Source organism: Peromyscus eremicus, chromosome 1 (genome assembly GCF_949786415.1).
Source record: "Peromyscus eremicus chromosome 1, PerEre_H2_v1, whole genome shotgun sequence".
In the NCBI taxonomy this organism is placed as follows: domain Eukaryota; kingdom Metazoa; phylum Chordata; class Mammalia; order Rodentia; family Cricetidae; genus Peromyscus; species Peromyscus eremicus.
Genome location: NC_081416.1, coordinates 174,012,514 through 174,082,821, shown reverse-complemented (window position 1 = coordinate 174,082,821; position 70,308 = coordinate 174,012,514). Strand labels below are relative to the sequence as shown.

At 49.7% G+C, this 70,308-nt stretch overlaps 3 protein-coding genes and 1 long non-coding RNA gene across 4 annotated transcripts in view; 1 reads left to right on the top strand and 3 right to left on the bottom strand.

Annotated features, from left to right (window-relative positions):
* The window catches only part of Meis3 (Meis homeobox 3), an 11,935-nt gene extending 3,660 nt beyond the window's left edge, over positions 1-8,275 (top strand). Inside the window, exons 5-13 of the mRNA XM_059253580.1 lie at positions 308-358; positions 514-663; positions 4,097-4,208; positions 4,375-4,523; positions 5,836-5,912; positions 6,082-6,140; positions 6,705-6,788; positions 7,368-7,437; positions 7,819-8,275. Coding sequence (XP_059109563.1) covers positions 308-358; positions 514-663; positions 4,097-4,208; positions 4,375-4,523; positions 5,836-5,912; positions 6,082-6,140; positions 6,705-6,788; positions 7,368-7,417 — 732 coding nt within the window. The 3' untranslated portion in view covers positions 7,418-7,437; positions 7,819-8,275. The remainder of the gene's footprint in view (positions 1-307; positions 359-513; positions 664-4,096; positions 4,209-4,374; positions 4,524-5,835; positions 5,913-6,081; positions 6,141-6,704; positions 6,789-7,367; positions 7,438-7,818) is intronic.
* Positions 8,276-32,865: 24,590 nt separating this feature from the next.
* Positions 32,866-52,298, bottom strand: Dhx34 (DExH-box helicase 34). The gene is made up of 16 exons (XM_059281271.1): positions 51,431-52,298; positions 50,520-50,831; positions 49,445-49,699; positions 48,544-48,646; positions 47,052-47,269; positions 44,510-44,684; positions 41,286-41,479; positions 40,690-40,791; positions 39,154-39,387; positions 38,770-38,943; positions 38,349-38,469; positions 36,448-36,554; positions 34,350-34,634; positions 33,644-33,820; positions 33,398-33,533; positions 32,866-33,054 (listed from the first exon to the last, which is right to left on the bottom strand). Exons 1-16 carry the CDS (start codon positions 52,139-52,141, stop codon positions 32,921-32,923), a joined length of 3,438 nt encoding a protein of 1,145 aa, XP_059137254.1. The 5' UTR covers positions 52,142-52,298; the 3' UTR covers positions 32,866-32,920.
* Positions 52,299-54,232: 1,934 nt separating this feature from the next.
* LOC131902555 (uncharacterized) lies at positions 54,233-56,101 on the bottom strand. The gene is made up of 2 exons (XR_009377091.1): positions 56,042-56,101; positions 54,233-54,584 (listed from the first exon to the last, which is right to left on the bottom strand). It is a non-coding gene; the product is annotated as an uncharacterized LOC131902555 (long non-coding RNA).
* Positions 56,102-66,383: 10,282 nt separating this feature from the next.
* Positions 66,384-68,051, bottom strand: C5ar2 (complement C5a receptor 2). Its single transcript, XM_059253579.1, has one exon. It carries the CDS (start codon positions 68,040-68,042, stop codon positions 67,014-67,016), a length of 1,029 nt encoding a protein of 342 aa, XP_059109562.1. The 5' UTR covers positions 68,043-68,051; the 3' UTR covers positions 66,384-67,013.
* Positions 68,052-70,308: the final 2,257 nt, after the last annotated feature.

Below are 70,308 nucleotides of genomic sequence, written 5' to 3'. Positions count from 1 at the left end.
CCTCTGTCCCTATCCTTTCCTTTCTTGCTTTTTGCTTTGCTGCTGTCTCAAGGATCTTTCTTTTTCTTTCTTTCTTTCTTTCTTTCTTTCTTTCTTTCTTTCTTTCTTTCTTTCTTTCTTTCTTTCTCTCTCTCTTTCTTCCTTGGAGACAGTGTCTCACCCCATTGTCCAGGAACCCACTATGTAGCCCAGACTGGCCTTGTCCTTGTGGGCAATCCTCCTGCCTTAGCCCCTTCCAAGTGCTGGGATCCCATGTGTGCACCTCCACACCTAGCTGCTCTCCTTTCTTCCTCCTCTCTGTTTGCAGATGGTCCAGGCCATCCAGGTACTCCGGTTCCACCTGCTGGAGCTGGAGAAGGTGAGGGTGTCTCACTTGCACCTGCCCTACCCCTCCTCCCTTTAACCCCTCTCGCCCTACTCCCCACTGGAGGGGAAGCAGAATGCTCCCTCACCCTGTTCACCCCAGCCCTGGCTCCCCCGGGTGGCCCCCCCAGTACCCCGCTGCCCTCCCAGGTCCACGACCTGTGCGACAACTTCTGTCACCGCTACATCACCTGCCTCAAGGGGAAGATGCCCATAGACCTGGTGATCGAGGACCGGGATGGTGGTTACAGGGAGGACCTTGAGGACTACTCGGCCTCCTGCCCCAGTCTCCCAGACCAGGTGGGCACCAACAGGCCACCAGGCACTTCCTGGCTACCACAGCTGGGCATGGACACAGCAGGAAGGCGGGTTTCACACCCAAGTGCCTCAGAAGTGCCCGCCATGGAGCGTGCGTTGCACTCACATTCCCATATCACAGCAATGCACAGATACAGCTGGGCCCCAGCATAGGCAACTGCACACACCACCAGCTTAAGTCAGGTGTAGAGAGTCCCTCTCAACAGACCATAATGAGCACCACCTCCTGAAACAAGCCCCAGCCACAAGATGGTAGCACAGACCCTACAGTCACCCAAAGTCCCGGAACAAGCCACATTCACGACACAGCAGCCCAGACTACAGATCTGTTGCACATCCTCAAACAAGCCATGACCCTGAGTTAGCAGCACAAACCACACAGTCACTCTGGCACTGATATTCTAAGGATAACCACAGTGTACACACACTATACCACACAGCTAATTCTGGTGGAGCCAAAGCTCTAGACACTGCTGGACAAACTCAAATATGATCACACTTGGATACAGACTGACCAAAAAGTCCTTGTGCACACATAACCATCGGGGCCTGCAGGCATGTGCACATGTGCTATGTTGCCCAGCAGCCACATGGGCTCATAGTCATCTATGTAGACTTAGAAGTACAGGTAAATAAAGTGGCATTGGCCCAGAATGCCAGACAACATACATAGTAGCTGTGTAGATCCCAAGTTACCTCAACTGGGAAAAGCCAGGTGATGGCCACATCCAGCTGCTGCCAACACATCTAGCAATGGCACAACCGAGAGACAGGCACGCTGCACAACTCCAGAGCCTGGGTACACCCACACACTACCTCCGGTTGGGGCTGGAGCGACAGCTCAGTACGTAAAGCACTCACCACGTAAACCTTGCGTTTAGATCCACAGCACCCATGGAGATGCTGGGTGAGTGATAGCCTGACTGCAATCCCAGCACTTGGAAGGCAGAGGCCGGTACATGGAGCAAGCTGGCAGGCTAGACTCGCTAGATTGGTGAGCTCTGGGTTAAGTGAGAGACCCTGCCTCAGTGCATAGGCAGAGAGAATTTGAGCGAGACACCAGACATTCAACCCCTGGCCTCTACACACATATGCACACGTGCATACGCATACACAAGTACACATATGCACACACACATACACATACACAGCCCCTTTGGCCCCAGACTCGCCACGTGAATGTGCTCCCAATTTACATGAGAGGACTGGGTATCACCCCCAGGGTAGTCCCTGCTTAGAATTCACACGGCCTCTGTTATGCTCAAAGGACAGTCGCCCAGAGGTCTCTCACACACACACGCACACACACACACAGTCACACACACACACAGTCACACACACACACACAGAGTCACACACACACCCTCACAGTCACACACACACACACACACACACACACACACACACACACACACCCTCACAGTCACACACACACACACACACGTCCTCACAGAGTCACACACACACATATACACACACACATGTCCCCACAGAGTCACACACACACACACACACACACATACACACAGATGTCTCCACAGAGTCAGAGTCACACACACACACACACACACACACACACACACACACACACGCGCACATAGCCACACTAACCACACCCACAGTCTGGAAGACAATCCAGTGGCAGGTGAGATGGCCCAGTGAGTATCAGGCTCCTGCTACTAAGTCTGACAACCCGAGTTTGAGCCCCCTGGCCCACGTGACAGAGGGAAAGAACAAACCCCTTCCTGTTGCCCTCTGACCTCTGCACAGATGCTGTGGCACACTCGTGGCCATACACACTAAATACATAGATAAATGTATTAAAAAAATGGACAGTATAACCTTCGGATTTCGTCACAAACTAGGGAAAAAAGACTTTGTAATCACTGTAAGCTACAGCCACATGAGCCTGATACTGGCCACCACGGTCACCCCAACACCACTGTTTGTTTTCTGCAGCACCCCAGAACAACCACACACAGTGACACCCTCTCTGTGGGCAACGCTGCCATCCGGGGAGTCTGGAGGAACAGCACTCCCACTCAGGGAGAGTATGCTCAGTTATATGACACATGAAAAGTCTCAGGACAAAGCCTGGCATGATGGTACAGACCTGTAAGCCCAGAATTCTGAAGGCTGAAGCAGGAGGATCACTGTAAGCTTGAGGCCATTTTGAACTGCACAGTTTATTTTCAGGCCAGATTGGGCTACAGACTGACACCATCTCAAAAAAAAAAAAAAGCCCACAAAAATAGGACCTGGGGGCTGGAGAGATGGCTCAGAGGTTCCCAGAGGACCTAAGTTCAATTCCCAGCAGCCTGGCATGCAGGTCTACATGCAGGCAGAACATTGTATACAAAAATAGGTCCTGGACCCCTTTATATGAAATTCTGAAAGCAAACTGGGGATGTAGTTCAGAAGTAGAGCCCCTGCCTGGCATCCCTCAGTTGAGGGACTGGGGGCATGGCTCAGTGGTAGAGCCCCTGCCTAGAATCCCCAGTGAGGGGCTGGGGGTGTGGCTCAGTGGTAGAGCCCCTGCCTAGAATCCCCCAGTGAGGGGCTGGGGGTGTGGCTCAGTGGTAGAGCCCCTGCCTAGAATCCCCCAGGGAGGGGCTGGGGGTGTGGCTCAGTGGTAGAGCCCCTGCCTAGAATCCCCCAGTGAGGGGCTGGGGTGTGGCTCGGCAGTAGGGCACTTGCCTAGCATTCAGGATACCTCGGGATCTGTTCCCAGCACTGTACAAAACATAATACATCTGGAAACAATATTTTTCATAAGTCCAGTGCAAATTCATTGGCAAAAAAAAAAAAAATCCAACCTGAACTAATGAGAGGCTATTTATAGCCTGTATTTCCCCCACTTAGTTAATATTCATGTGGCTTGCTGGGGCATGTTAATGGGTTTGGTGCTGAGGCAGAGCCTTGGCTCCTGCTGGGGGTGAGGAGGAAACCCACTGCCCCAGTATCCCGGCTCAGGATGAGAAAGGTTTTGTTTGTTTTATTGTTTACTTCATTCATTGCTCTTTTGAGGCAGGGTCCTACCCTGTAACCCAGGCTGCCTTGGAATTCGTGGCACCCCTACCTCAGCCTTCTGAACGCTGGGTTCATGGGCACTACCACTCGTGTCTTTCAGAGTGAGCATCTCTGGTCCCGAGGGTGTCAGGCGTGGGTGTGCTGTAGACTGTGCTAGTTCCTGCCTGCTTGACAATCATTATACACCTTTACACAAATGAGCTCATCGCACACTTCTCACACCAAGGGAGAGCTGCTATTGTCTTCCATGTCCCAGTTGAAAATGGCACAGAGAGGCGAAGTGACTCGCCTAAGGTCACACAGCCAGGAAGGCAGGAACAGGTTTTACCCACAGAGCCTGGACTCCCTGAGCTTTCCTACTGACATCCGATTATTTTTTTCCTAGAACAATACATGGATCAGAGACCATGAGGACAGTGGGTCTGTACATCTAGGGACCCCGGGTCCATCCAGTGGAGGCCTGGCCTCCCAGAGTGGGGACAACTCAAGTGACCAAGGTGAGAAACTTAGGAGGGACAGAGGACACATGGGAGTTGTTCTGAAGATTAAGGTTGGCCTTCCTGTGGGACTTCCAGGGGAACAGCTGCAGTATGGTGTCTCGAGTGAGGGCACTGAGGTCCTGTGTTGCTTACCACCACCCACTGGGCATGTCCCTCTCCCCAGGAGATGGGCTGGACACAAGCGTGGCCTCTCCGAGTTCTGCAGGCGAGGATGAGGAGCTGGACCTGGAGCGCCGGCGGAACAAGAAGAGGGGGATCTTCCCCAAAGTGGCCACCAACATCATGAGGGCCTGGTTGTTCCAGCATCTCTCGGTGAGAGCCTTCAGATTGGGTGGAGGTGGGCATGGAGAGAGGGAGGTGGGCTGTCCCAGAGGAGGCCAAGCCCCAACCCAGAGCCACCCAGAGATGAACCCTCCCCAGCAGTCCCTCCTCTCTACCCATCAATCATCCACCCACCACCCGCCCCAGGGTGCTCTGTGGAGGATGTTCTCTTGCTCAGTGTATTGTGATGACAAGGCCCGAGAGGTTAAGGGACTTGCTTGAGGTCACCCAGCCAGACATAGGTTCAAATGAAAACAGTCTAGCCTTAACTCCTGCACTACACTGCCTTGTGGAGGGAGACCGATAAGCAGACAGGGGGAGGCTAAAAACAGAGGTGGGGAGGGTCTGGTAGGAGGTAGGTAGAGATTGGGATAGACTGAGGACAGAAGAAGAAGAAGGAGAGAGAGAGAGAGAGAGAGAGAGAGAGAGAGAGAGAGAGAGAGAGAGAGAGAGAGAGAGAGAGATGGAAACTTAGAACTAGAAATGGCAGCTCAGCCTGCAATCCCAGCACTCTGGAGGCTGAGGCAGGAGGATTCTGAGTTTGAAGACAACCTGGGCTACATAGGAAACCTCTCTGTTCAAAAGACACAAGAGCATGTCTGGGGACATGGGCTCAGTGGGTAAAGATACTTACTGCCAAGCCTAAGTTTTTGGTTCCCAGAACCCATTTGGTGGAAGGAGAGGACCGACTCCCACGAGTTGTCCTCTGATCTCCACATGCATGCCCACACCAGTACACACACACAGAACGAGACTATAAATGCAGTTTTAAAGTGTGTGTGTGTGGGGGGGGGCTTGAGCTGTAGTTAAGTTGGGTGGGTTGCTGGCCTAGCATGAGGAAGTCTTGGGCTCCACCCATGGCTGCATAAACAGGAGGTGGTGAGCCACACCTGTAACCCCAGCACTTGAGAGGCAAGGCCGTTCTCTGCTACAAGGCAAGTTTGAGGCCAGCCAGGGCTACAGAAGAAAAACTAAGGGTGGAAAGTACAGTTGAGCAATATAGAGAGAAAGGGGGAGAAGATGAGGAGGGACTCTGAGGGACTCCTTGAGCAGGACTGGCTGGGTGGGGCTGCTTGCCACCCCTGCCTGTGAGTCCCCTCCTGTCCAATTGCCTCTGATCACTTTGAGAGGTCGGGATGGGAAGTAAATTTTGCCCAAGACTTGGTTGGGCTTGGCCTCCTTGGCCAGGGAGGGAGAGTGGCTCTCCTACCCTCCTCCTGCCTTGGGGACCCGATGCACCAAGGCTAGACCTTAGGGTTAGCCTTGGTGAGGCAGGCCGAATGACTCTTGTTGGTGGCTGCAGCACCCGTACCCCTCGGAAGAGCAAAAGAAACAGCTGGCCCAGGACACGGGGCTCACCATCCTGCAGGTGAACAACTGGTGAGTGGTTGGGCTGGGTGCTGTCCGTGGTGCTGAAAGGTCACCTTCCACCCCTTGGCCTTCACAGCCCGAATGTGGATTCCTTCTGCGGTCCCTTGCTTCTTCTTGTGGCTCTCTGATCCTCTGAATACTTCCTCACATTGTTTTTCTTGCCTCTGACACCTCCTAGGTTTATTAACGCCCGGAGACGGATTGTGCAGCCCATGATTGACCAGTCCAACCGCACAGGTACACAAAAGGGCAGGAAGTCCTGTGCCTGAGTCTGCACTCTAACATCTTTGGAGGCTTCCTGAAAATTCATCTTGTACTCTTGATCCCCTCTTGGAGCTTCTGTGGTTCCACCCGAACCTCAACTCCCTTCTCAAGGCTCCTGGGGGCTCTGTCTGCACCCCAAATGTCATCTTCTTTTCTAAAATAAGTATTGACTTTTTTTTTTTTATTTCTGAGACTGGGTCTCACTATGTAACTCTAGCTGGCCTGGAACTCACTATGTAGACCAGGCTGGCCTTGAATGCACAGAGATCCACCTGCCTCTGCCTCTCAAATGCTGAGGTTAAAGGCGTGTGCCACCTCATTGGGTTCCAACCCTATCCTTGTGACTCCTAGGGGGTCTATCTCATTGAAACTCTCTCTGGAGGGCTCCTGGACCTCTGCTTATACCCCAGCCCACTCTGAGGAGCTTCCAGGCCTCAGCCTCAGGCCCCTCTACAGGACTTCTGAGACTGTGCCTTCACGACAACACCTCTGTAGGCCTCCAGAGGTTCACCATGCGCACCCCATCCTCTTTCCTAGGGCAGGGTGCATCTTTCAACCCAGAGGGCCAGCCTATGGCAGGCTACACAGAGACACAGCCACAAGTGACAGTCAGGACATCAGGTAAGTTCCCTGTCTCTGCAGAACCATTTCCTACACCGAGCTCCACCTCTACCAACACACCTTCTAGACTCAGTTCATGAATAATTCATGGCTTACCTGCATACAGGGAGCAGAAGATAATACCACTGGCCAGCTCCAGTTCTTCCAGGCCCAGCCAAATTTGAGACTAGTTTTTCTTAAAAGGCCAGAACCACCACTGCCTCCTTCTCTTCCACCTCCTCTTCATCCTCTTTCTTCTCCACCACCTTCTCCTTTTTTCCTCCTTCTCCTCCTCCTCCTCCTCCTCCTCCTCCTCCTCCTCCTCCTTTGGTTTTTCAAGGCAGAGTCTCTCTGTGCAGCCCTGGCTGTCCTGGAACTCACTCCTTAAACCAGGATAGCCTTGAACTCACAGAGATACACCTGCCTCTGCCTCCCAAGTGCTGGGATTAAAGGCGTTCACTACCACTGCCTGACTCAAAACCTTCTTAAACACTTGACTCATCTGATCGTGGTGAAGGACCCTGGGTAACAGAAGGGGAGAGGAAGTCTTAGGGCATCTATGGGCAGGAAGGCTCACTGACCCTCTCTTTTGTTTTTCAGGATCAATGGGGATGAATCTGAACTTAGAAGGAGAGTGGCATTACCTATAGAGACTGGGGTCAAAAGGAGGGTGAGTGTCCAAAGTCTAGAGATTAGCAGTCCCAAACGTTGTTAAACTCCAGCAGTGGAACCAACTAGAGCAGTGCCAATCAGGTCCCTGAAATGAGGATTTTCCAAGCTTGATGGAAAGATGCTTCATCCATCCCTCCATCTACCCATCCATCATCAACCCATTTATCCACCTGTCTACCTATGCATCCATCCATCTACCCACCCATCCATCATCCACCCATTCACCCACCTGTCTACCTATCCATCCATCTTTCTATCCAGCTGTCTCTCCATGCATTCATCTATCCACTCATCCAGCATCCATCTAAACATCTATTCACTCATCTATCATAGGAACCAATGCAGTACCTTCTGACTTGGTCTATCTTCCCTCCCACAGGTCTTAGCCTCCGGACTGTGACCACCAGCCTTGTACTTAATTGGTCCCTCCTGGTCCTTGGGCTTCAGGACTTCACCTCCAAAGCTCCCACCCCATTCAACGCCTACCTCCCTGGGGCCCCCAGAGGCTTGGGGACCCAAGAGCCCACTTGAGGGCCTCTCAAGGGCAAAGACAAAGCCTCCAGGTCCTACACCCTTCTTCTGTCCTTCTCTTTGCCCAGGACCTGAGCTGAGAACTGGGCCAGGGTCTGCAGAAGATGGTGGCTGGGGCCCCAATCTAGGACAGAGAAGGGATTGGGGTTGGGCAAGGATGGTCAAGGAAGGAGGATCACCTGGATCCAAAGTTTAGGAGAGTTCCCTCCATCCTCCTGCCCTCTGCCCCCCCACCTCCCTTCTCTGACATTCTTCTACTTTTCTTTTTTTTTTTAATGATAAAGTCTTAAAAATCGAAATCAAAATTCTCATTTGCCTTCTAAGATTTCAAATCCTTGGTCATTTGTAACTGAAGAATCACAAACACTAACAGTCATTGGCCATCTTTCTCCCAATCCCTGCTCTGAAATACCATATATCTCAGTTAGCTGCTGCTGTGTAACAAGCTGTCCCCGAATTCTGTGGCTCAAAGTGTATACTATTGTTGAGGTCATCATGCTTCTGTTTGGCCCCTTATACTAGGCACAGCTGGACTTTAAAAGTGGCCACAGGTGTCAGTGAAATAGCTCAGTGGATAAAGGTGCTTGCAGCCAAGCCTCATGGCTTGAGTTTGAGCCCCAGGACCCACATGGTGGGAGAAGAAAACAGACTCTTCCCAGTTGCACTCGTGCACACGCCCATACACACACACACACACACACACACACACACACACAGAGCATAAAAACCAGAGCTGTCAAGATGGCTCAGGGGGTTAAAGTCCACCCCCCCCCCACTGCCCCATTCCAAGCCTGAAGACACAAGTTCAATACTCAAGATCCACATGATGGAAGGAGAGAGTCAGCTCCCATAGCCGTCCCCTAACTTCCACATGCATGCCATGACACAGATGTGAGCTCTCCCTGTGAAATAAATGCCAAAGATGTTCTCAAAAAGGGAGCATACGAACCTTAAAAACAGTTCAAGTTTCTGCACAGGGGCCAGTCCCAGCAGCCTCTCAGACTCAGGGCAGCTGTGGCAGCACACTGACATGGAGCAGCTAGAAGCCCAGCACCGAAGCCAACAAACTCCAGGGCCAGCCTGATATTTGCCCCAAGACACCACAAAGCGGCATGCAGAGTCAAGGTGCTTGGATCTGAGCGCCTGCTTGTAGAAAGTAACCAGCTCCATCCAGCTTCGTGGATTGTCTGTTCCAGATGCCCTGTGGACACCAACCCATACGAGCTGAAGCCCCACACAGAAAGTGGTACAGTGGGTGTGGAGAGCCTGTGAATGCTCTGTACAGTATGAGTCACTGCAGATGACATGGTGACAGAATCCTGTCTACTATACTGCAGCTAGACTGCACTGCTTAAAGATGAGGAAGAGTCTAGGGTAGGGATCAATACTAGAACTAATGTCCAGAACCCCCTAGTTAGGGGCTGGGGGTGTGGCTCAGTGGTAGAACCCCTGCCTAGAATCCCCCAGTGTTGGTTGGGGTGTGGCTCAGTGGTAGAGCCCCTGCCTAGAATCCCCCAGTGAGGGGCTGGGGTGTGGCTCAGTGGTAGAGCCCCTGCCTAGAATCCCCCAGTGAGGGGCCATCTTTTGACTTCTACAACTGTGGTGCAAGAGTAGGTAACACACCCAGAGATTAAAACTAACTTAAAGGGCCAGTGAGATGGCTCAATAGACGGAGACACTTGCCACCAAACCTGACAACCCGAGTTTGCTCTCTGATACCTGCATGGTGGAGGATGAGAGCTGACTCCTGCAAATATCTTCTGAGCTCCACACTTGGAGTGTGCAGCTCGAGTCTGTGAGAACACGCACATACACATAACTGAATACATTTTAAAAAATGAAATAGAGGTTTGATTGATAGCTCAGCAGCTAAGAGCACTGGCTGCTCTTCTAGAGGACCTGAGTTCTATCCCAGTACCTGCGTGGTGGCTCACCACAATCTGTAACTCCAGTTCTGGGAGATCCAACATCCTCTTCTGGCATCCATGGGTGCCGCACATCTGTGGTTTATAGACATGCATGCAGATAAAGCACTTGTATTAGGGTTATCTAGAGTCACAGAACTTATGGAATGAACATATATGGAATTTATTGGAATGACTTACAGGCTGCAGTCCAGCTAATCTAACAATGGCTAGCTATGAATGGAAAGTCCAAGAATCTAGTAGTTTCTCAGTCCCCCGAGCCTGGGTATCCCAGCTTGTCTGTGTATGCTGGAATCCCGAAGAAGTAGTCCCAACGACAAGGGTGACAGGGTGAGGGCAAGCAGGTGGAGAAAGAACCCTTCCTTCTTCCATTGTCCTTATACAGGCTTCCAGCAGATGGTGTGGCCCAGACTAAAGGTGTGTCTTCCCGCCTCAACATCTGGATCACAGGTGTGCCCTCCATTTCTAAATTGTAGTTCATTCCAAGTTGACCACCAAGAATAGCCATCACAAAACTCATACATGCAAAATAACCAAATTAAAAAAAAAACAACTTCTTGGATGTTTTAAAAAGGTAACCTAGAGCCAGGTATGGTGGGACATGCCTGCAATACCATCACTCTGGAGGCAGAGGAAGGAGGAGCATGAGCTCTGACCAGCCTGGGCTACAGAGCAAGACCTAAATGGGAATCTCTGAAATGGTGCTGGAGAGTTTGTGTCCCAACACCCACACCAGGTGGCTCAGAGCCTCCAGTAACTCCAGCTCCAGGAGACTCAACATTCTCTCTAGCCTCACAGGAACCTGCGCGCGCGCACACACACACACACACACACACACACACACACACACACACACATACACGTGGTGTTCACCCAGGGACATGCACACATACACATAAATAAAGTTAACAAAAATAAATAGTTTATAATTAGCTAACATGAACTGCTTCGCAGGTGTGATACTGCTTTTGTGACTAGGATAAGTTGAGTTTATTTCTCGGAGACTCTGCAGTGGGAAGGATGACGGACGGGCCGCTGGAAGGACCACCAACTTGACCCTCCATGCCACTCACTGTTGGATCCATGAGATGGGAGATTACTAAGAAGTCTGAGTCCTGCCATGGGGGAGGCGGCTGCAGACTTGCTGCCCCAGCCTGACACAGGCAAGGGTCTCAGCGGCAGGCCAGAGGACTGTGGGATTCTGGCTAGACTCTGGCTAGTTGTAGGGCAGAGGTGGGTGAAGCTGCTTTACCAACCCCTATGGTGATATTTTATTTGTATTAAAATGTTATTTGTATGTTAATAAATAAAGTTGCCCGGGGGTCAGAGCTATTAGCAAGCCATAGGAAAGCAGGGCAGTGGTGGCGTACACTTGTAATCCCAGCACTTGGTATGCAGAGCTGGGTAAGTCTCTGTGTGTTCAGGGATACAGCCATTATTGGACACACATGCTTTTAATCTCAATACCAAGCAAGGAAAACCTGGAGGCCTATACAGACAGGCCATGACGAGGCGGTCATGTGGTTGGGTTTACAACCAATGAGAAGGCAGAACAGGAACACTATATAAAGACATTAACACAGGGGTAGTGAGTTCGGAGAGGTAGGACCACTGCAGGAGGAAGAGTAAGGTTTTAGCTCTTAGCTCTGACCTCTTGGCTTTCTTCTTTGCATTGGTTCTGTGTTTCTTATTTAATAAGAAGGTTGGTTACATCTACATTTGGCGCCCAACGTGACAAGAATCCATTAAAAACCGCTTGGCTTGGCTTGGCGGCAGGTCCGGTTTCCGGCCTGGGAGGCCCGGCTGCCTAGCTTGGGCCCAAGCCTGACTGACCCGCAGCTGGAGCTACTTGCAACTGCTACAAACAACTCAGGCCTGCCCTGCCGAATAGGGCCCATACCCGGAAAGCCAAGGCTTGACTCGGCTCAAGTGGCTACTCTTTCTCTTTCTCTCTCTCTCTCTCTCTCTCTCTCTCTCTCTCTCTCTCTCTTTCTCTCTCTCTCTGGATTCACACCTCGAACACCAGGAAGCTGTTTTGAAATTCCCTGGGATTCTACTGTTCTACCCAGACTTGGTAAGTCAATTAACATATCTATTTAAAAGAGAATTTTTTTTTCTACATTAAAAAAAAATGGGCTTTATGTGTGCATTGGAAGAAAATTGGACTTTGTTTGAAATTTTAGGCACTCTGACAATGGAACAACTATATGAAAAGGTTAATATTGATCGAATTATTCAGTTTATTACTTTTCTTGTCCTCATTTTACTATTTAAAAAGATAGTCAATTTAAGTGCCAGGATAACAGTCTTAGAAAAACCTATTAAACTGGTAAAAATGAATTATAGAGAAATTCAAACTCAGACAGAAGAAATAAACAGTGAAGTTGTTTCAAAATTGGATCATAAGGTTACAGAAAGAAAGCCAGTTTTCATACAATCACCCTTAATTTATCCGGTAGTGGTACAGCAGCTACCTGATGAAGAGAATGAACAAAATACTTGGGCTCCAATTAAAATGTTAGACTTACGAAGATTTAAGGAGGCAATAGCATCTTATGGCATGCACTCTCCATATGTAAAGCAAATGTTAAACAACTGGTCAACTAGTAATAGGATTATACCAAAGGACTGGCGGGAATTGGCACAGGCTGTTCTTGAACCTGGACAACATCTCCAGTGGAAAATGTGGTTCAATAATGAGGCTAAAAATATAGAAAAACAATGGAGGGATAGCGGAATACAAGTCTGTCAGGATCAGCTTATTGGAGAAGGCCAATATGCTTCAGTAGAAACACAAAGTTTATATGATGTCCAAACCCTAGTTCTATGTCGAACGGCAGCTTTGAATGCATGGGACAGAGTTGAAGAACCAGGAAAAAAAACTGAGTCATTTACAAAGGTTATACAGGGCCCAAAAGAATCTTTCACAGATTTCTTACAAAGATTGACTTCAGCAGTACAGAAAATGGTCCCGAATTCAGAGGCTAGTCAGATAATAATTGAATCTTTGGCCTTTGAGAATGCAAATGCAGCATGCAAAAGGATAATCAGGCCGTTAAAGGCAAGATCTGCACCTTTGGAAGATTGGATTAGAGATACAGTTAATGTTGAGGCTTATGACCATGATGATATGTGGGTAGGAAAAGCAATTTCAAAAGGTTTGAGCAATGTTAGATGTTTTGGATGTGGAAAGCAAGGACATTTGAAAAGGGATTGTAAACAGGTCATTCCTAGAAATAATGTTTCTTCAAGGAACACTGGCAACAGAATGCCCCTTCCTTCTGGAGTATGCAGAAGGTGTGGTAAGGGAAAACACTGGACCAACGAATGTAGATCAACAAGGGACAGACAGGGTAATCCTCTGCCTCGAGCTTCGGGAAACTCCCAGAGGGGCCTCAGGCAGGCCCCCACAGTAAATCCAGTTCAAACCTTTCCTGCAGTTGTAGAGGAAACCCCTACTCAAAGCAACTAAATAACCAAATGTCTATAGGAATAAATCATGTTAGTCGAGATGATGAAACAGAGAAAATAGGGAATTCAGGAAAAAACATAAAGAAAATTTTTTGGCAAACTTCTATTAATGAACAAAGACCAAAACTAACAATAAAAATAAATGGTATTTTGTTGTCTGGTCTGGTAGACACAGGTGCCGACATTACCATAATTGCACCAGAATTTTGGCATCCAACTTGGCCTCTTCAGGAGGTAAACGTTCAACTGTTAGGAATTGGGACATTATCTCGAGTGAAACAAAGTGCAAGATGGCTTGAATGTATAGGTCCAGAAGGACAGAAAGGAAAATTAAAACCATATATGGCTAACATAGCTATGAACCTGTGGGGTCGAGATTTGTTACAACAATGGAATACTCCGATTAATATCCCTCCAATCTCAGAAACAAATCATAAATTAGTACATGTTTCTGAGAGAAATATTAAAAGATATTATTCTAATGAGTGCTCACCAGCCATCCATGTCATACAAGAACAGGGCACAACTGATAATTTTCCAAAAACACCAACAGCTCTACCTTTAAAATGGTCAACAGATAAGCCTGTATGGGTTCAGCAATGGCCTTTAACAACAGAGAAACTCCAGGCTTTACAAGAGCTGGTGGAAGAACAGTTAAATGCTCATCATATTGAAGAATCAACCAGCCCTTGGAATTCTCCTGTATTTGTTGTTAAAAAGAAATCTGGTAAATGGAGAATGGTAACAGACCTTAGAGCAATTAACAAAGTAATTCAGCCAATGGGCTCTTTACAATCTGGAATTCCTTTGCCTTCTCTGTTACCAAAAGGATGGCCTCTCATAGTTATTGATTTAAAAGACTGTTTCTTTTCAATACCCTTACAAGAAAAAGACAGAGAAAGATTTGCTTTCACAGTGCCTACTTATAATAATTCTCAACCGGTTAAAAGATTTCAATGGAGGGTCCTCCCACAGGGAATGTTGAATAGCCCAACTTTGTGCCAATATTTTGTAAAACAGCCATTAGAAGTGGTACGTAAAAAATTTCCTAAATCTATAATTTATCATTATATGGATGATATTTTATTAGCTGACTCAAATGCAGATACTTTAGAAAGAATGTTTGAAGAAGTAAAGAAAATTTTGCCTTGCTGGGGTTTACAAATTGCCCCTGAAAAGATACAAAGAGGAGATTCTATTAATTATTTAGGATATAAAATAGAACTTCAAAAAATTAGACCTCAAAAGGTGCAAATTAGGAGAGATAGACTACAGACTCTTAATGACTTTCAAAGATTATTTGGAGACATTTCTCATCTAAGAACTATTGTTGGGGTAAAAAATGATTAACTGAATAATTTGTTTAAAACCTTAGAAGGTGATAAGGACTTGAACAGTCCAAGAGAATTATCACCTGAAGCTGAGAAAGAATTGGCCTTGGTAGAAAAGAAAGTACATGAAGGGCACATGGATCGTATTGATCCAAAGCTGGATTGCATTTTGGTTATTTTACCTTCTAGGCATTCTCCAACAGGAATATTAATGCAAAGGGAAGATATTATATTAGAATGGATATTTTTACCAAATAAACCAAATAAAAAATTAAAAACTTATGTAGAAAAAATCTCTGACTTGATTTGGAAAGGAAAATTGAGACTTCGTCAGTTAGCAGGAATAGACCCAGCAGAAATTGTTGTACCTTTAACTAAGGAGGATATTGAAAAATTATGGATAGAAAATGAAGCTTGGCAAAAAGCTTGTAGTAATTTTTTGGGAGAAATTAACAGCAAATATCCCAAAAGCAATAGAATTGATCTTATAAAGAGAGCTGATTGGATCTTGCCTCGAATTGTGAGGAAAAAACCCATATCTGGAGTTCGTACATTTTATACAGATGCCAACAAACAAGGAAAGGCAGGTTACAAATCAGAAAATTTAAGTAAAGTGGTTCAAAGTCCTTATAATTCAGTTCAAAAATCAGAATTGTATGCTATTCTGTTGGTATTAATGGATTTTTCAGAACCTCTCAATGTAGTAACTGACTCTCAGTATGCTGAAAGAGTAGTATTACATATTGAGACTGCAGAATTTATCCCTGATGCTTCAGAATTAACTTCATTATTTATTCAATTACAAGATACAATCAGGAAAAGGAGTCATCCTTTATATATAACTCACATCCGATCCCATACTGGTCTGCCAGGCCCTCTAGCACAAGGCAATGATGCGATTGATAAATTATTGATAGGAAATGTGCTGGAGGCCTCAGGATTTCATAAAAAACATCATGTAAATAGTAAAGGTTTAAAAAAGGATTTTTCCATAACCTGGCAACAAGCCAAAGAAATAGTAAAGAAATGTCCTACTTGTTCCTTCTACAATCAAACGCCATTACCAGCAGGATGTAACCCAAAGGGTACTCAGAGGAATGAAATCTGGCAGATGGACATGTTTCACTTTGCAGAATTTGGAAAATTGAAATATGTACACCACACTATTGATACTTATTCAGGATTTCAATGGGCAACTGCTTTGAGTTCTGAAAAAGCTGATTCTGTAATCACTCATTTGCTAGAAGTTATGGCCATTATGGGTATACCTGCACAAATCAAAACTGATAATGCTCCATCATATGTCTCTGTTAAAATGAAACAGTTTTTTGCTTATTATAATATAAACCATATTACAGGTATACCACATAATCCTACAGGTCAAACAGTTATAGAAAGATCAAACAGAACTCTAAAGGATATGCTAAATAGAAAGGAGTAACAAAAATCCCCAGAAATAGACTACATAATGCTCTATTAACTTTGAATTTTCTCAATGCCAATGAGAAAGGAACAACAGCTGCAGAGAGACATTGGATAATAGAAAAAACTACAGAATTAAATCAACCTATATACTTTAAGGATGTGCTGACCTCAGAATGGAAACCAGGATATGTATTACATTGGGGACGAGGTTTTGCTTTTATTTCTACAGGAGAAGATAAGCTGTGGGTACCATCAAAATTGATAAAGGTTCGATTTGAACAAGAGAGACCTCTTAATTAGAGGAGGTGATAGTTCATCAACTATCATGAACATCCAATTTAAACTAACTTACACCAGTAACATATGCCTTTTCATTTAATCAGATAATAACTTGCCAAAAAAGGAACATCCCCAAAAAACCTTGGGGAAAGGTTTTTGTTTTTGTCTTTTAGGAGAATGAAGGTTAAGGAATCTGAAGAACACTGGACAAATGAGACAACTGAAGAAAAGGGACAAATCGTCTATCCTAAGAAACAGAGTGAAATGGCATATGGGTATGTTATCTAAAAAATGTTATGTCTTCCTAAATGTTTGTTTCTGCTTTTCTTTAAAGATTTAACACTATTTAACTTCTAATAGTCCCAGTTCAATTAAAATTCAAAGCTGACTTTGGAGTTGGAGAATGGCTCGCTCCTTCTTTAAACTCAAGCATGTTGTTAAAAGGAAAATACAGACTCCCTGTATCATGCCAGAGGAAAAGAGCCATCTTCTGCTATGGGACAGGAGAAAAGCCAAATTAATTAAGGGACTATTCTATTACTAATCTCAACTCTTTGATTCTATTCTGATTCTTTAAACTTTTCTTAAAGTATGAAATTTATACCAAAATTTACAAGATTAATATATATAGACATGTATACATTTTAAACTTTGTTAAGATATAAATGGTCATATACAGTACTAACTAATTCTAAAAAGCTGCATATATAGTCTTTATGTTCGAGTCTCTTATCAGTTTTTTGCAGGAAATCACGGTCAGGCCTAACATCAACTGAAGTCTCCAGGAAGAAAATGGGGCCCCACAACAACAACAATTCCACGTGGACAATAATAACATCACTAAGCTGACAAACATCATCTACAGATCAGCTTTGAACTACAAAGTGCTCAGAGCAATTTTGAGAGCGCTAGCTGAGATGATCCAGTCTCAAAGACTACTTGAATAAGGATTTGAGATAAACCCTGAACTTTGGCATTATACACAGACTGGATAACGAAGGATATAGTTACATTTCCTAGAATTTGACAATTAACCCTAAAATTTTTCTTTCAGGATAAAGATAACTTCGCCCATACCCAGCAGGAAGCAATTTCAAGAATACGACGCCCACATTCCTAAAGAGGTGGTATGGGGTGGTTGGTTTTTTTGGTCTTTTAGGTCTTTTAATGGGTTTTGGGTCTGGGATAATTTTCATTGATTAGGGGGGTTGGTTACAAGTTGTTGTAAAGGGTGAGGAAAAGGGCTAAGCAAAGGAGATTAGATTTAAGGTTCTTATTTTAAAAAAAAGAGGCCGGGCGGTGGTGGCGCACGCCTTTAATCCCAGCACTCGGGAGGCAGAGGCAGGCGGATCTCTGTGAGTTCGAGGCCAGCCTGGTTTACAAAGTGAGTTCCAGGAAAGGTGCAAAACTACAGAGAAACCCTGTCTCGAAAAACCAAAAAAAAAAAAAAAAAAAAAAAGAGAAAGAAAGAAAGAAAAAAAATGTAAATACTTTACATTGGATTGGATTGTTTTATATTGTATACAAATTATATATATTGAAATTGATATTGTTAGAAAATGCTATATGTATATTTCTAATTGTACCATTCATTTAACAATGTAATGCAATTTTCTAATCCTTGAATGTTGTTATTACCAACTATTAGGATATAAAGAAATGAAAGTTAGACATTATAATAGAACTTGTAGTTATATTAGGTATGTTTTCAAGATTGAGTAGATATATTTTAGATAGACAGGTTATCTTCAAACCCTTCAGAGATCTACAGAATATGACATTTAAAATGTTTTAATAACTTAGAAAATTTTTCTTTTTTGTTATGACTATGAGACATGTCGGCTCATGACAGTACCAATCTACTTCAGAGAAAATATGGGCATTGAAAAAACTGCAATTGGAGTTAACTTTCATTGTAGCAAAAGTTAGCCACTGGACAACAAAGTATCCTCGAATCAACTGCTGACAAACAGGACAGACAGGACACGAAACAAAGGACTACTGATTCTTGTGAAAACAAGCGTGGTTATGGCTTTATCAAAAGGCATCTTCTGAGGCCAGGACAATATAGCACCATCCCTGAAGTGGCCTTCGCAATCTGGGAAAGGTACAGTGCCCTTTTCTTCGAAGGCAGCTGAACAGGCCTTGGGCTGATGGCTTCTGATGTGCAATGGGGAGGTAGCTGAAACAGTTATTCTTGAAGAGTAATTAAGCTCACACCTCTCAACAGAAGAATGGCATTTAATAGAGGGATGTGGAGAAGAACGGGATGCTGAAATGAAGCCACATACACACATAGCCAAGAAGAATGGACAGCTGAATTCAAAAAAACATCAACAATTTCCAGAATTTAAAATCCTGAATCATGACATGAAACTAGTGGAATTCAGGTATTTCTGGTATATAGACTGCTCTCACCCAATGTGAGGTTGAACTGTTGACCTTGTGTACATTCTACTTCACAAATGAGTCTGTCAGATACGCTAAGCCTATAGGCTGAAGATGATGCCCCAACACTGCGGAGAAACCTCAGATGATTGTCCAGGCAGCTGGCTGTTTCTGTCAACTCAGAAGTTTTTGGAAGTTGCTTGCATATACTTCCTGTTTTTATTTTTTTTTGTTAGCTAATACTATTTCCTTCTTGGGTCTCTGAGGGAGTTGAAGATTAGTTAGTTATAGTTGATGATTAATTAGGATAGAAAGTGAATTAGATACAATAGAATAGATAATGGAATTATTTTCTCTGAATTTGTCAAATACAAATGAACTAGACATTGTTTAGGTATTTATTACTTGTATATATTGTATATAGTTATTGTACTTTTGTATATAGTTTTTCTTATGTTAGTTATAAGCTTTTTCTTTTTTCCTTTTTATTAAAATAGAAAAGGTGAAATATGGTGATATTTTATTTGTATTAAAATGTTATTTGTATGTTAATAAATAAAGTTGCCCGGGGGTCAGAGCTATTAGCAAGCCATAGGAAAGCAGGGCAGTGGTGGTGTATACTTGTAATCCCAGCACTTGGTATGCAGAGCTGGGTAAGTCTCTGTGTGTTCAGGGATACAGCCAGTATTGGACACACATGCCTTTAATCTCAATACCAAGCAAGGAAAACCTGGAGGCCTATACAGACAGGCCATGACGAGGCGGTCATGTGGTTGGGTTTACAACCAATGAGAAGGCAGAACAGGAACACTATATAAAGACATTAACACAGGGGTAGTGAGTTCGGAGAGGTAGGACTACTGCAGGAGGAAGGGTAAGGTTTTAGCTCTTAGCTCTGACCTCTTGGCTTTCTTCTTTGCATTGGTTCTGTGTTTCTTATTTAATAAGAAGGTTGGTTACATCTACAAACCCCCATCTTCTCAGTGACCGGAAATGATTCAAACTTAATTCTTCCTAATTAGTAGGGTCTGATGGGCCACCCAGGAGGAGGGAAACTGGGTGGAAGGTTAATTGCAACTAAAAATACCTCTTCCTGGGGGGAAAAATCAGCATACCCTTAAGTATGAGTGGCAATGCCCAGAAAGGGGGGGGGGGCAGTGGAAGCTAAGTGAAGGTGGAGAGGTCGGACTTGATTCTCAGGGGTGGGAGTCAGATGTCACCGAAGACAGCATGTGGTGACAAGCTGATCCTTCGGTGATTTGGAGGGATCAGTGCAACTAGAGCCACCGTGAGTAGCCCTGGTCAGGCACGGGACGGTGTACCATCAGGAAGAGATGTGTCCCAGGCTGTCTGTCCTGGTGCCTCTGGAAATAGTGAGTGCCCATCCAGAAATAGGAGACTCTATGTATCCCAATGACATATTGGGATGTTGGGAAGAGGGGTCTGTGTCCTTGGGGGCCACTTCCTAGCTGTCAGTGGCATCCCTATGTGTGGAGCTGGGTGAGATGACCAGGCTCCTCTGTGTTCACCCAGTGATCTTCCTCCTTGAGCTCTGCATGTGGCTATGTGGCACTGAGCTGATGGCTTGTTGTGGTTTGGATGTGGTGAGTCCCCCAGAGACTCAAACAGGTAGCAACGGTTAGTGGCATTGTGATACCTTCGGTATGCAAAGCCTAGCTGGTCACCAAGGGCACGCCTGGAGGGTTACAGCTCAGACCCACTTCCAGCCTGTGCTCACCAATTTTTTTTTTTAAGTAAATGATTGTATTGCCGGCGCGTATGTCCGTGAACTATGTGTGAGCAGCGACCACTGAAGTGAAAAATAAGGGTGGGGGCTGTTAAATCCCCTGGAACTGGAATTACAGGCAGCTGTGAGGCACCATGCGGGTGCTGGGAGCTGAACCCCGGTCCTCTGTAAGAGCAGCCAGTGCTCCAAACTGCTCCGCCATCTTTACAGTTCCTCGCTGTGGTGGTTTAAATAGGTATGGCCCCCACAGACTCCCGTGTGTGAATGCTTAGCCCGTAGGGAGTGTCACTAGCAGGAGGTGTGGAGGAAGTGTGTGGCTGTGGAGGTGGGCTTTGAAGTCTTATATGCTCAAGCTCTGCCCAGTGTGGCACACAGTCTCCGCTGCTGCCTGCAGATGAAGATGTAGAACTCTCCTTCGGCTGCACCGTGTCTGCCTGCGCTCCACCGTGCTTCCTGCCATGGTGATAATGACCTGAACCTCTGAAACTGTAAGCCAGCCCCGACTAAAGTGTTTCCTTCATCAGAGCTGCTGTGGCCATGGTGTCTCTTCATAGCAATAAAACCCCAACGCCCACTAAAAAATTTTTTCCTTCTTGTTTTTGTGCATGTGCCTGAATGTATGTGTGTGCACCACCTGCGTGCATAAGCCCATGGATGGCAGAAGAGGGCACTGGATCCCCAGGGACTGGAGTTATAGGAGGACGTGAAACACTATGTGGACCTGGGAACCAAATCTGAATCCTCTGCAAGAGGAGTAAGCCCTCCTAACCACTGAGCAATCTCTCCAGCCCCCTCCCTTTAATCCAGGGTCTCATGGAACCCAAGCTAGCCTCAGACTCCATGAGAGCCTGGAATGACTGTGAATGCCTCACGCCCCTGCCTCCAGCTCTCTAGTGCTCCCACGCCTGGCTTCAGTTTGGCTTTCTGGTCATTCACATATTTATTTTGAAAGAAGATTTCAGATAGTCCGTGTTGGCCTCGAACACCTCTACCTCCCGAGCGATGAGATCACAAGTGCACTTGTGCTACTGTGCTCAACAAGCTCCTTTCCCGGAAGTCAGAAATTAAAGGGAACTACTGCCCCAGAAACAGAAACCCTAAAATGGGGCTCCCTTCTTGAGCCCCAGGGGCTAGGGGTTAACGGCAAGCCAGATGCTGCCACTAACCTGGACCACTAAGGCTAAAGTAGCCACTGGAGAATCTGGAGATCAGGATGATGGCATTGACTGGTTATTTATTCATGGCTTCTAGAGGCCAAATAGACAAGCATGCACACTTGGTCTCCAGAGCCTGGAGCTGCATCTTAACAGTTTGAGCAACAACAGGTCACATGACCATAATGGTCCCATAGGACTATATCACCCAGGGAATCTGAATCCATCTGCATTCATCTACCAACTCTTCTCAGAACATCTCTGGTGGTTTGAATAAGAATGGCCCCATAGACTCAAGGTTTTAAATACTCAGTCCTTAGGGAGTGGTGCTATTAGGAGGTGTGGCCTTGTTGGAGTGGGTGTGGCTTTGTTGGAGGAAGTGTGTCAATGTGGGGGTGGGCTTTGAGGTCTCTGAAGCTCAAGCTAGTTCACTTCCTGCTGCCTGCAGCAGATCCAGATGTAGAACTCTCAGCTCCTTCTCCAGTACCGTGTCTGCCTACACGCTGCCATGCTTCCAGCCATGGCGGTAATGGACTAAACCCCTGAAACTATAAGCCAGCCCCAATTAAATGCTTTCCTTTGTGAGACTTGCTGTGGTTATGGTGTCTCTTCACGGCAATGAAACCATAACTGAGATAGTGTCCATCATTAAGTGAGGGCTAAGGGTATGTAAAAGAATTTCAGGTCAAGTGGAGGAAAGTCTACACAAACCCCTTAGCCCATTCACAAGATGGAGTCACTTCAAGTCCCAGAGCCCTTTGCAGGAAGCAGGTCATGGAGGAAGAGAAGGTACCAGGCCTGGAGGGCTGCTTGCAAGCCTAGGTACTAGGAAGGTTGAGGCAGGAGGATCTCAAGACCACAATCAGCCTGTGTGACTTAGTAAGGCCTGTCTCAGAAAGAGAAGGGCCGTGAGAGAGATTAGCTGGTAAAGGTGTGTTTGCCACCCTGATGACATGAGGTTATCCCTGGACCCACAATTTGTCCTCTGAACTCCATATACACGTCATGGCATGCATGTGCCCGCACAAAATAAATACATTTTAAAAAATAGGGCCTGGCAGTGGTGGTGCACGCCTTTAATCCCAGCACTCGGGAGGCAGAGACAGGTCGATCTCTGTGAGTCTGAGGCCAACTTGGTCTACCGAGCAAGTTCTAGGACAGCCAAGGCTACACAGAGAACATCTGTTTCAAACAAACAAACAAAAAAAAAAAAAAAAAGAAAAGAAAAGAAAAAAAAAAGTGCTGAAGAGATGGATCAGTAGTTAAGAGCTCTTGAGTTCGATTCCTAGAACCCATGTGGTAGCTCACAACCATCCTTAACCCCAGCACCAGTGGATTCGACAGCATGTACATGGTACACATGCATGCAGGCGAACATTCATGTACATAAAGTAAAATAAATCCAAAAACAAAGTAAAACGAGCCTGGGGTCATGAAGACTCTGGAACAGAGTACTTGCCTAGAATCCAACAGTGAAAGGCTGGGGGTGTGGCTCAGTGGTAGAGCCCCTGCCTAGAATCTCCCAGTGAGGGGCTGGGGGTGTGGCTCAGTGGTAGAGCCCCTGCCTAGAATCCCCCAGTGAGGGGCTGGGGGTGTGGCTCAGTGGTAGAGCCCCTGCCTTGAAGCCCCCAGTGAGAGGGTAGGGGTATGGCTCAGTGGTAGAGCCCCTGCCTAGAATCCCCAGTGAGGGGCTGGGGTGTGGCTCAGTGGTAGAGCCCCTGCCTAGAATCCCCCAGTGAGGGGCTGGGGTGTGGCTCAGTGGTAGAGCCCCTGCCTAGTATCCCCCAGTGAGAGGGTAGTGGTATGGCTCAGTGGTAGAGCCCCTGCCTAGAATCTCCCAGTGAGGGGCAGGGTGTGTGGCTCAGTGGTAGACTTCCCCACCTTGCATTCAGTGAGGCTCTAGACTTAATCCTCAGCATTTAAACAACAACGAATACTAGAAGCAGATATCACTGATCTTTCTCTCATCTCTCCCCAAAAGGAACGTGGCTTCATCCCTGGACCACTACACACTGGACAGAAGACAGTACTCCAAGTTCGGGGACTGATAACCCCAACCCAAGGAGACTAGAAATTTCACTGGGGGCCTCCTGTCAAAGCAGGCGCTGATGGAGTCAGGTCATCCTCAAGGCTTAACTTGCAGTACTTCACAGCGGCCCGCAGGACTCCAGACCCCATGATTATCTCCATGTCTCTTGTGCACCTAGCTCCCTGGCAGGGTAGAGTTGCTATGATGAGCACTGGTGATGTCACCAGGCCCCTCGTAGACCTGTGTCTTTGAGCCTGGGATGTGTGGCACTAGGAGTCACTATCACTAAGACCTGGGGCACCTCAGATTTCCTGGGACTCATCCTTCACAGCCAGAGCAAAGGCCATTGGCCAGCTAGGAGTCAGGGTCAACTTCCCAGAGGAGGCCTGCTTGTGGCCAGGTCAATATTGGAGGCCATCAACACAGGGACCATGGAGCAGCAGTGAGTCTGGCTTCCACAAGGGGGAGCTGAAGAGCCATGAAAAAAATTTCCCCCCTTTTTGATGATTTTACCAAATAGCCCTGGCTGGTTTGGAACTCTGTAGACAAGGCTAGCCTCAAACTCACGGACATCTACCTGTCTCTGCCTCCCAAGCGCTGGGAATAAAGTCATGTGACACCACACCTGGCTTTTCCCTATTTCTTTCCTGGAGAAGGAGTGTATACGCCACATACCTATGGAGGACAAGCCCTGGAAGAGAATGGGTTCTCTCCTTCCACTAAGTGAGTCCCAGGAACCAAACTCAGGTCTCGGGCTTGGCAGCAAGTGCCGTTTACACACAGACCATCACGGATGTTGCTGGATGACAGCTTCAGTGAGGTATAACTGTACAATTCAACAGCTTTGGCATATTGCTTAAAATGCACATCCATCACTAACAAACTTTAATGTTCATTTTTATTGACAATTTTATGCATGTATATAATGAATCTGGATTCTTTTCACCTCCATTCTCCTCTCTCATCCCTCTCACTCCTGCTAGACCCCTTTTTATTCATCACAAGCCCCTCTACTTGCAGACTTTTCAGTTTTGATTTCGTTTGTTTGTTTTGTGAGCCACTGAGCTAAACTAAGGTTGCTCGCATGAGCACCGGTGTGGCTCACACAACCAGGTCTGATAGTATCACTACTTTTTGTTTGGTTTGGTTTGCTTTTGTTTTGAGTTATGGTCTCAGTAATCGCCCAGGCTGGTCTTGAACTCCAGATTCTCCCTTCTCTGTCTCCCAAGTGCTGACATTACAGGCCTTACAACACGCCCATCTGGAGGTAGTGTGCTGTAAGCCACAGGAAAATGTAGTGGAATTCAGCTACTATCACAAAAGCTACTACTTGGAAAAGTCAAGGACTTCTCCAAAGGTCAAGCCATGGCTTAGGAAGTCTTGGTGATATTTAGCTTTTGTATGTATATTAGCCGGCTCCTACAATGATTTTCTTGTAACCTATGCATGCTTACTAAAACTCCTAACTGTATTTATCTAAAATACCTATGAAGCATCCAAGGCCAAGCGAAACACCTGTCTCCTAGGTCAGCAGATAGCTTTATTTCTTGTGCAATTTAGGGTGAGGCCCTCCTTTCTTATACAACCTTACTAATAGACCCCTAATTTCTTACCTAACCACTTCTAGGAATGTAGACTGAGAACACAGATCCTCTTTTTGATATACTAACCAGTCATTAGCACTCAGTTGACCTCCTCTTTTACCACTCCCATTTTGGGTTGTGAAAGAAAGCCTGGTGGTCACCGCCTGAGGAAAATTCTTACCTGCCTTTATAACCCTGTAAGAATTCAAGCCTGATGACTTTGCTCTGGCACAGGATTGCTATGGCTTGGGTTTATAACTGAACACCTCAGAGACTTGAGAGGACTTAGAGGTATAAGGAGACAGAGAGGAAGAGAGGAGTGGAGAACTTGAGGACGGAGAACTGATAAGGAGGATTTTGACCAGAGAGAACATGTGGATGAGATGGAAGATGAGGAAGAGCCAGATGGGGAAGTACTAGCTGGGTAAGAACGAGATGAGAAGGACCTAGATGAGGCAGAATTAAGATGAGAGAATTAAGATAGAACTTAGAGGGAGCAGTAGATAAATGTAGAGAGAAATCAGACAAGAAAGGAGCTAGGCACGAGAACAGAACTAAAGCTGAGTAGATAGGATTTTTATCTCAGAGGAATAAAGATGACGGACAAAGAGCTTGGTGTACTTAGATTCATTTCCCGAAAATAATTCTCACCATTCATAGTTTTCTCTCCTGAGCCCCTGGGATGTATAATATTAATGCTGGCCCTTTTAATATTACACAAGAGTCGTGGCTTTTAAAATATCAGCAAGAGAAATCTTACGTAAGTCACTCGCTCCCAGCTCCCAGGCCCTGGCAGCGAGGAACCCACTTCCTCTCTCTGTGGCCGTTGTGTGACAGACTTTTCCTGAGGAGATGCAATACATGTTTATTCACCCCAGATGAGATCCCATGACAGACCAAAGCACGAATACCACCAAAGCCCACTTTGGTGAACCACTGAGTTTTATTGGGGTTACTTATAGGAACAAAAATGACTCAAAGACACCTGCATCACCAAAGCTCACCCCAACATGAGTGACAGCTCACAACGCTGGGAACCTGGAGCGCACTGCACAGTCTGCAGGAAGCTCAGCAGGTTGGAGAGTGTCCTTCCCAGGTGCCTCAGTTGGTCTAAACCTCTTCCAGGAGGCTTGGCTGGTATGAGAATGACTCCCAGCAGTCTTTGCTGTTTCCTCATAGGGAGGTAGGGGTCTGGTCAGTTTTAGGAACTTCCTGAAGCAATCTTGAGTTGTTTACTTTCTGTTTTCAGGAGCTTCCCTGCAGGTTGGAAAGAAACTGCTACATAACTGTGGACTGTCTCGCCTGCTCTGGACCCTGCATGCTCATAATCATGCATCATAATTGCTGACTCCCTCCATGAGAGGTCAATGTATCCACACTTCACTTTTTTCTTGTAGTGCTGAGGGTGACCTCCAGAGCCTTGAACATTCTAGGAAGTCCTCCACAACTGATCCACGCCCCCAGCCCCTCACTGGGGAATTCTAGGCAGGGGCTCTACCACTGAACCACACCCCCAGCCCCTCACTGGGGGATTCTAGGCAGGGGCTCTACCACTGAGCCACACCCTCAGCCCCTCACTGGGAAAGTTCTAGACTTTCATTGTACTGCTGAGCCCCACTCCCAGCTCTTGGCTTTTTGAGACAAGATTTTGTTTTGCACCTGAGGCTGGCCTTGAACTTGGGGTCCTTCTGCCTCAGCTTGGAGTGGCTTCTTTATAGATATGTGCCCATCATTCTTGCTAGGGCTTAGTAACCCAATTAAAGATAAGAGATTAGAAGTCTGGAGCTACACCACAACCAGACTTGACCTTGTGGCATCCTCCCTGACATTTCAGGATGTGGCTGGAATCTTCGCAATTGTTCATACTTCTCCAGTGATCACTGGAGTTGCTCTTTACTGAGAACTAGGGAGGGCACGTGCCTAGCATGTGCAAAGCCAAGTCTGGGGGGCTGGAGAGATGGCTCAGAGGTTAAGATCACTGGCTGCTCTTCCAGAGGTCCTGAGTTCAATTCCTACCACATGGTGGCTCACAGCCATCTACAGTGAGATCTGGTGCCCTCTTCTGGCCTGCAGGTGTACATGCAGACAGAACACTGCATACATAATAAATACATAAACCTTAAAAAAAAAAAAAAAAAGCCAAATTTGATCCCCAACACAGGGGTGGGGAGGGACAAAAGACAGGGAGTATCTTCTGAGAATTTCTCTATGTTTATTCATCTGAAGGGTAAGATCTCAAGTGTTAAGCCATTTTGGCAGTCGAAGGGTGTTTTGAGTCAGTTTTCTTTCTTTCTTTCCTTAACCTCCCTATGTTGTCCAGAATGATCTTTAACCTCTGATCTTCCTGCCTTCACTTCTAGAGTGCTGGGATTATAGGCACGTACAGTCACATCCAGTTCCCTCTTTTTATTTTATTTTCGGGGGGGATTTTTCCTGCTTTTTTTTTTTTTTTGGTTGTTGTTGTTTTTTTTTTTTTTTTTTGGTTTTTTTGGTTTTTCGAGACAGGGTTTCTCTGTGTAGCTTTGCGCCTTTCCTGGGACTCACTTGGTAGTCCAGGCTGGCCTCGAACTCACAGAGATCCACCTGGCTCTGCCTCCCGAGTGCTGGGATAAAGGCGTGCACCACCACCGCCCGGCTTTTTTTTTTTTTTTTAATCAGCTTGATACAGTACAAATTCTTATCCTAATAGTGAAATGTTTCATTGAGGCTTGCCCAGTAATTAAATAAAACCAAAACTTATTATAAGCCACAGTCATCCTAGGGTCCTATAGCCTACACAATGGGAAAAGACCTTCACCAATTCCACGTCTGACAGAGGACTGATCTCCAAAGTATATAAAGAACTCAAGAAACTAGACATCAAAATACCAAACAATCCAATTAAAAAATGGGCTAAAGAGCTAAACAGAGAATTCTCAAAAGAAGTCAGTCTTATGTAGCCCAGTGTGGGAGCCCACAGAGGTTTCCTAGTGAGATCTGAGCTTGCTTTACCCAGCAGGACTGCATAAGAGGATGACTGGACCACAGGCCTGGGTACCAGGTGTTTGGGTCTTCACTTGGTTGTATATAGCAAAGGGGGGGGTCTTTTGCCTCACCCCTTGGCATTGTTATTAAAAAAGCCCTTTTGAATAAAGTTCTGGGCCGGTGGATAAGGATCCAGGCCCTCCTGAGGCTTATCCTGTGTTTCTATCTTCCTCTTTCCCCCTTATCTAAATCTCTTATCCCTCTCTCCTCAAGAGTACCTTGACAAAAAAGGTGGGGGCTGGGCCCCCACAAAAGATGCCATGAACAGGGACCAGAGACTTGGCGAAAGGAGAGAGGGGAACATTGGGGTATAAGGAGGCATGCCATAAGGAACTGAAAAGTAAAGGCAACGGTATTTTATCCTCGGGAGTAAAAGTGGCTGAAAGATGCCCAAGTGAACCTGCAGTGTATATCTCTTTCTATCTGGGGTTCTTTCTTTTTCTCTCTCTCTTAATCTCTATTTCCTAAATTAGGTTTAAAGATGGTAGTATAAGTCAGTCTTAGAAATGTAGGCTTAGGTATTTTAGGGTAAAATAAGCTTCAGGTATAAGGATATTGTGTAGGCTTAAGTGTATTAGGACAGAATAAGCTTTAGGTATAGGGATAATAGAAACTTATGGTAGAGTAGGTTTTCCCCAAACAAGGATGGGACCTGGGACACAGAGGGCAACATCCAGGACCTAGTAGCCATTGCAAACTTGGCAGTCTGTGAGGCTACAGAAGTTGCAGAAGCTGCCAACATTGGTAGATGCCAGAGCCAGTGCAAACAGCAGTAGCCAAGTATCGGTGGCTGAGACCCATGGAGTGTCATAGCTTCCCAAGCAGCAGACACCAAGAGCCAGTGAAAGCAGAACCAGAGCGAGCAGCAAGAGTTCTGCATGCTTTCTGCCATGAAAGAGCCATAGTGGGAGAATGTAGTCAGCCAGCTAGAGAGATATAGCTTGAGGCTATGCTCAACCTTGATAAGCCAAGCAGAGACACCCCGCCTGAGAGAGACAAATGGCAGGCAGTGGCTTGGAGTACAGCAGAGACTTTGGAACCCAGCTGCTGGAGCAGGTCTGTCTCCACAACCCCTGGTGGCTGGAGTTGGGCAGAGATACCAGAGAGGTGGAGAGCCAAGTGGGCAGCTGGAGAGTGACAGTGCAGGGTGCCTCGGCAGCTGTGCGGGAGACAAAGCCTCCACAGAAAGATGCCCTTGGGGCACACACCAGGAGGGTCAGGGAACAGAGGCTCTAAGTCGGAGTGCATTCCCGGAACACCCGAGAGCCTGAGGCAGCATTTGGCAGAGCCTGGGATATGAGGACCACCAGCAGAGCAGGTAATGCAACTGGAGCACAGTGGCCATGACTGGCCACGGCTGGGTTTCCTCCCAGACCCTGTGAGTGGCAGCTCACAGCCTCTTGAGCCCATGTGGCGTGGGGCAATTGAAAGCCCTCAGGGCCTCAGGACACAGAGGTCCTGGGGACAGTCCAGTTACAGGAGGCATGGACAGACCAGGACTGTGAAAGCTGTGAAGAAAGCCAGGAGCCAAAAGCCTTGCAGCTTCTGTTTGCTGGCTGTGCAGAGAGCTTTTCCGAAGACCTCATAGCAGCTCAGTTACTATGGCAGTTACTTCATCCTGAGGCAAGGTTCCTAGGGAAAGACTGCCATAAAATGCTGCTGTAACTGAAAGTGCCTCTGTGGCTGAGAACAAAAGTTTCAGAGACACTTGTTTGAACTAGAATTGTTAACTGCAAAAAGGTTTCGATTATGGGTTTCTTCATATTTGGAAGACTAGTACAAGAATTTATTTTTTGAACTTTTCAGACTTAAGAAATGAAATGGACAGCAGTAATTTAATTGCAATGGGACAATTTTGACTTTACCTACGTATACAGACTCTATTAACTGTGATGATTCACGAACTGTTTTGTGTTAAAAATGGAACTGTTCTGTGGAACTGATTTTATGTAAAAATGGAACTGCTTATGGAACTAGTTTTGTGTCTGGGGTTTTTCTACCTAAGCTCAAGATGCAGCTTAAGAAATTATAAAGAAAGGGGGGGTAATATTCCTCAGTCTATTTAATTTAATTAAAAAAAATATTTTCTTGTCCCTTGAGTGGGCTGATGTTATGTTAATGTACCCTATGCTTTGTATAGTTCTATTAAGAAATTGCTTTTGGATGTTTGCTAAAGTTTTTTAAAGTGTTAATGGTTATATTGAGAGTATTGCTTTTGAATGTAGATTTGTAGGAAAGTGTTAATGGTTATATTGAGTATTGCTTTTGAATGTAGGTCTGTAGGAACTGAATTGTGTATAATAATATTTATGTTAGAGTTATTATGTTAACCTGTTAATGTTGAAGCTCAGGGAGTATTTAAGTTTAATGAGGATGCATCAGAAGTTTATTGATTTATTTGATGCGGTTGCATCAGGAGTTTATTGATTTTAAAACGGGCTTGGTGCAGCTAAGACTGCTGTAGTCATCTTAGACCCATTCCAAAAAGGATATTCCATCTTTATCATCCTCTACTCCTTCACTGGGAGGTGTGGCAGCTATGGGGATTGCTGTGGTTGTTACAGCTACTTGCAAGCTCTTAATGGAGAGCTTTTTAAAATATTAAGAGGGATCTGTGAGAGCCCACAAAGGTTCCTAGTGAAATCTGAGCTTGCTTTACCCAGCAGGACTGCATAAGAGGATGACTGGACCACAGGCCTGGGTACCAGGTATTTGGAAGGGTCTATACTTGGTTGTATATAGCAAGGGGGAGGTCTTTTGCCTTGCCCCTTGGCATTGTTACAAAAAGTCATTTTGAATAAAGTTCTGGGGTGGTAGATAAGGATCCAGGCCCTCCTGAGGCTATCCTGTATTCCTATCTTTCTCTCTCCCTTTTATATTTCTATCTAAATCTCTTACCCTCTCTCCTCAAGAGTACCCTGGGGGAAAAGGTGGGTGCAGATCTCCCACAGCCCTGGCTGGCTTTGAAGTCACTATGTAGATTCAGAATAACCTTGAACTCCTGACCCTCCTTCTTGTGCCTCTTGAGTGCTGGACTTATGAGGTGACACACAGCCAGTGCTGTTCTGTTTCCAACAGTACACTTAAGCTCATGCACAGAGTTCTTCAGTCTATTTCCTCCTGAGCAAGTATCTCCAATGGGCCCTGATGGGAAGCCATGGACCCTCTTAGAAACAAGGCCATATGGGCCTCAGGCCCCATTCCCAGCCCAAGCTTTGCTTCCTAAGTGCCCCTATGGGTAACCAATCACCTCCACACTCCCACAACCCTCAGTGGCTCTTGCTGCCATGCACCCCACCACGGTCTGAACCCTGAGGCAGCAAACCCTTCCTTGTTTCTTTCAGACAGATGAAAAAGGCAACCAATACCATGAGTTTGGGTAGACTGTCTTTCAAGGAAGCGCTCCACTGAACTGAGTTGACTGTATCTTCTTTGGAATGCTGCAGGGCCTGTAATGGTGGCTGCTTCCACCTCTGGGCCTCAGTTCCCCTCCTGGCTTTATTGCTCCTTCAGATCCAGCATCCTACTTCTTCTATCCACCTCTTCCCAGCTGACTGCACTATGCGTGTGTGTATAGTGTACATCGCCTTTTCTAAGACAAGGTTTTTGGCTAGGCTGGCCAGCCAATGAGCTCTGGGGATCAACCTGCCTCCAGCCCTAGCCCCAGCTGGGGAGTTACAGACAACATGTGTTGCTATGCTCAGCTTTTATGTGGATTCTGGGGAGCCAAACACAGATCCTCCTGCCTGAGCAGCAGGCCTTTTCCCGACAGGTATCTCCCAGCCCCTGATGGCATTACTGTGGGAGGCTACAGAACCTTTAAGGGGTGAGAACCACCTGAAAGAAGTTTCTGGGTACAGGCCTTTAAAGGTTAGTCTCTCACGCCTGTTCACTCTCTTGCTTCCTAGTCTGCAGCGATGAGATAAAAATCCCGCATCCCTTAAGCTGCTTCTGACTGGGACTGAGGACATCGCAATGCAGAAGTAACTGCCAAGCTGGGCTCCACCTCAGACTCCCGAGGCCGCGTGTGTCAGGAGTGGCTGGGCAGAAAGTGGAGGTGACAGAAGTGGCTGGGCACAGAGTGGAGGTGTCAGAAGTGGCTGGGCACAGAGTGGAGGTGATGTGCCTGGAGCAGGGCCTGAGTGAGGTCCCAAGGGATGAAGAGGGAGGCAGGGCACAAAAGAGAAGGGCTGTGTGCACCGCCTGTGAGGGTGAGGGTGAAGGAGAGGAGGACGCCAAGAAGTGGGGTGCGACTAGGAGTCCAGTAGAGGCCCCTGAGAACTATATCCAGCAGCGGGAGGAGGCTGGGTGGGGGTGTCCAGGTGCAGCCCATGGTCCCACACGAACACTAACACCCCCCACATCTCCAGCTGGGGCAGCAGACTGAGGGGCCTTGGGGGAGCTGCTAGGCTTGGAGATTCCCACGGGACTCTGGAGGCACCAGCGGCCTCAGCGCGGTCCCCGGACCTGCCCAGGGCCCTGAACCAGGGCTGTGGCTCTCCCCACCGAGAGATGCTGGTTCAGATGCAAAGTCTGCTTTATTCACAGGGACCCCCCACTGTGCCCCAGCTGGGGTGCTCCCTGGAGCACTGGATCACAGGTGCTGCCTGCGGTGTCTCAGCACCTCCGTGGGAGTGAAGAGGAAGTCCTCCCCGCACAGCTGGCAGCGGTAGGGCCTCTGCAGCGCCGAGGTCTTCTGTGGTGGTGCAGGAGCGGCCTCCTCAGACCCTGTAGAGGAGAGGGGTGCCTATGGCTCACACCCAACCCTGGTGCCTGGTGCCAGCATCTGGGGCACCCAGCCACAGTCTCCCCTGTGGAGTGGTACTGTGCAGTGTGATGAGACAGAGGTGGCCGTGCAACCAGAAACCACGACAGCCACTGAAGAGAAAAACAGGTGACAGGTCAAGGGAGGAGCCTCCAGGTCCTGTGCGGCCCTGCCTAGGGCTAGGGTCTTTGGCCACCGGTCCCCAGTATCCAGCAAGCCAGACCCAGGCAGCAATGTGTGATGGACAATGGTTAAGGGCCTTACGCTCGGCGGGTACAGGATCCTCATGTCCCCTCCTGGACTTGCCTGGACCATCCCGCGGCGCCTCGGGGCAGGTGTTCTCGTGAGCGATGCGCTCCAGGGGTGTGAATGGCATGTGCAGGCCACAGTGCGGGCAGGTCCAGAAGGAGCGCAGGCAGTCACTGTACAGGTCGGTGTCACTCTACAGCAGAGCAAAGGCGTCAGGACGCATGCGTCACCAGCTGGGGGCCAGGACTGTGACTGCCAGGGGGGCCTGCAGCTTCCACCCACCCACCTGCCGAGCACACTCACCGTGAGACAGTTGTAGGTGAGAAAATCGGAGACCGCGTAGCCCCCTTTGGTGGGGTGGGGAGACAGGGTAGAGTTCCCAAAGAGGCCGGGCAGACTAGGGGCGGCTGTGATGGTCTGGGGTCCCACATAGAGGTTCTGGGCTTCTAGGCCAGTGAGCCGTCGGAGGCTGTAGGGGACCTACAGAAGGAGAGACCAGAGACAGAGATGGGGTGGGCACCCCCAGAGTCAGCTCTGTCTAAAGCCCTCCCTTGGGCTTCGTGGGCATGGAGCGACTCACAACTTGCTTCCAAGCCTTTTGTGGCCCCAGCAAGGTATCTCAGGCTTGCTCCCCTTTTCCCAACTGCCTAGGCCCATCCTCACCCCCAGGAAGTCAGCCTGGAGTCATCCCTCTCCCTGGACCTCCACGGGGCAGGGCCAGAAGCAGCTGTCTGTTCCCACCTAAGAGTGTGGTTTCAGTCCACCCTGTCCAGGTCTCTCCTCTGTCCTCACGGGGAACACCTAAGCCCTCACACTCCACATGTCCGTAGCTTGCACCGTGCATGCATGCAGAAGGCATCTATCATTTGCTCAATGAGCGGCACAGGTGTCTAGCAGCATGGCCTCTGGAGCCAAACGCTTGCGCTTCCCCTTAGCCACGTGACCCCGGGTACCACTTACCCTCTTAAATGAACCCCACTAAGTGATGCCCCTTCGGGCCACACGGTACCTGGGCCGCCATGAACTGCAGCAGCTCCCGGCTCAGGGCAGCCACCTCCTGGGGGCCGACTGCCGGAGACTCCACCTCTTCCTCCTGCTCTAGCCTCTGTCGCTGGGCCTGGTGAGCCAGCTGCCGGTCCAAGGCACCTTCCCAGCGTGCACGGAGCCGCAGGGACGCGGCCAGGAGCCGGACGGCACTCTCACTATCCGTGAGCTGCAGCTCCAGCCAACTGTCAGCTACCAGGCGGGAGCAGTCACCGTTGGTGTCAATGGACCGGCTGAACAGCAGGAGGGACTGAAAGAGACGAGAGTCGGGAGCCAGGAAATGGCTCGGGTGCCCCCCCAGAGCGCCCGCCTGGCTATGTTCCTGCCTACCCATCATTTACGACCCATCCATCTAAACACATTCGGTCCTTACCTGCCCATCCCCCACCTGTCCATCACCGTACCCAATGTCCCTCCCTCTCCCGCTAATACTGTCCACCCATCCACATGTCTACCCATCACCTGTCTGCCTACCCATCACCTGTCTGCCTACCCATCCACCCACCGACCTAAAAACCTTTCTCCCATCCAAGCATCCTCCCACCCTGTCTACTCAGCACAAAGACCCCACAATCCTGCAGGTCTCCTCTGCACGTTCTGGTGCTGGAGACACAGTGAACAGCACAAAGGCAGCCCCACCACCAGCCGACATTCAACTTGGAGAGACCAAGACGGAATTAAAGAGTAGAATGTCCCGGGAGCCTACGAGTCAAGGAATCTTAGGGGCCACAGTCAGGGAGTGGATGTGATCACAGGAAGTCATAAACGGATGACTCATGCTTTACTCCCACTGCTTGGGAGGCTGAGGAGGGAAGATGGGAGCCAGAAAGACCCCAGACACAGGCACATGGGTCTCTGACACCGAGGCAGGGCCAGGACCACCTGTGTGCTGTTCAATGGTGATATTTGGGGGGCAACCCCACAGGAAGGGCAGGGCTGGCCATGGGTGGATGGGCTGGAGGCTGGTGACAGTACCACAGGGCTCAGCGGGTGATGCCCATTTGAGATTCCACATCCTCAACAAGCAGTCAAAGGGGAGCGGACTGGGATCCAGACATCACCCCAGATGGCAGATGTCTCCTTCCCATCATCCCTTTCTCCACAGTACACAGGAGCCTGGGGAGCACTGTCTCCCATTGCACATGATTGCCAGCTGGCTGGCACAGATCCCCGGCCCACAGCAATGGTGGCTGGCACCCATGGCTCGAGGAAAAGGCCTCAGTGGAGGTCAAGGGCTACAGCCTCCTGAAGGCCCTGCACGGTTTCTTTCCTGTCTTCGGGAACAAAACCAAAGGGGTCTGAAGAGTGGGGACATCCAACTGACTGGGGAAACTGCAGGGACAGCATGTGACCCTAGATCTGGGGTCACCACTCCCTCTGTGTGGCCCAGGCGGTGATGTGACCTCAGCTTCCTCTGTAAAGTGAACACTTAGGCCATGGAAGCGACTATGGGCGGGACCTCTTCCTGGACTAGGCTCAGCTTCCCACAGCCACTACATCAAAGCCTGCCCCAGTCTCCAGCCGAACACAGCAGCACACACCTGCCTTGGGGCCTCGGCCCATGCTGGCCCTCTTGCTAAAGACTCCTCTCAGAGTGTGACCCAGTCCCTTCAGGACTGCGGCCAGTCAGCACATCTCATCCGCTCATATCGTACCTGTCAGTGCCCACCACCTCCTGCCGCCACTCCACATCCCTATTTTTCCTGGGGATTTAAAACAAACAAACAAAAACCCACCATAATCTCATATAGCCGAGGCTGGCTTCAAACTCATGAGCCTCCTTCAGGGGTTACAGGTATTCACCTGCAATCCTGGATTCCCATGAAGGCATAGGCTTCCCTGACCTGTGAGCCCAGGAGGGCAGGAGAGGGCCTGAGCCCTCAGTATGTCACCGGGTGCTGGGAACAGTGCTTGGCACCAGCGGGCACTCAACAAGTAAGCACGCATAGAGCCACAAATAAGGACCGCCCACAGCCGCAGACCACGCAGACCATGCGAGCAGCTGGTGTGGGCAGAGGGCAGCTCCTCCAGACCACCGTCCAACAGTCAGGGCAGAGGCCTACCTGGAGGGCCGGGATGCGGACGCAGTTCACCAGGTATGGTTTGTTGGTCTCCAGCAGGGAGACGAAGGCCAGCAGCTGGTGCTTGCAGCTCATTTGGTCCTTGCCATCTGAAAGGTGAAAGTGGCCCGCTCAGACCCACCTGACTCCCCGGCTGCACGCCCATGACCACCCTTCCATCACTCAGGGCCTGACATCACACAGCACACGGATCGTTTGCCCACGGGTTATGACGGCGACTTTGGCTTATCGTAAACACGCTGCGGCAGCCTGTGAGCTCTGGACCGTGACACTACGGAACTGTTGTCCACCCTGAGAGGGTCATCAGCACTGTCCTGACACAAACAGTCCTTGTTAATAAATGACATGAAGTCTGGCATGCGGTGAGGTAGCTCGGCTGGTAGAGGTCTTGCTGCCAAGCCTGACCACCTGAGTTCAATCCCCAGGACCCACATGCTAGAAGGAAAACTGACTGCCACAAACTGTCCTCTGACTGCCACATGCATGCGGTAACATGTGTGCCCTGAAACACGCACGCATGTACAAAGTAAGTAAGTGTAAAAAAGTTACATTTTACAGCAGGAAGGTAAGAAAGCAGGGGTTAACGGATGGTGACAGCCTGTTGGGGCTGCTTGAGGGCACCCATCACTACCTCGTGTGACTGGAAATTTTCAAAATGAAAAGAGAAAAAGAGAGAGAAGCTGAGGAGGTAGCTGGGTAGGACACTTATCTCACTTATGTGAGGCTATGGGCTCAATATCTTGTTGTGGATCCTTTAACTATGTAAGGATGTGTTACATTTGTTTACATTGTGGAATATTTAACTGTGTAAAGTGTGCTACATTTGTTTATGTTGTGGAATATTTAACTGTGTAAAGGTGTGCTACATTTGTTTATGTTGTGGAATATTTAACTGTGTAAAGGTGTGCTACATTTGTTTCTGATGCATTTGTTTCACAATGTAAAGATGGGCTACATTTGTTTAGGCTACATTTGTTTAATGATGAAAAGATGTGTAACTGTTTCACTTTGCCTGCCAAAGGCACCTGACTGGTCTAATAAAAAGCTGACCGGCCAATAGCTAGGCAGAAGAGGGATAGGTGGGGCTGGCGGACAGAGAGAATAAATAGGAGAAATCTAGGCTCGAGCCTAGGAATGTGAGGAGGAGGAGAAAATGAGGGAGAAAGACAGGGATAGAAACAGCAGGAAAGTAAGATATACAGAAAGAAGAAGAAAAAAAAAAGGTTAAAAGCCATGAGACAAAATGTAGATAAAGAGAAACAGATTGAAATAAGAGCTAAGCTAAGGCTGAGCATTCGTAACTAAGGAGAAGTCTCTGTGTCTGTGTCATGATTTGGGAGCTGGTTGGTGGCTCAAAAAAAAAAAAAAAAAAAAAAGGCCTGCTACAATATCTAGTGCCACAAAAACAAAAAGGCAGGCAGGCAGGAAGTGGAACCCGCAGAGAGGACCGCGACCTGGTCATGGTGGGCAACAAAGCTGATTCTACCCTAGACGCTGCCCCTCCTAAGCCTTGTCTTTGTCAATGACCATCTCACTTTCTTCATACCCCAGGAGGGTGAGCTGGCTCCTGAGCGAGCAGGCAGGCTGCAGGGGACAGTGCCAGCCTGGGGATGGGCCCCTGTGGCTCTGCCTGCATGTCTGCACAAAAGCTGGGGGGCTTCCCTCCTCAGGACCAAGCTGAGGCTCTCACAGGCCGACCAGCACAGGGCCAGCTGCGGTGTCATCGGCTGGATTCAGGCAGTGGCCCAGCACCGCATGCTGCCTGCAGCCACTCCTGAGGCTCCCCTCCCACAGCACAGCACAGATGGGGTGTGAGAAGGAGCCCTGGGGGATGACCGAGTGAGGGACCTGGGCTTGCAGTGGTACCACCAGGGTCACTGTACCTTGGCTCCTCCCTTCACGGCCTGCAGCCTCCTGCTCCTGTGTGTGCAATACCTCAGGGCTGTTGGCGAAGACACAGGTGGGGTGCAGCACGGTGCCCTGCTTGGCTTGGGTGTGGAAAATCTGCAGAGGGCGGAGACAAGCACTGGAGCAGAGGCCGCCGCGGACCTGCTCCACCCAGTGCCCAGTCCCCTTTTCTCCGCCCCAGCACAAGGTCCCTCCTCATCCATGAAGTCCTCTGGACCCCTGCGTAAGCTGGGTTCGACCCACTGCCTTGCCCTCCTCCAGCCCTGCCCCTCTGGCTAGTGGGCGGAGCAGCCCAAGGACAGAGCCAAGGGTCCTTCTGTCACACCGGAACATGGCCGGTGCCCAGGAAATGTGTTAAGTGACAGACTCGGGCACAGAAGGGAGAAGGAACCCCACCTGGTCGGAGTCCTTGCGGCCACTGTTGAATGCATCGGGCACAGCCAGCTGCGGGTAGAGGCCCCGCCCCAGCACCAGCTTGAGCAGGGCCAGCTGGTCGCGGGTCAGGTCCTGGGCTGAGCTGGCAGCCGCCTGCAGCTGCTCCAAGTTGTGCCGAAGCTTGAACTTCACATCCTGTAGAGACAAGGATTGGTGGTGGCTCTGGGGACGGACAGACGGACGGACACACACACTGTGGAAGCTGCTATGCTAGGATGCACGGGTTGGGACGGGCTCTGGCAATCGAGAGAGCAAGACCGACTCTTCCTTCAATCCCTGGGGGTGGCTGTTTCTCCTGGGTTCCCGGCCCCTTCATGCCCCTGACCCAGGACCTGGCTATCCCACCTGGATGTCAACGCTGTCAGCCCGCTGGGAGGCGGAGCCCTCGCGGTCCTCATCACTGGAGCAGCCATCCTCCTGCAGACGCAGCACCTTGCGCCTGCGTCCCCCGCCCTCCTCGTGCTGCCGCTTCAGCTGGTGCAGGGCCCGGCGCTTCCGGCGCTGCTGCAGGCGGCTGTAGCTGTCCGCGGGCGCCGCTGCCTGGGCCCCGCTCAGCAACCCGTGATCCTCCAGCAGCTCCTGCGGACAGGAAGGGCACAGGGCGGTGGGCTGACACAGGCTCACAGGCCCGGCGTTCCCTTCAGTACAGAATGAGGGCGCCCCGGCTCCCCCTGCAGGGCTGGAGCGGGGTCAGTCCTTTGCCCCAGCCTTGAGCTCTGGGCCCTGGGAAGAGCTGTCACTAGTTAGCGCAGGAAATCCTGGCCAGGCGCATGTGGTTCACAGGGAGGCAGAAGCAGGTGGATCTCTGAGTTCAAGGCCAGCCTGTTCTACAGAGCGAGTTTCAGGACAGCCAGGGCTGTTATACGGTAAAATCCTGTCTTGAAAAACCAAAAAAAGAAAGAAAAGGCCAAATCCCACCAACCTGGACCTTCCTACTCCAGAATCCAACGGGAGTTGGTGGTGGGACCCAGAGGGAAAGACCCGAGTCCCCCTTTCCCCACCACCCTGCCATCTAAGGATGCAATCTCAGGGGCCCTTTCCCCACTGTGCCTGAGAACACGGATGCTGTATGTGTGCTCATGCAAGTGTGCCTACGCCCTGATACACATCACGTCAGCTTCTCACAGTGTCTGGGGGTAACAAGGGTGGAATCACAGCTCCGAAAGCTGCAGACATGGAGAGGGAATGACTGGGCCCGACATGGAGGCCCTGGAAAGGTTTCTGAGTCCCAACTGACCCACCTGCAGTTAAGGCCAGAGACTACCCCAGGAATTCCTGTTACCTCCCCTCTATAGACACTGCCGGACTATCGCAAGGTATCTGAGCTTCCTGTAGGCAATGGACAGACAGAAGCCACAGAACCATGGGGTCCAAGTTCATGATGGAGAGCACATGCTCTGTTCTCATCTCCGGGGACCACAGTGACGCACTGTCCACACACCACCCACATGCCTGTCAGGCAGCAGCATCTGGTAAGCTACATATATTTGCTCACTGGGATTCACGGAGGGTGCAAGACTGTCACTACATTTATCTTCCAGTTTGCAGGGAAAGCTAAGGCCCAGGGGACAGCATGTGCCCGCAGCCACGCTGTCACAACGTGGCAGAGCTGGATACGCTGCACAATGTTGGGCTCCAGACACACTGGCTGTCCTGTTCCTTTACACAGTCCCTCAGCACTCAGCCCGAGCTTAAGGTCAGCACCCAGGGGCCAAGAGTGGGCTTCCCCGGCAGGATGCCACACGGCCCAGTGACCCATGCGCCTTCCCGAGGAGCCCCCTTCAAGGCCCACATTTTTTCCACCATGCCCAGGATGCCCCAGGCCTGCCTGTCTTCTTGGACAGTGATGTGGTGGGCCTGGTCACCAGGTCTGGTCCCCACCTTGAACTGGCGCCGCAGGTTGGCCATCTCGTACAGCCGGTGCTCCTCCACACCCCGGCGGCGGCACCACTTGCGAGAGTTCCCGCTGCGCTCAGACTTCACCTGGTTGAGGGGCAGACACCTCAGAGTCAGGGCCCGGCTAGCTCGGGGACAGAGCCCGAGCACAGGAGACTCCGAAGAAAGGGCGGGCTGGGGGCCGCTCTCAGGAACCCTGGGAGCCTCCTCCCGGAACTCGGCCTCAGCGCTGTACTCCCGCCCCCAGGAGCACCCAAACAGCACGCGGGGTTAGGGACCCCGAGTCATGACTCTGAACGGCCACTGGTGAGGGCTCAGGAATGGTGGACAGGGTATACGATGTCCCCCAAGGAGGCTGGCTTTTCTCCAGACAGCCCTGGCTTCTGTCAGGTTGTGGCAATCCCGAGCTCCCTGTTGATCCTGGGCTGGGCACTGGCTGTCCCTTGGCCCCAGGGCATGAATGGCAAGGACAAGGGATTCCTTAGGTAGATTCAGGGCTCAGAGACATGAGGCACTACAGATGCAAGCTTCCCCATTGGGAAGAATGACAGAGGCCCCCCGGCCACCCAGCCCAGCCTCACCTGCACCCAGGCGTTGAAGACATTGAAGAGCGTGAAGGGGTCGCCCTGGTCACTTTCCAGGGGCCGCCGGGCAGTGGCGCAGTCCAGGCTGCTCTGGGCACTCCGGGTGAACGGTGACTGGACGCTGAGGGCAGCAGCAATGGTCAGCACGGGCTCTGCCAGGCTGAACATGGAGCCCAGGATCAGCATCTTCCCTGTGGGCGGCAGGGGCGGAGCTAAGCCTCCCGGGCCCTGGGGAAGCAGCCTTTCTGCTCTGGGGGGTTCTGAGGCCTGACTGCACCTCTTTCCCCTTGCTCACAAAGAGCCTCAGGAACCGGATGGACAGATTCAAACCCACAGGCTGAGATTTGTGATCATGTGACCTTGGGCAAGAGGCTCCATTCCCTGATTCTCCACTGGAGGTGAGCACGATTTCTACCTCCGTAGGCCCACGGGGCCCTGTTCAGTGCTGGCCACAACTTTGAGATTCCTGTGTGTTCACAATGGCTTCCGGCAGCCCTCCCCAGCTTGATTTCCTTAGCTCTCCATGGCCACAACTCTCTTCCCCGAGTGAGACCTGCCCGTGGCCTGCCCTGGTCTGCTCTGGGGCTGACTGTGCCTACTGCGGAATAAAAGTGGCTGCAGCCTTCATTTAGTTCAAGGACGAGGAGGAGGAAGGCAGGAGTAGAGGGACACAGGAGGTGAGAGGAAGGTGAGGGAGAGCGAGGAAGGCCACGGGGAAGGAAAGCGAGGGGCTCAGAACTCAGTGTGGTCCATACGTCCACGCCCATCAGTGAGGAGCAGGGAACCCCCTGGCTCTGGAGACCCGTGTAGACACAGGACTTTCTGGGAGCTCAGGCCTGGCCGGTCGAACGCCTGCTCAGCCTCACTGGTCTCCTCCACACTGTCACACACTGGCCCCGTGGAATGAGAGGCACTGAAGCCAGGCTGCAGCTGGGCGAGGCAGGGCCCAGGCCTGCACGAGGTCCCGGGACTGCCCCGAGACCATATCTGTCTTTCACTGTGAGACACGCAGAGCCAGCCCATCGTGGCTCACCACCTGTGCCTCACGCCCTCTGCTCCACCACTGCACGCGCCTGCTTCCTCCCCCCACGTGTGGTCAAGTGGGTCACAGATTTCCCACCTCGGGAGATGATGTGGAGCATGCAAGCCAAGCTCTATGGCTCCCCTGATGGTGCCTGTCCCACACCCTGGGGCACATGTCAGTTCCTCAGTTGAGCCTGCTTCCTCACCTATCCTGAGGAGGAACAGAGGAAATGGGGGGAGTGCCTGAAGCTCCCCTGGCACGGCAAGAGCCCCAAGAACGCTCTTCAGCCCTCCGCTCTGATTCCTTTAATCTGACTCCCTCCAGACAGACAAAAACCAGCCATCTGCTTTAGGCCCTGGAGGCCTCAGAGAGCACGGCACCCAGCCTCTCAGGGCTGCTCTGCTGGGGACAGGAGAGATCGCCCCGGCCACAGATGTGGGCAGCAGCATGTGGGTGGCCCTGCTGAGGTAGCAAAATACAGGCTGTGGTGGAAACAGAACATCGTGAGTCATGAGAGCTGAGGTACAGGAATGACTCAGAATGAATGAGTAAGAGAGCTGGTAACAATGCAGGGCCACCAGACAGACCAGGGGTGGACCTGCGCTGGGGGAAGACCTGTGTCTGAGGCCCGCCTCCGGATGAGGGAGAGCCGCCTCAGGATGAAGGTGGCCAAAGGCCGTCTTTCCAGCAGTTCTGGCTCAGTTAGCACCCCAGCGTTAGCACCCCAGCGGGAGAACTACCCTAAGACAGCGGGTCACTGGTCAGACGGAGTTCAGGAGCCTGAACCCTCAAGGCAAATGCCCCTTCTTGGTAACGGTGAAGACAGGCTGGCCCCCTCTGCTCCAGGCCACTGAGGCCCTCTACAGTGTGGAGCTGGAGGGGACACGGCTCCAGAGGGGCCCCAGACCCAGCCCTTCTGACTCACCAGGCTGATCCCTTCATCTTCTGCTCACTTCCCGTCCCACAAAGCAGAGTTCCCCCTAAACACTCCAGTCTTCCACCCAGAGCCTCTCGCTGACCCCAGGCCAGGCCCAGCACTGCTCCGGCCTGCCATCAGGTGTCTGCTTGAGTGCCAGTGTGGCCCCATCACCACCCGGTGCCCTCCTCCCATGCATCATTTGTGAGCTCCATCAGAGTAGCTTCACTGTCCCACAGGCTTCTAGAATCCTCCTAGCTCATGGCATTGAATGATGGGGCTAACACTGCTTCAGGGACACCCCAGCTGCGGGAAGCCAGGGAACAGTTTACTGTGTCGTACCAGCCAGCGGGCCTCTAGTGGAATGACACTCAAAGGCTAGAGCCCCCAATATCACAATGTTGGGGCTTCGTTCACTTGCTGGCTTCTGTTCGAGTATTTTAAACTACTGGGCAGGGAAGGCTGTAATGGGAGCGGAGGGAAAGGAGGGGACTGCAGAGGAGATGCCGTCAGTACTTGCCAGCCCCTGCACACACCTGGACTGGACACTGGCCTGACCTAGTTGCTGCTTCCTGTCTGTCTTTCCTTAGCCTTCGAAGGCCCTCTCCTCCCTGTACCTCATCTGCCTTTTCCCCTGCCAGCGACACAGGCTTCCTCGACCACATTGGAAAGCTCCCACCACAGGGCCTCTGCACCGGCTGTTCCCTCCGCCTGGCACGCCAATATGGCAGCCACTAGCCACACGTGGCTACTAAGATCAGCACTTGAGATGCGCCTGATCCAAACACTGGAATAGGAACTGTGCACTGGACTGCCGAGACTTACATGAAGAAACAAGATAAATACTGTGATAACTTTATACCAATTACATGGTGCCTTTGTCTAAGCAAAATGAGTTATCCCAAATGGATTCTCCCACCTCCCTTTGCTGAGTCTGAAGTCACGCTACTTCCAGCTTACACTGGGAATGTCCTGCCCATTCCACCCACAATGCTCACACCCTCATCTCCATGTCTCTGCACAACCATCAGCTTCCATCAGCGACAGTGACGCCTGACCATCCCCACACGTCCTGTCCGTCTCCTGCTTCCTCTCTCTGTCACGCCTGTGCTCACTTTCCTGGTCCGTGTGTATTGTGTTCGCTGCTGCACCCCAGCCCCAGGCACCGGACCCTCACGAATGAGCTGCTGTATGACAGGGAATGTCCTGGGAAGGCCTGGACTTGCCTATGAGTCACTCAGAACGAGCAGGTCCGTGAGCTCTGCTGGAGGGGATCCTTACCAATCACAACATCTACAGGCAGCTGGGCCAGCAGAGACCCGATGGGGGTGAGGGCCTCCGAGCTGTCCAGGGCCCCCTGGTCGCGGAGATACAGGATAGCAGTTTCCAGGCTGGCAGGTGGAGGGGGCTCAATGAAGGGGAAGGTCCGTGGGTCCCCCACGCTCATACTCTTCATCTGAAATGAGAAGCAAATATCCTCAGGGGACACGGGAGCCACTGTGGCACAGGGACTACAGAGTATCAATTTCACCAAACTCCAAAATGTCTCACGTGGAGGTCTGTCTCGCTCATAGATCTACATGTCAGGAACTGCAATCCCTGCATCTATTAGAAAACCTGACTTCCAGTGCACACGTGACTGCACTGGGCCAATCTGAAAACATCCCTGGGGTTAAGGCACACTGCAGCTGGTACACCCTTGACACCCTCTGGGTAGGGGAAGCTGGCTAGAAGCCTAGAGCTACCAGGACGATGGACCGCCTGGACCGGTCCACCACAGCAGAAAATTCCTTGGACTGCTCCTCAGCCGGGCAGGCCACCTGTGAGGGGACAGCGTGGGAGAATGTAACAGAACACCCCATCACCAGGCTCATCTTGGCATATAAACTAAGGCCTTCTCTGGAGATCGGATGAAAGAAGCTGTGACGTGAGAGATCAGAGAGTCTGCCTGGATCATCCGGGGCTTGGAGATCCAGCTGTTCACCTGGCCACCCACCGCCCACCTTCCACCCTGCTCCCTGATACTGTCAAAAAGATCATCATAAGTAAAGCATGACAGTGTCATCCCAATACTCAAGAGGCTGAGGCAGGAGAATTCTGAGTTCAAGGCCAGCCTGTGCTATATCGTGAGATCCTGCCTCAACACACACACACACACACACACACACTGAAAAATCGAAGATTTAAGAAGTAACCAAAAGTGAAGAGTGCGGCTTTCTGCTTTAATTCCCCACACTACACAGCCAGGGCTTTTGAGGCTGTATTTTGACTGCTAGATAGGGTCTCTCTGTATAGCCCTAGCTGGCCTCAATTTCTATGGCCTCCTAATTGAGCCTCCTGGGTGCTGGGATTCCAGGCACATACCATCACCCCTGGTAAGCCACTGTCACTTTAACTGGCAGGTGGAGAAGTCACCAGTGAGTCAAGGGACCTGTGCTGTGTCACAATCAAAATCCCTGTAAAACCCGAGTGACAACAGAGGACACCAGAGTGCACGCCTGTAGGAAGGGCACTGTAGATGGGCACCGGCTTGTGCCACCTCCCAGACACGCCCGGGCAGCATGGGAACCAAGGCTGACACTTGCTTTTTCTTCTCTTTTTCGTTCAATCTTTAGCAGTGAACCCAGGGTCTCACACAGGCTAGACCGTGCTCTACGTCTGAGCTCGACTGCCAGCTCTCTCCCCTTTTCATTTTACGATAGGAACTTACATCTCGGCTTGGACGCACTATGTAGCCTAAAATGAACCTGACCCTTCCACCCCACCTCCAGAGTGCTGGGGTGGGCAGGTGTGGCCACCATGCTGGGTGTGTACGGTGCTGGGTTTGGAACTAAGGGCTCTACGCATGCGTGCCAGGCAGGCGCTCTCCGGCTGGGCTGCAGGCTCAGCCCTGCTGCAACTTGGCACCCTCCTGCTCAGCGTCCTCTGTGCTGGGATGGCAGGTGCACAGAGACTGTGCCTCTCAGCCTTCCCAAAGGTGACTGGCAGGTGACTGAGCAGTGCTGGATTTTTGTTGTTGTTGTTTTAGAGACAGGGTTTCTCTGTGTAGCTCTGGCTGGCCTGGAACTCACTCTGTAGACCAGGCTGGCCTCAAACTCACAGAGCTCCGCCTGCCTCTGCCTCCTGACTGCTGGGATTCAAGGCGTGCACCACAATCATCTGGCCCACTGCTGCATTTTGTATCAGGCTCCCACAGCTGGCTGTTCTCACTCCAGGCTCCTCTCCCAGGAAGGGGAGTGGTGGCCTGTCATCCCAGCACTCGGGAGGCACAGGCAACAGGGCAGCTACAAATCAAAGAACAGCCAAAAGGAGCTGGTGGTAGTCACACGCCTCTAATCCCAGCACTCGGGAGGCAGAGCCAGGCGGATCTCTGTGAGTTCAAGGACACCCTGGTCTACAGAGGGAGTTCTAGGACAACCAGGGCTACAGAATAGAGAAACCTTGCCCTAGACCACACACCCTCACAAAAAAAAAAAAGGCAAGCCCAGGCTACATAGCAAATTCCAGGCCAGCCAGGAGTACACAGAGACCCACCGAGAGCGAGCAAGAAGAAGAGAGCTCTGTTAGCCAACCCATGAGGGTCCCCGTCACAGAAACTAAACCAAAGCTACCCTACGAGTCCAAGGTCATGACTTAAATGTCTTAAGGAGTCTGGTGTCAAAAGCTGCTTTGCACCTACTTCCAGCCAAAGCCCTGTCTGCACCCTTGGATCTGAGGAGCAATCCTCCAACTTGAGTGCGGTCTCCCAGAGCCGGGACGGCCCTGACTGGGTCAAAACCCCTCCCGACTCCTCCCTGGCAGCCACAGGGTCAGGAGGCCTCACCTGAAGCACCAGTGCGTCCAGGGCCACCCTGCGAATTTCCGGGACTGGGTATGGGGCGAAGGCGTCGTAGTCAGACTCAGCGTAGAGGCGGTAGCAGACGCCGGGGCCTGTGCGGCCCGCTCGGCCCTTGCGCTGCTCGGCACTGGCCTGGCTGATCCAGAATTCCTGCAGCCGCTGCAGTTTGGCCTGCGGGTCGTAGCTCATCTCCTTCACCTTCCCTGGGTGAAGCGGAGGTAGGAAGGGGTGCTGAGGAGGGCATGGAGTGTGCACAGCAGCACAAAGACGTGCTGGCTCCGCTCGACCCCACACATGCCACTCCGCCACAGTCCTGAGAGAATGTTCCAGGCCTGCCCCAACGTTCTGCTCCCTTACGCTTTCATTTCCACGTCTGTGCACTGCCAGCACATGGAGAGTGTGCCTGGCATACGCTGATCCCTAGACTTTCTGAGGGGGGACTGGCGGGAGGGCCTCGGGCAGGGCCTCACCCTTCCTCCACCCTTTTGCTTCCCGGCCCTGAGCGAATTGTCTTGCTGTCTTCATTACAGGCCCAAAGTACTAGGGTCACCAGACCATGGACAGAAGCCATGAGCCAGGACACATCTCTACAGAAGCGATGAGCCAGGGTCTGTGAGGTAGCAGGCTGCTGGCTAACACACGTGCCCCTTTTTACCTTTGTTCTCTGATCTTGGCTCCTTTGGATGGTCAGTCATCCCACACACCCTGATTAAGTAAGCACCTACTATGTGTAGGCGCAGGTGCTGGGCAGCCAGCCACATGCAAACAAAGGCCCTGGTCTCCCGGGACCAAGGGCACCGCCACACGGTGCATCCACTACTTTTGCCCCATTCTACGGCCTCAAAATCAAGAGCATACCATGTCTAAACTGATGGCATTTAAACAATGTCTCCATGGTACATGGTATTATGGGATGTTTTACCTGCCATGCCACCACTAACTGCTAAGGCTCCTGGGCATTCACACTGTACCAGGTGCCCACACACCCAAGAGAACCAACTCCCTCCTCCTGGCAACCTAAGGCTGGTGCTGTTACTATTTCCATCTGACAGACGTGTCAACGACAAGACCCCACCGGCCAGCTCTGACGTATCTTAGCAACTATGCTAGGCTGACTTTCCAGTGAATGTTCCAGTTGGGAACACGTGAAATAAACAGAGCCACAGATTTAAAATGTAATTCTGGTCCCTCTCAACAGCAGAAGAAGGGGGAGATTACTAGGTGTGAATGTTTGTACAAGCCATGGGACAAGAGGAGAGAGAGAGAGAGATCTCAGCAGGGAGAGCAGGAAGGCCCTGAGACAGAGAGATGTAAGCTTGGGACGTGTGAGGGACACTGATGTGTTGCCTGGGCTCCACAGCTCAATACCACCTCTGCCCTGCAGTGGTTGGGGACTCTGTGGTCACATCTGTACCTCTCTCACTGTGCCTACATTTCTCCCTCATGGTGGTACATGGGCACTGAGTGCCACCCTTACCAGAATCCACTACAAAGCGGATCCCGTCGATGGTGACTGAGGTCTCAGCAATGTTGGTGGACAGGATGCACTTCCGTACTCCAGCTGGAGCCACATCGAACACCTGGGGCAAGGGAGGAAGTCACATGAGGAACTAACTCAGCCCTGATGGACCTGCTTGCTCAGTGGCCTCCTGGGCATTCCAGGCATACTTCACCCATGGCCTAAAACAGCCTCGGCACCCTCCCCGGTACCCACCTCACCTACACATCGCCTGAGCCATCCTAGGCTTCGCTCCCTCAACACCTCAGCCCCTGAACATCTTCAACGTTCCTTGAACTCTTCGCCATCCCCAAGCCCTAGCCCCTTCCCCTAGTCCAGGCCCCTCCATCTCCACCCTCAGCCCACAGAGCTGCTCTCCGGTCTCCAGGTTCCAGGCAAACACACTCTAACCCCCCCCATGCACACACACCATACCCCTACTGTTCAGAACTGTCCTATGGCCCCCCAGCGTACTTGGGACCAAGTCCAGACACCACACTGAGTCTTCAGGCACCCTGTGGTCCAGCCCCACTCTCCTTACTTCTTCAGGCTGTCACCGAGGTCCCTTCTGCAGAAGCCCTTCTCTTGGTGCTAGGCATAATGCTAAGAGCAACAGCCATGGCCACATCTTGTTAGGAATAAAATTTCCCTGAAACTCGGTGAGAGAGCCTATAGCCTACAAACCTGAAAGGAAAACCCTCTGGCCTGCCTTTCATAGAAAATCTGCCAACTCCTGGTTAAGATCCCCCAGGGCCAAATATCCTGGATGTACAAGCCCACTGACCTGGGGTTGGGGATACAACCAGTGCTATGCGTAGCCACACTTGGTTCCTGGCCTCGAGACTCCCCCCGGCCCTGCTTTGCAGGCTACGTGCAGTACCTTGTCCTGGTCGGCCACAGAGAGAGCGCTGTGCAGCGGCAGCACCACCCAGCGCTGGGTAAGGCTGGCATAGGCCTGGGCAGCATCCAGCACCGTGCTGATCTCTGCCATGCCACTGAGGAAGACAAGAAGGTCCCCCCGCTCCTCAGCGGGGTACTTATTGTCGATGGCCTCGAGCACTCTCAGGAAGGGCCGCGGGTCCAGCTTCTCTGACTTGGACGCTGTCTGCTCTGCCTCCTGCGGCTGGTACACTACCTGTGGGAGAGCCAGGACGGGGACAGGCTGTCACTCAGAGAGCAGCAATGGGGCAGGGACCGTGGGCTCACAGGGGGACCCAGCACGACTGCTCGGCAGGCGGCACACTCAAGGTGGGCAACTTTTAGAGGAGATGGTGAGATCAAAAGGCAGCGAGGTGACAAGAAGGCCTCCGGGTACCAGCAGTGCTGCAGGTTTTAAAATCGAGATGCCGACTACAAAGGTGTATTAACTGGACAGCACATAGGCTCTGACAGAATCGAACCCTGAACAAGAGAAAGAGTTGAGCCTGTGAGGACCCCACCCAGTACTTGTTAGGAAGCGTCCTCACGGGCATGCAAAACCACAAACGCCCAGCAACAATGAAGTCCTGCCTGAACAGACAAGGACAGAGCCTTACTACACAATGGCAACATCGGGACTGTGCCACATCTGGACTGTGCCAACAGGGCGAGAACACATCTGACACATACATGGAGGGACGCAGTGAAAGGTCCTGTGATGACAGTCCCTGCCCTGCAAGATGGCAGAGCTGTGAGAGAGGAAGAACCTGCGTCCCTGAAGGACCACAGGAAACGGAGCAGTCTTCCACCTGAAGGACCACAGCAAACGGAGCAGTCTTCCACCTGAAGGACCACAGCAAACGGAGCAGTCGTCTTCCACCTGGAAGGGCTGGATTTCCCACAAGAGACATACGCTTCCCCCACAGCAGACCTCAGCAGGTCGGAATGTTCAGGGACCAGATGCTCAACGAGAGAGGCTGTGGGCTGCAGAGATGGGAAAGGGTAGGGGAAGCAGAGGCAGAGAGGCCGGGGCTCACCGTGATGGGGAAGAGCCTCCCAGGCACCTGCACCACCGGAGCATGGCTGAAGTAGCTGGAGAAGAGAGAGATGTTGATGGTGGCCGACATGAGGATGACCTTGAGGTCAGGCCGCCGGGGCAGCAGGCGACGCAGGACACCCAGCAGGAAGTCATTGTGCAGGTGGCGCTCATGGACCTCGTCCACGATCAGGACCTGGTACTGGGGCAGGCTGGGCTCGCGCTGGATCTGGCGTAGGAGCAGCCCCACTGTCAGAAACACGATTTTGGTGGCCGCCGAGCGTGTGCTTTCAAAGCGGATCTGGTAGCCAACCTGGGGTGGCGGGAAGGAGAGTGTGAGGTCAGGAAAGGACATGGTGAAGAGGTGGAACACCAGAGCTCCTCCCTGTCCGACACGGGAGTCTGAGGCAAAGCCATGTCTGTGGACTTGAGGTGGGATCACAGTTCTGCTACGAGGCCACTGACTTAGGCACACAAGCCACCCTAGAGACCGGATTTCCTCCCCCTGGATGCACAAGACTGTATGTGATTATGCCCATGCAGTGTCTGGTGCCGTTCCTGATATCAGGCTAATGGAGAGTCACAGGCTAGGGATGCAGCCCAGTGACAGAGCAACCGCTGGCATGAACGAGACCCTAGTTCGACCCCTAGCACTCCCACAAAATCACAAAACAAAAACCCAACTGTCTTTAATCAGAATTTCCTAATGGCTGCTAGGAAATAAGATGGGTGAGTATTCCCTCCTTTGCTTCCATCTGTCTGGCTGTTAAGCTTAGCTGCAGATAGAAGTTCTAGAAGAATCATCTCTGGGTCAGTACCTCAGTGACAACTCTAATGCATATTGCTACGAGGACGATCAACTCATTGCCCCGAGTCTCAGTGGGAAACCTGGGAACCTGGTGTGCCGCTCACCTGGGAACCATACTGACTGAGGCTCTCGAAGCCGACCCGCTTGGCCAGTGAGATGCAGGCGATTCTCCGGGGCTGCGTGCACGCCACATGACTGAAGCCAGCAGCCAGTAAGTACTGGGGGACCTGGGTGGACTTGCCGCAGCCTGTGTCACCGGCCACCACCACCACCTGGTGCTCCTTGAGTGTCTGCAGGATGCGGTTCCCGTATTGGGCGATGGGAAGCGCCGCCCGCTCCCGCTGCAGTTTGGCGAGCCGCCCAAAAGCCTGCTTCTGCTCGAAGTCCAGGTAGTGAAGCAGAGCCCGACGGAACTCGGACACTTTCTCCGGGGGCAGCCACCTGCCCGGCCCCTGACGACCCCGAGTGTCGGGACCGAGGATGGAGAGGTTGATGCGGTAGCGTGGGTCATAAGTGCGAGGTAGGTCAGCTAGAGCAGAGATGCAGTGTTTGGAGTGGCCAGGGTCCTTCTCCTCCTTCCTGGAGGCCTTGAGGTGCTGGAATCTCTGCAGGCGTTCAAAGAAAGCCCAGAACTTCTGGCATTCCTCAGAACCACGACGGATGTAATCCTCATCACGGAAGAATACGTCTTCCAAGAGGCGCCGAGTCTCGGGACACTTCCAGTCCCATTTCTCCTGGGCCTCTTCTTCCCTGGGAGCTCGACGGTGGTGCCGGTCTCCGCGGTCCCTCTCCTCCCTCGTCCTGGGAGGAGGCATGGTTCCTATCACAGTGTTGTCAGAAGTAGTCTCTGTTCTGATCACTTAGACCCAAGTATTCTCACCTACACCCCATGCCCCATCTCCAGCAAGCAGGAACTGGAGATGAACTCCCCTTTCCTTGTACAGGAGCACTGTGGGTGGCAGGGTGGGTAGCCAGGGGACACACGAGGGACCTCATGACTTCTGCAGTGATCTCTGAAGGGGACAAGGGTTCATTCTGGACTTCCAGGTCCTAGATGCTTGGGGGAAAAAAAGACAGCCATTCACTTTTAGAACGTCAATTGAAAGCACTGGACTAGGAAGGGGAAGTTGTGAATGCATTACATGTAGGTCACATGGTCAATCAACAAGAGAATCTTGTAAGAAGGAAGAACAGAAACAATGAAAATAGGAAACAGCTTCTCATCTGGTGTCCATTGGGCATCACAACACTGAATGAAGCCCCTTGAAATTGAATTTCTTAAATTGAAACCACATTTCTATGGTGCTAGGGATTGGTTTTGCCTGCTCGGCACATGCCATCCTTTGTCTGGTTTTCAGAGACCGGCCCATCACATCCACATGGCTCTGGTGGGTTGGGCAAACCACAAAGGCCTAGCCAGTCATGGTACTCTTTCTCCCCCTTTAATTAGTGACTGGTCAGAAGAAAGGACACATGACCCAATCAGGTCCCTACTCTGGAATTTACACTTGGTTGCTAGGAGAGAGAACCTCTCCTTTTTTAAAATCTGTTCTACCTAGACAATGGATTAAACTTGAACCCATTCAGAGTAGCTCAGGGGCATCAGTCTTTCCTAGACATGTACCTTAGACAATAAGGTACATATAGACACAATGGGCACACAGAGGGACGACCACTGGGAGAGGACATGGGTTATGTCTGATAACATCATTAGTGTCCAAAGCTTAGTTCCTGTCAACCCTCCACTTCTTGTCCTGGTAGGAAAATGCCTTTTCTTTCCCTGCCATGCCGAGATGGAACCCAAAGCCTCACACATTGGGCAGGTGTTCTACTACTGAGCTACACCACCATCCACAAAAATGCCATTTTGCTTAAAGTCGGGATCTTGTTTTCTCTCGGTTGAAAAAAAAAATGTAATAAAGCACATACGGCTGTCTGTGCAATTATCCTGGAGCTCGCTCTGGAGACCAGGCTGGCCTTGAACTCAGAGATCCACCTGCCTCTGCCTCCCGAGTGCTGGAATTAAAGGTGTGCACCACCACTGCCAGGTTCATTCTTTCTTCTTAGAAGGGTTCATGAGACCAGTGAGATGGCTCAGTGGGTAAAGGCATTTGCCAACAAGCCTGGCAACCTGAGTTTGAGTCTTGGAACCTATATGGGAGGAAAGAGTGAGCTCGCTCGCTCTCTCTCTCTCTCTCTCTCTCTCTCTCTCTCTCTCTCACACACACACACACACACACACACACACACACACACACACACACACAAATGTAATAAGGGGGGTTGCTTATGATTGTTAAAAGGGCTCACACACTTCCTTGGTTAAGAACTTAGAGACAAGTAGATCATCAGGTTTGAATCTGACCATTTACCATGAACAAATAAATTTTTTTTTTCCTGGAACTCGCTCTGTAGACCAGGCTGGCCTCGAACTCACAGAGATTCGCCTGGCTCTGCCTCTGAGTGCTGGGATTAAAGGCGTGTGCCACCACTGCCCGGCCTGGTTTTTTTTGTTGTTGTTGTTGTTGTTGTTTTGGGGTTTGGTTTTTTTTGTTTGTTTTGTTTTTGTTTTTCGAGACAGGGTTTCTCTGTGTAGCTTTGGAGCCTGTCCTGGAACTCACTCTGTAGCCCTGGCTGGCCTCGAACTCAGAGATTCGCCTGCCTCTGCCTCCCGAGTGCTGGGATTAAAGGCGTGCGCCACCACCGCCCGGCTATATTTACTTTTTTGAGCCACCAAGTGGGTACTGGGAATTGAACTCAGGACCTCTGGAAGAGCAGCCAGTGCTCTTAACCTCTGAGCCATCTCTCCAGCGAACAAATACATTTATTTGAAGTGGTTTTCTTCATGTATAAAACTGGGGCAACAGCCGTCAAATATCAAAACACTGGCAAAGGAGCCAAAGAGCAACTATTACTCAAATTCAATTCCAACACACGGGAAACAGCAAAGGCACAGGGACATCCAACCTGGGAAAAACTGACATAAAAGGCCACCAATCACCTCCTGGTGGCATTAGCAATTTCACCAACTCAGCCTTCAGTCTCAGAGTCCAGAGGTTTACTTTATGCAGTCACAGGGGTAGGAGGGGACTCAGTCCAACCCTAGGAACTGTTGGAGCTCTATTTTAGTTTTGAGTGAGGAGACCTTGTGAAGTGGCTGGGATGACTCCCACGGACAGAGCAGACACCAGGCAGAGTACATCACTTCTGAGTAGTCTGAAGCTGGGTGACGACAGGACTGCTCCAAGATCTCCTAGTCTAGAAGGGAACGAGGACAAGGCTTTGGAAAGCTACTAGAATATGCAGCCAGTGATCCTCAGAAAACAGGGACTGTAAAAAGGAGGGCTCCTTTCAAGCAATAAACTGCCTACGCATGCTAGGCCCAACATCAGCATCCCATACCTACCAACGAGTCTATTCTTTCAAGCATCATTCATTTGATTTGGGCTTTGTTTGACATAGAGGTCTCATATAGTCCAGGATGACCTTGAACTCTCTACACGGTTAAGGATGACTCTGAACAGGGTATGGCTTCTGGACACAGACCTGCCATTGTAGCCCAGACTGGAATAAAACTCATCCTCCAAAGTGATGGGAATACAGGTGTGCACCAACACCTGGCTTCTCTTGAGCTTTTAGATTACCCGGATCTTCCATTTTCTCTATAAATTTGTCCCTAACCATCTCTTGATTCTCTGGACTATTTCTAGGCTCAAATCCTTACTGGCTTTGTTTCTCTCACTCTCTGTCTTCAGACCTCAGTCTCTTTCTCAGTCCATCTTATCACCGTATCTTACTTCTTTTTCCTGCCAGTACTAAGGTTACAGGCACGAGCCACCCACGCCCTCAAACTCAAGCCTTTGTTCTTGCCCAGCATGTAGTTATGTAGTTTACAGAACCATCTTCCCAACCTATTTTTTCCTCTCTTCCTCAAACCTCCAATTGACTTTCTCCACCTTCCTCATTTTGTTTCAACTTTTTTTTTTTTTTTAAGCTTTATTTATTTTTGGAGACAAGAGTCTTTCTATGTAGTCTGGGTTGGCCTTTGACAGTCCTGCTGTTTCTGCCTTCTATACTGATTCCACACCCGGTTCCTGGCCATCCGTTTATGTCTACAGTGCTCCACTCAATACTCTCCAATGGTGTGTGTGTGTGTGTGTGTGTGTGTGTGTGTGTGTGTGTGCGCGCGCGCTCAATCATGTATGTAAGCATATATGTTCACTTCCTCACAGCATTAAGAAAGTGCCATCCCCACTCTATTTTACTAAGCTAAATAAGCAGCAGGAGAAACGTGAATTTGGGGTGCACTTCTTCCTTTCGTCATTTTTCAGAACGGCTCTCCATCACCTCCCAACTTTGAGGGTTGTTTCAAACTCCATTTTTCCATAAGCGTGGTTCTCACCACCACCATCCAGTCCTTCTTCCCAATCTGTTCCCGGCGCCCTTGTGGGCCTCACTCGGAGCCACCCCATCACCCTGGGCCCCTTTTTCTCTCCAGTTCCCGGACTTAGTCCATCTGTGCCCCAACTCCATTCAGTTCCGGGCCTCTCGGTCCTCCAGCACCGCCAGAGCTCCCGGGGTCCCGGCTTCCTGCCTATTCCTTCATTATATTGGGGCTCTCTCCCCTCCCCGGCTCGCGGGGAACCAGCCCTAAACGCGTCCCGCAGAAGGCACCGCCGCACGCAGTCGCCCCGCACGCACGCCCCGCCCCTTACCTCCGAACCAGCGGCGGACGCCTCTACTTCCGGTCCTAAGTGCTCTGCGCCTGCGCAGACCGCTGCAGCGCGACCTTGCCTCTCGGCACAAAGGAGCCAATAAAGAGTAGGGGGCGGGCCAATGCCCATGCTGCGCCTGCGTGCCAGGCGCTCATGGGGCACCTCGCTTCGGGCCAGGTCTCGGGCGATTTGGCGCCCTCTAGAGGCTGGAGGGAGGGTTACAGGCCTTGGCCCTGCGCTTCTCACAGCTCTCTGCACCCCAGGATTTCGGAAAAGCCAAGGTTGGGGCTAGCAAGGGAGCTCAGGCACTATTAAAACAGTCCCATGGCAGGACGTGGTAGTGCATGCCTTTAGTTCCAGCACTTGGGAGGCAAAGGCAGGCGGATCTCTGTGAGTTGAAGGCCAGCTTGGACTACAGAGTGGGTTCCAGGACATCCAGGACTATATACTGAGACCATGTCAAAAATTTAGTAAATATTCATGTGATCACTCTATTAATATAACTCATTAATAAGCAGTCAGATCTGACCCCAGCACCCTGAAGTCCTGGTCAGTCTTGCGTCTCTCAAAGCCTGCTACAGAGCCACAAATGTTGAATTAATGACTAAATGAGTGAGAAAAGACTCCAGAGAATACTACTCAGTATTCCTAGATGTATCAATCGCTGGGAAACTGAGCCTCAGTTTCCCCATTCATAGCTTAAGAATACCTGTTTTTTTTTCAAACTTGTTTAAAAAAAAAAAAACAAACACAACACTGAAAAGTATGCATATGAATCAATAAACCTAGCCAGGCAGTGGTGGCACATGCCTTTAGTCTCAGCACTCAGAGAGGCAGAGGCCAGCCTGGTCTACAGAATGAGTTCCAGGACAGCCAGGATTACATACTCTGTCTGGAAAAACCACATAAATATAAACCAGGCTGGGGTGTATGTAGCTCAGCTTTTGCATTTTCTGCTTCCTCTTCTGGCAACACTTCCCCTTCAGGCTTTGTTGTGCCTGTGTCACGACACCCCCGAGCAAGACCACCACAGAGCTGATATCCAATGCAAAACACACAGGGGTTTATTGATAACAAGCAAGACCAGGCTTGGTCTGTGCCCAGCACTCCGACACAGCGGGTGGAAGACAACCCTGAGCTCTGAGAGTGAGGGGTTTTTCAAGGGAAAACCTGTAAGCAGGTGGTACAAGCCTTGGCGTCACAGGATTGGGTGAGGGTATGTAACCTTTGAATTTACTGGTTAGGGGTTACAGTTATCCTTTTTGGGCAGGCCTGGACAAGTCCCAGGCTCTGTCCTTGAGCGTGCTAGGCTGGCTGGCCTAGCACGTACTGACTGGAGGGGGGGGGGGGGCTGACTCAGTGGCCCAGGCTCTGTCCTTGACTCATGCACGTAGCTCTAAGTTGGTGAGGGGCCCCAGAAAGTAAACATCTGGCTGAACTTTGAGCAGTCAGAGTACATGCAAAAAGGGAGCTACTTCAAGGACTGTCTTTTGTTCATGGCCCTCCCAGAAACTGCTTGTTCAAGTCTCAGGAAACTGAAATTGAGGCCTGATCTCTGAGAGAGGACTGAGCAGCCAGTTATGGTGTCTGTTTGGTCCTTTCAGCTTCTCCATGAATCTCATTTTCTTGTTTTCCACTCAAGTATTATTTTACTGAAGCTATTGTCTCTGACCTTGCTTCTACAAGCAGCATCCCTCCACACTCTCTGTTCCTTTTTGTGTTTCCCCCAAATAGCAGGCAATATTGCTTAATATTTTATTTATTCACTTGTTTGTGTGTTTCAGAAAACAGCTTTCTATTTCAGTCAGGCTCCAACTCATGATCTTCCCTCTTTAGCCTCCTGAGTGCTGGGATAGTCAGTATGCTTCACCATGTCCTATTTACTCTTGTTTTTGTGACTATCTCTGTGTCCTCTAGTAAGAGGTGACCTCCCTAGGAGCAGAGAACTCATCTATTTTCTTCCCCAAAGTCTCCTCCATACATAGATGCAACCCCAGATCCTAAAGCTGTACCCTTCCAAGGGTAGTGCTATCCTAAGGATAAAGGAGGGCAATTTGGAAGTATATAATCAAAATTAAAGATCTAGCTGGGCGTTAGTGGCGCACGCCTTTAATCCCAGCACTCAGGAGTCAGAGCCAGGCGGATCTCTGTGAGTTTGAGGCCAGCCTAGGCTACCAAGTGAGCTCCAGGAAAGGTGCAAAGCTACACAGAGAAACCCTGTCTTGAAAAACCAAAAAAAAAAAAAATTAAAGCTCTACCATTTAGTGAGTGGCCATATGTACACCAAGCAGTGAAAAAAAAAGTTTGTGCACTTTTTTTGAAACAGGGTCTCATGTAGCTGAAGGTGACCTGACCCTCCTGCCCTCCACTTTCTAAGTTCTGGTCTTACAGGCTTGTACCAACACATGCAGGTTTATTTGGAGCTGAGGATCAATTCCAAGGTCTCTTGTAAACGAGGCAAGCAAACAAGGAACACTGAAGAGCGAGGCTTCTGTGACCAGATGGAGGAGAGGAAACAACCTGGCAATGAGACAGAGAAAGGGGGAGGGAGGATCACAGACACCATGGCAAGGACTTTGCCTTGTGAACTGAGGGGGAGCGGAACCATGGCAGGAGTTTGAGGAAGGACTTTAGATAGAATCTAGTGCCCATGTGAGAAACAGACAGTAAGACACTGTATTAGGGTTCTCAGGGCAGTAGAGCTTATAAAATGAATCTCTCTTTCTATTTTATATAGAAAAGGTGTTTATTAGAATGACTTACAGGGTATGGTCCAGCTAATCCAACAATGGCTGGCTGTGAACACAATAGTCCAAGAATCCAGAAGTTGCTCAGTCCACAAGACTGGATGTCTCAGCTGGTCTTCAGTAGACACTGGGATCCCAAAGAAGTAGGCTCTAATGCCAGTGAAGGAATGGACTTGATAGCAAGGAGAGAGCAAGCAGACAAGGAGCAAAAGCTTCTTTCTTCCATGTCCTTATATAGGCTTCCAGGAGAAGGTGTGGCCCAGATTAAACATGTGTGTCTTCCTGCCTCAGAATCTGGATTAAAGGTGTGAGTCCTCCCTCTTCAAGATCCAGATCAAAGCTGGGCAGTGGTGGAGCACACCTTTAATCCCAGCACTCCGGAGGCAAAGGCAAGCTGGTCTCTGAGTTCGAGGACAGACTTGTCTATAGAGCAAATTCCAGGACAGACAGGTATATACAGAAAAACCCTGTCTAGAAAATAGATAGATAGATAGATAGATAGATAGATAGATAGATAGATAGATAGATCTAGATAAAAGGCATGTGTCTTCCTGCCTTGAAGGTAGACCAGAAGCAGATCCACCCACTTCAAACCAATCAAAAAAAAAAAAACCTCACAGGTGTGCCCTCCATTTCTAGACTGTAGTTCATTCCAGATGTAGTCAAGTTGACAACCAAAAACAGCTATCCCAGAAACCAAGATGATAAAAAAGAAGACCAGGGTAGTGACCCCAGAACAGTGAGGAGTGATGTCAGCTGGGCCAGTGAAATAGGAGAGGACGTGGTGGAGATTTGGGCCCGAGTGACTGGAATTGTGACCACTGCAATGAAAAAGATGGGGAAATCATTCTGTTTGGTGCCTATATGCTGGGTATCCCTGATCCAAAATGCCTGGGACCAGAAGTATTTCAGATTTCTTTCAGATTTTGGAATATTAACATAGATTTATAAAATGAGATACCTTAGAGATATGACCCAGGCCTAAATACAGAACACCACTTCATATGTCCCTACTCACAGACTCTTGTCTTAGTTACTTTTCTTTCACTGTGATGAGATGATAGGACCAAGGCAACTTATAAAAGAAAGCATTTAATCAGGGGCTTGCTTACAGTTCCAGAAGATGAGTCCATGACCATCGTGGCAGGGAGCATGGCAACAGGTGGGCAGGCCTGGAGTGGAGCAGGAGCTGAGAGCTCACATCTCATCTGAAAGATGGAGGCAGAGAGAGATAGCAGGGGAGCTACCTGGGAATAGTGTGGGCTTTTGAAACCTCAAATACCACCCCCCAGTAACACACCTCCTCCAACAAAGCCGCACCTCCTAATTCTTCCCAAGCAATTTCACCACCTGTGGACCAAGCATTCAAACATACCAGCCTCTGCAGGCCATTCTATTCAAACCACCACAGCCTTGAAGGTAACTTTTACACCATAGTTTGAGGGGACTGTGAGTTCTGTTGTTGTTTGGTTGGTTTGCTTTTGGATTAGGTTTGGGGTTTGTTTTGTTTTAGAAGATTTATTTTAGATGGATGAGTGTTTGCCTGCATATTCATATGGGCACCATGTGCATGCAAGTGCCCAAGGACGCCAGAGGAGGGCATTGTATCTCCTGATACTGGAGTTACAGATGCTTGTGAGCCACCATGTCGGTGCTGGGAACTGAACACAGGTCCTCAGGAAGAATAGTCAGTGACTGGGGTGCCATGTCCCTAGACTCAGGTTTTGGTTTTTGAGACAGAGTCTCCTGTAGCACAGGCTGGCTCAAACTCACTATGTAGTTGAGGATGGCCTTGAATTTCTGATCCTCCTGCATCTACTTCTTTTTTTTTGTTTTTTGTTTTTTGTTTTTTTGTTTTTCGAGACAGGGTTTCTCTGTGTAGTTTTAGTGCCTTTCCTGGATCTCGCTCTGTAGACCAGGCTGACCTTGAACTCACAAAGATCCGCCTGCCTCTGCCTCCCGAGTGCTGGGATTAAAGGCGTGCACCACCACTGCCTGGCTCTGCATCTACTTCTTGAGTACTCTGAAAGTAAGCATGAGTCCACACACACACACTTTTGACTACAACCTGTCATAAGAGGTCTGTTGTGGGATTTCCCATTTGTTCTTCTAGTCGGCTTTCAAAAAGTTTTGGGGGACTTAGGATGCTGCTCAGCAGAGCATTTGCTTACTACTGCACAAGGCTCTGGGTTCCATCCCTAGCAATGTACAAACTAGATGTGACGGTTTGATTAAGAATGATCCCTATAAACTCATATATTTGTATGAAACTGTTTGGGAAGGATTCAAAGGTGTGGCTTTGTTGGAGGAGCTATGTCACTGGGGGTGGGATTTGAGCTTTCAAAAGCCCACAGCAAGCCTAGTCTCTCTCTCTCTCTCTCTCTCTCTCTCTCTCTCTCTGTCTCTCTCTCTCCCTCTCTCCTTCACCCCCCACCCCGCCTGTGGATCAGGATGTAAAGCTCTCAGCTACTGCGCCAGCACCATGCCTGTCTGCTTTCTGCCTTGGTTATGGACTAACCCTTTATGGCAAGCCCACAATTAAATGCTTTCTTTTATAAGAGTTTCCTTGGTCATGGTGTCTCTTCACAGCCATAGAACAAGTGGGGCAGTGGTGGCGCACAGCTTTTGTTCCAGCGCTTGGGAGGCAGAGGCAGACCTGGTCTACAGAGTGAGTTCCAGGACAGCCGAGGCTACTCAGAGAAACCCACCAAAGGAAAAAAAGTCACTGGACATAGTGGCTCACTCCTATAATCTCAACACTTGGGAGGTGGACAACATTAGAAACTCAGTGTTGTCCTCAGCTACATACCAAGTTTTAGGCCAGCCTGGCCTCCATAAGACCTTGCCTCAGAAAAAACAAATTGGATTTTAGAGCTTCTTGGATTTTGTATTTCCATGAAGTACTGTATTTGTGACTTTCCGTTGCTGTGATAAAACACCATGACCAAAAGCAACTTATGGAAGAGGGAGTTTATTTGGCATCAGTTTCAAACAAAGTGTCCATGATGGTGGGGGAGGCATGGCAGCCACATCTTCAATGGCAAATAGAGCTAACTGGAAGCGGAGCAAGGCCATAGGCCCTCCAAGCTGCTGCCAGCGATGCACTTCCTCCAGCAAGGCTCCACCTCCTAAAAGTTCCACGGATTACCCAAACAGCATTGCCAACTGGGGATCAGGTGTTCAAGTAAGTGGGCCTATGGGGGACACATCTTTCAAACTACCAGACCGGGTAGGGATGGGTGTTGAGTGAGAGTTTGGACATTAGTATCAAACCTTTGGAAAACAGGGGAGCCCCATAGATGACTGCTATTGCAGAGAACCCAAGTTCGGTCCCAGCATCCACATCAGCAGTTCACAACCACCTGTAATTCCAGCTCCAGGGGATTAATGCCCTCTTCTGGCCTCCAAGGGCACTGCACTGCACACACACACACACACACACACACACACACACACATAAAAGTAAAAAAAAAAATCAGAAAACAACTCATCTAGGAACCAAATAGACATAATTATCAAAAGAAGATAGACTAAACTAAGCTTTTTTTTAAGTCTTTCAAAGAAAAACTACATTTTTTTTTTCATTTTTATTTTATTTTTTGAGATAGGATTTCTCTGTGTAGCCCTGGCTGTCCTGGAACTCACTCTGTAGACCAAGCTTCCCTTAAACTCATAGAGATCCACCTGCCTCTGCCTCCCCAGTGCTGGGATTAAAGGTGTGCACCACCCCACCCAGCAAATGACATTTTTTTAAAAGAAAAAATGAAGAAAATAAATGGCAAATCTATAGTCAAGTAGGAAGCCACCACTGACCACCAGAACCATTTTATGACAAGCAGTTCTTGGAAAAATCACTGAGATGTGACTCACTGGAAATCACTATTTTTATGTTAAGAAATTAGTATATACCAGATGTGGTGGTGTGGACATGTGACCCCTGTTGTGGAATATTATTTTAAGGTGTGTGTTACTTTTGTTTATGTTGCATTTGTTTAACTCTGTGAAGCTGTGTTACTGTGCCTGTCTAAAACACCTGATGGTCTAATAAAGAGCTAAGAGGCTAACAGCGAGGCAGGAGAAAGGATAGGTGGGGCTGGCAGTCAGAGAGAATGAACAGAAAGAAGAAAGAGCAAGAGAACAGGAGAGGAGGATGCTAGGGGCCAGTCACACAGCCACACAGCCAGCCACAAAGTAGGAGTAAAAGTAAGATTACAGAAGTAAGAAAAGGAAAAAGCCCACAGGCCAAAGGTAGATGGGATCATTTTAAGTTAAGAAAAGCTGACAATAAACAAGCCAAGCTAAGGCCAGGCATTTACAATTAAGAATAAGCCTCCGTGTATGATTTATTTGGGAGCTGGGTGGAAGGCCCCCCAAAAGAGCAAAAACAACTAACAACAGATGTGATTCACTGAAAACTTAAGGAAATCACTATTTTTGTTTGTTTTTGGTTTTGTTTTTCGAGACAGGGTTTCTCTGTATAGTTTTGGTGCCTGTCCTGGAGCTTGCTCTGTAGACCAGGCTGGCCTCAAACTCACAGAAATCCACCTGGCTCTGCCTCCCGAGTGCTGGGATTAAAGGTATGCGCCACCACCACCCAGCCAGAAATCACTATTTTTATTTTAAGAAATTAGCACAAGCCAGATGTGGCAGTGTGGGCATGTGACCCCTGTACTTACTTGAGAAGTTGGAGAAGGAGGTCTGCTAGGAGTCTGCAGGCCAGCCTGGGCTATAGAGAGAAAGCAACACTGTCTCAGAAAACAAACAGATTTTCAAAACCACACAAATAGGGGCTACAAGATGGTTCTGTGGGTAAAATATTTGCCACACAAACAGGAGGACCTCGCCTGGCCTTGGTGGCACCTGGGGAAAAAGGGACCTGGTGTGTGTAGTCAGTTTCAGGAACATCCTGAGACTTGTGAGTTGTTTACTCCCTGACTCTTAAGGATTACCTCTTGTTTCAGTTTGGAGACATGATTACATAACAGTCTGAGCAAGAGAAAGTTTACAATAAACAACATTTACAATAAACAACAACCAGTTTATTTAACTTTAAATAAATCTTTAACATCAAGAGATTTTATGTATAATTTCACAGAAATACATTTAGAAACTGTGAAATTTGAAAAAAATGAAATATCTCCTTCATTTTTTTTTAGATTTATTTATTTATTATATATACAGCATGTGTCCCTACAGGCCAGAAGAGGGCACCAGATCTCATTACAAGTGGTTGTGAGCCACCATGTGGTTGCTGGGAATTGAACTCAGGACCTCCAGAAGAGCAGTCGGTGCTCTTAACCACTGAACCATCTCTCCAGCCCCTCTCCTTCATTTTTTTAAGGCCAAAGAATTTAAACGGAAACTTTCAAAATGTGTCTTAGTTTTAAAAAATGAAAAAGTCCTTCTGAAAAGGCTCCCTGGTCCCAGTAAACTAACCAGAAATTCTTTGAACTCTTTAGATAGGTGCATACATTGTTCAAGGAGGTTTGGGGGTGGAGACATCTAGGACATCCGCCTACAATCCCCCAGTGAGGGGAAGCATGCTGGAAGCATGACGGAGTACTGGGTCATCAGCTTGGAATCCCTGGTGAGGAACTGAGGATGTGGCTCAGTTGGTAGAGGACTTGCCTAGCATACATAAAGCCCTGGGTTTCATCCTCAGCACCACATAAATCAGGTGTGGTGATGCAGGACTGTAATCCCAGCACTCAGGAGATGTTGAAGATCATCCTTAGCTACATATCAAGTTCAAAGCTAGCCTGGGCTATATGAGACCCTATCTCAAAAAAAATTACTAAATAAAGATAACCAAAGCCAAACCAAGCCCTAAGGCTTTGTAAAAGAAAATTGGTGGACACCGTATACCATACGTGTTAAAATCCTGCAAAATTTGGGTAAGAGTCGGGGATCTGCTCAATGTATAATATATACCTATATGATATTTTTTTTTAAAAATTGTTTAAAGATCCTCAAAAATTAACTAACAGAAAAAGGCATCAGCAATATCAAGGAGCCCACATACTAGTTGGAAAAATTAGAGTTTAGACAGAGAAAATACCATACTTTCTAAGCCAGGGGACGGGAGAAGAGATAAGACTGAGCCAGCCACTAGATTAGACATGGAGGTCAGGCAGTGATGGCACACTCCTTTAATCCTATCACTCGGGAGGCAGAGATCCTCTGGATCTCTGTGAGTTCAAGGCCACACTGGGCTACATGAGATTGATCCAGTATAGGAGAAAAACAGAGCCAGACAGTGGTGGCACACACCTTTAACCCAGCACTTGAGATCTCATGCCTTTACTTGGGAAGCATACACACCTTTAATCTCAGGAAGTAATATGGCAGGGCAGAGAAAGGTATATAAGGCGTGAGGATACAGGAACTCACTCTCTTTAGACTGAGGATTTCTTAGAGGTAAGAACTAGTGGCTGGCTGTTCTGCTTCTCTGATCCTCAGGCAAGTATATTAGGGTACACAATATATCACCACAGTGTGATTCCAGGCCAGCATAGTCTACAGAGCTAGTTCCAGGACAGCCAGGGCTACACGAAGAAACCCCACCTTGAAAAAGTGTAGATTAATAGAAGAGTAGGAGGAGGGGCCAGCCTGCCACACAAGGAACAACGTGCCAGTAGACCAGTAACACCACAGCCATGTGGCGATACATAAATTATTTTTTTTTATTTTTTCCATTTTTTTTTTTTTTGGTTGAGACAGGATCTTTTTTTTTTTTTTTTTTTTTTGGTTTTTCGAGACAGGGTTTCTCTGTGTAGCTTTGTGCCTTTCCTGGGACTCACTTGGTAGCCCAGGCTGGCCTCGAACTCACAGAGATCCGCCTGCCTCTGCCTCCCGAGTGCTGGGATTAAAGGCGTGCGCCACCATCGCCCGGCGCGATACATAAATTAATAGAAATGGGTTAATTTAAGATGAAGGAGCTAGCTAGCAAGAATTCTTAGCCATAGGCCATACAGTTTGTAATTAATATTGAGCCTCTGAGTAATTATTTTATAAGGGGCTGCAGGACTGCGGGTGAGAGAGATTTGTCCCTACTTCGGGCCAGGTGGGGCACAGGAAATCTTTCAGCTACAGGCTGAGGCTGGTAAGATGGATCAGTAGGTAAAGGTGCCTGCAGCCAAGCCTGACGACCTGAGTTTGATCCTCAGGACCAACATGACACACACACCCCACCCCTGCCCCTTCCTGACACAGACAGTAAATAATTACACATAATATAAAAATTTAAAAGATGGAGTAAGTCTGTCTCTCCCCTTTGGAGAATTTATAGTTGATCTGGGCATTTGTGTTAAAGAGATTTTAAGAAAGGAGGAGCCCTTGTTTGTCCCTGGGAGGGATGCAAGTCATGGAGGGCTTCTTGGAAGAGGCACCCTCGGGGGCACTTGCACTGTCTGTTTCGAATAGTTCCACAGATTTAAGCGTGGATCCTCTCTCCATTATTTAGACTTGAGCTCAATCATTACCTTTTTCTCAAGGTGCTAGCCTGGCTGACCTAGGCTGCCCCACCGTGTATGTGTGTGTGTGTGTGTGTGTGTGTGTGTGTGTGTGTGTGTGTGTGGTGTGGTGTGGTGTGTGTAGGCCTAAGGCCAAGGTTGGATATCTTCATCTAGTGCTCCCCACCTGGAACTCACTATGTAGATCAGGATAGCCTAAAAATCAGAGATCCTCCTGCCTCTGCCTCCCAAACGCTGTCATTAAAGGGATCACCATCAGGCCTGCTCCACTCTGTTTCTTGAGACAGGGTCTCTCCCTGGAGCTTGTTTATTGGGCTAGACAGGTTGGCTAGAGGACCCCCCAGGACCCACCAGTTCCCTCAGTGCTGGGGTTATAGGCACACTGCCATACCCAGCTCTTGTGTAGGGGCTGAGGCTCCAACCCGGGTCCTCTTGTTTGTACAGCAGGCCATTTGAGCCTTCTCCTTAGCACCTTCTTTAGTTCTATGGAACATCTCACCCTTGACGTATTCCATATTCCTTCAACTGCTTCCTATCTGTCTTCTGCGGCAAAGTGCTCATTCTTCCTCGGGGCAGGAATTGGTTCCAGCCGTGGCCACACCCAGCGCCTGTCTATCAGGCTTATTTGCACAAGCAAGTGCACAATGAATGTTTGTTGAATGAAGAACAAAAGCAGTCCCTGAGCTCCTGGATCCAGCTATGCCTGAAGCTGCACCGTTGTGCAACGGCCTAGGAAATTCAAAGCCCTCTTGCCTACACCGCCATCTCAGACGTCACCTCGTGGCTGGTGGACACCTTGCTCACCACATTTTCCTCATCCTGTGGATCCCTCAGGGCCCAGCGACAGGCAGCCTGGAGTGACTGGCAGAGCTGTTTCCTTCCGAAGTACAAAAACATGATAGGATTGATAGCGCTGTGAGCGAGGGCCAGGCCTGTAACCAGAGGCTCAGCCTCCAAGACCCGGGCCAGGAATGAGGAGGAAGGCTCAGCCACAGCGATTATGACCCTCAGGATGTGGTAAGGGGTCCAGCAGATGAAAAACCCCACCACGACAGCTGTGCCCAGTGGCCAGTGACGGCGGGTCAATTGCCGTTGGAGGATGCTGTGGCCACTGGCCATAAACACCAATGGCCCCAGAAAGCCAAAGAGAAGTCGAACGGCGGTGATGGTGGCCTCTGCAGCCACCGATCGCCCATAGTCGATGCCACACACAAGCCGAGAAGGGAAGTGCTCCCGAAGCAGCCTATGGTAAACAGCTGAGGGTACCGTCAGCAGCAGGGCCAACATCCAGGAAGAGACCTGGGCCACCCGCACCCCGAGCGTCCGGTGATCAGACGCCTTCCAGGAGGGCCTGAAAGCCAGTAGGAAGAGGTCAGCGCTGAGGGCGGTCAGGAGCAGCACGCTTGCATACATAGACAGGACCGTAACCGAGGGCAGCAGCCAGCAGCCTGCTGCCCCATACGGCCAGTGACCCTTTTGGGCAATGGGCACAGCCAGGAAGGGCAGAGACACACAGCAAAGCAAGTCAGCTACGGCCAGGTGCAGGAACCAAGAGGTCCCAAGCCTGTGGCGGGACTCTTTCCAGGTCACCCAAGCCACCATGGTGTTGCCTGGCACACCCACCAGGAAGATGGCTGCATACAACAGAAGCAGGGTTATGAGGTAGAAATCACTAGAGAAGCAACTCCCATCTAGGCAGTCTACGGGGACATCCGGAAGATCATGGTAAAGTTCGTAATCATACTCATAATTATCCTCGGAGCTGGTGGTATGATTCATCATCCTGGCCGCAGACACCTGCAGGGGACAGAAAGAAGGACAAATCAGTGGGAAAACTTCAAGAGCCTTGCTGTTCTGGGGCAGGGATGACTCAGAGGCTCCGGAACAGAGCTGACCTAGCGGCTCCGGGACAGAGCTGACCCAGAGGCTCCGGGATAGGGCTAGAGAAGACAATGCTGTGGTGTTAGGGTGCCTACACTCCAGGGTACCAGTATTCTGTGATGGTTATTGTCAACTGGTAACTTGACAAATTCTGGAAGCATCTGGGAGATGGGGGGTCTATCTTTGTTGTGCTAACTGATGTGAGAACGTCCATGTTAATTGTGGGAGGGACCTGACTCCAGAAAGTTATGCTCTGACCTCCACACATGTGCCAAGTGACATACACACACTTACACATATATATAAAGTAAAAATAAAGATTTTTAAATGAGATTAAAAAAATAAGTGGGAAAAGCGTTCTGGACAGTGGCATACATTCATCACTAGTTTCTTTTTTCTTTTGTTTTGTTTTTCAAGACAGGGTTTCTCTGTGTAACAGCCCTGGCTGTCCTGAAACTTGCTCTGTAGACCAGGCTGGCCTCAAACTCACAGAGATCCACCTGCCTCTGCCTCCCAAGTGCTGGGATTTAAAAAAACAAAAAACAAAAAAAAACAAAAACGTATGCCACCATATCCGGCTGTTGAATATTTTATCACAGGAAAAGAAACAATTAAGAAAGAAAGAATTATCTCATTAGCACATGGAATTCCAGAATATGAGAACATCAAACTGAATTCCAGAAATGCTAAGACTTGTGTACATCTTGAAATTCTAGTACACAACTCTTTACACACCACAAAGTACTGGGATTGAAGCCAGGTCCTCACAGGTGCCAGGCAGGTGCTCTACCATTGAGCCACACCCCCAGCCCCTCACTGGGGGATTCTAGGCAGGGGCTCTACCACTGAGCCACACCCCAGCCCCTCACTGGGGATTCTAGGCAGGGGCTCTACCACTGAGCCACACCCCAGCCCCTCACTGAAGGATTCTAGGCAGGGGCTCTACCACTGAGCCACACCCCAGCCCCTCACTGGGGATTCTAGGCAGGGGCTCTACCACTGAGCCACACCCCAGCCCCTCACTGAAGGATTCTAGGCAGGGGCTCTACCACTGAGCCACACCCCAGCCCCTCACTGAAGGATTCTAGGCAGGGGATCTAACACTGAGCCACACCCCAGGCCCTCACTGGGGGATTCTAGGCAGGGGCTCTACCACTGAGCCACACCCCAGCCCCTCACTGGGGATTCTAGGCAGGGGCTCTACCACTGAGCCACACCCCCAGCCCCTCACTGAAGGATTCTAGGCAGGGGCTCTACCACTGAGCCACACCCCAGCCCTTCACTGGGGGATTCTAGGCAGGGGCTCTACCACTGAGCCACACCCCCAGCCCCTCAATGGGGGATTCTAGGCAGGGGCTCTACCACTGAGTCACACCCCCAGCCCCTCACTGGGGGATTCTAGGCAGGGCTCTACCACTGAGCCACACCCCCAGCCCCTCACTGGGGGATTCTAGGCAGGGCTCTACCACTGAGCCATGCCCCTAGCCCCTCACTGGGGCATTCTAGGCAGGCGCTCTAAAACTGAGCTGCATTCCGTCCTTGTATCTTGGAATTCTAGGACGTCACTGTCTTAAAACTCCAGCCTGTCAGAATATTGGATTGCTGGAACCCTAAACAATCCCTTAAAACACTAGAATCCTAGCTCATGCCTATCCTGGAAGGCTAAGGTGCAGTTTTAGAACCCCATGGCAGATTAGAACATATAGATCCTGAATGCTAATGCATTAGAACACCCAAGCTCTTGGAGTTCCAAAAATCAAAATCCCAGCAATGCAGCTGCAAGTTTCTCTGTCCTGCCCAGCCCTGAGGTCCGGACAAATCTCTCCCACCCAAACTCTTGAAGCTGCTTATAAAATAATCACTCGGAGGCTCAATACTAGTTACAAACTGTATGGCCTATGGCTTTAGCTTCTTGCTAGCTAGCTCTTTCATCTTAAATTAACCCATTCCTATTAATCTATATGTTGCCACGTGGCCGTGGCGTTACCGATCTGCTGGCATCTTGTTGCTCCTTTGGTGGAGTCTCTCCTGACTCCGCCCTTCTTCAGCTCATCTTCAGTTTGAATGTACTGCCTAACTGTATCCTGCCCTGCCATAGGCCAATGCAGCTCTATTTATTATCCAATGGGAGCCACACATATTCACAGCATACAGAAAGACATCCCAA

Coding starts and splice junctions, on each gene's coding strand:
- C5ar2 (XM_059253579.1), bottom strand. CDS start 68,042: ATGATGAATCATACCACCAGCTCCGAGGATAATTATGAGTATGATTAC.
- Dhx34 (XM_059281271.1), bottom strand. CDS start 52,141: ATGCCTCCTCCCAGGACGAGGGAGGAGAGGGACCGCGGAGACCGGCAC. Junction 50,832..51,430: donor TCAGTCAGTATGGTTCCCAG/GTGAGCGGCACA, acceptor CCGCCACCCCAG/GTTGGCTACCAGATCCGCTT. Junction 41,480..44,509: donor GCCTGTAGATGTTGTGATTG/GTAAGGATCCCC, acceptor TGCCGCCCACAG/GGAAGATGCTGATCCTGGGC.